At 40.6% G+C, this 72,089-nt stretch overlaps 2 protein-coding genes across 2 annotated transcripts in view; both read left to right on the forward strand.

Moving 5' to 3' along the window:
- Positions 1 to 24,944: 24,944 nt before the first annotated feature.
- On the forward strand, positions 24,945 to 52,294 carry LOC309405997 (uncharacterized protein; the record flags this gene model as incomplete). Its single annotated transcript, XM_082000978.1, has 8 exons — positions 24,945 to 25,578; positions 28,092 to 28,362; positions 31,233 to 31,380; positions 32,573 to 32,758; positions 48,667 to 49,312; positions 50,183 to 50,453; positions 51,098 to 51,245; positions 52,100 to 52,294. 8 exons carry the CDS (start codon positions 24,945 to 24,947, stop codon positions 52,292 to 52,294), a joined length of 2,499 nt encoding a protein of 832 aa, XP_081857104.1.
- A 17,462-nt stretch (positions 52,295 to 69,756) lies between these two features.
- LOC309405998 (uncharacterized protein) overlaps positions 69,757 to 72,089 on the forward strand; it is a gene marked incomplete at both ends in the record, with an annotated part of 22,486 nt that continues 20,153 nt past the window's right edge. The window contains 4 exon segments of the mRNA XM_082000979.1: positions 69,757 to 69,789; positions 69,792 to 70,497; positions 70,982 to 71,252; positions 72,019 to 72,089. The exon segment at positions 72,019 to 72,089 is cut by the window's right edge and continues 77 nt beyond it. Of these exon segments, the coding sequence (XP_081857105.1) occupies positions 69,757 to 69,789; positions 69,792 to 70,497; positions 70,982 to 71,252; positions 72,019 to 72,089 (1,081 nt within the window).

Genomic DNA, 72,089 nt, shown 5'->3' on the forward strand with positions numbered 1-72,089 from the left:
TGAAGGGAGGTAGTCCTTCCCCTCTACTCAGCACTGGTGAGGCCACACCTGGAGAATGGTGTCCAATTCTGGGCTCCCTAGTACAAGAGAGATGTGGACATACTGGTCCAGCAAAGGGCCACAGACATTATTAAGGTACTGGGAGCATCTCTCATATGAAGAGAGGCTGAGAAAGCTGGGGCTGTTCAGCCTGGAGAAGAGAAGGCTCAGGGGGCATCTTATCAATATATATAAATAAATACCTGAAGGGTGGCTGTAAAGAAGATATTAGAGATATTTTGGAGATATTCAAAAGCCATCTGGACATAGTCCTGGGCAACCTATTCTAGGTGACCCTGCTTGAGCAGTGAGGTTGGACAAGATGACCTCCAGAGATCCCTTCCAACCTCAACCATTCTGTGATTCAGAGTAGAAGAACAGTGCACGAGGATGGAAAGAGGGCTTGTTGAGGAAGCCTGAGATATGAAGAACATCAGGCAGGGAACTGAAGAAAGCTAACAGGCAGTCTTGGAGAGAAGGAACCTGCAAAGTCAGATGTGCAGAAAGTGCCCTTTGGATTTTCTGACTACCTCAGTCCCTTGGTACCAGAAACAAGCTTGCCTGTGATTGTACCCATCACATTGAGACTTTCTGTATCTCAGGGGCTGGCTCCTCCCTGGCATTGCCCTTCTCCCAACACATATATCCAGGGAGAAATACATTGGCTCCTAGTGGCCCTAAAGCGGTGAAGTAAGGTCAAACAGTGCTTGACTTTCTGGTTAGAAGGGTTGTGCAGCAGGACACTGAGGAGCCAGCAGTGGCATGTATGTAAGTCATCTGCAGATGAGCAATGCCAGAGTTTAGGAATAGCAGTGATAAAGCCTTGTAGATAACCAGAGATGGGACTACGCCTAAAGGAGGAGAGAAAACAGAAGGTACTTCAGCCAACAGCATTACTCCACCCAAGGGTTCCAGTTGAACAGGATATCTGCAAGTCCCTTCTCTGCCATATGCAACAAAATGGTTTGCAGAAGGGAATAAGAAGGACAATGTCACAGAAATACTCAAGAGAACTCATAGGAAGTTCTGCAGGAAGTATGTGTGTGTATATATGTATACAAGTACACACACATACATACATACTGTATGGCAGATACCAAGAGATCTTAAGCAAAAGCATGGGTGTGCCTGTGTACCAGCGTTTGTTGCAAGATGCAGGAGAGTAGAGCATGCAGAACACTTTTACATAATTTTTTATGTTTTTTACATAATTTTTACTATGAGCACCACAAGGCAGTGATAAAAGGCATAGATGTTCTACAGTGCCCTGTGTGTCCCTTCTCTCATGAACTTCAAAAACAGTAGCTGTGCAGCTATCTGACATGTTTCTCCTTTCCAGTAGGCTGTTAGGAGCAAACTGAGAGACCTGTTGGTGACAAGCAAGATTCCTCATGTACAGCCCAGCTCTGATTAGTTCATTCAGACTGTGATGGTGTGTTTATCCAAATGGCAACCAAACTACGTGTGTGTGATCAGCATCTTCATTATTGTCGGCATTTGTGTTGTGGTCTAAATTCTCATGCCAGATCAGGTATAGGTTTTGCAAAAACCTATGTATCACACACTAAATGAGTGGAGGAGCCTACTTCTTGTCCTTCAGCATCTCTTTAGAAGTCCACTTTTTGGTGGGATTGCTTGTGGAGCTTCTTTTTGTTAAGGCCAGCTTATTCACTAGGCCACTGCTGTACTTCCTCATCACCTATAGTTTGATGTGCATGTGTCAAATGATTATAGGAAACCTCTTTTTCACTAATGAAGACTAATGTAGCTCTGTTCTTACCATAGCAGTCTCTAGCTGCCAATGCTGGAGCTGAGTATCATCCTTTCACCTGGTAGTGGCTGGATGTAGGTGCATCTCCTTTCATCCTCTGGGAAGAAAAAGGGACCTTCAGAACATGGTAAAATGTTGGGAAAGTGGCCAGATAGATACCTTCTCCTACTGAAGGAAAGAACTGAGAGTGAGGAAAAAGGCAAATGTTTCCATTGAAACTGCCTTACAGATCATCTTTCTTCCTGTTGTCTCCCAGCACAGCTCTCTACACAGCAGTCCACAGAAAATGACTGCCACCAAGATATGCTGAATTTCTGCTATCCCTACAGCTAGAGAAGTGCTGAAGCACTATGATAAATAGAGAAAACTAGCATAGAGAGGGGTGAATACATTACAAACTGCAAATAAATTGATCTTCAATTGTTTTCATGCACAAATAAATCTCTGATGCATATTGTTTACATTCAGTCCATTTTCTTTGGTAGACAGGGAACATCCAGTAGATTTTTTTTTTTCAGCAGGTGCATGCAAAGCATGTAACTTAATTTTGTGCACGGTTGTCAGCTTAAGTAGTTTTGGTGTGCCTGGGATAAACATCAGTTGGTGATGGCAGTGATTGGGTGTTTTGATAACTGTATGATGCTTCACTAGTGACGGGCATAGCTCTTATCACCAGACTTGACTTGTTTCATGGCTTTTGATGATAATATCAGCAATGGGGATGCTGAGAACTGCAAGTTCCAAGTGGTATTTGCCTGATGCATTTGATGCAAGATTTCAGCCTACATGAAAATATACTCCTTTTCTCTAACAGTGTTTATTTTTTTCCCCATAGTATGGCATATTCTGCAGCCAATTGGTAAAGCACTAGACAGAATAGGTTGAATTTTTGAGAGCCAGTGACAGCAAGGCTTTGACTTTTTCTTAAATATCTGAATGTTTTTCTATTTGAAAGACCAGAAAGAAAGATCAAATTACAGAACTACAGGTCATATATAGGGATCCTGAAAAATTGCACCCCTGGGGATATTTCTTCATATTAGGAGCAGCCTGGAGATGGCACACATTGCCTGCTCGCAGCTTCCAGCTTGCTGTTCTCTGGGAGAGGAGAAAAACAAATAACAGGAGAAAAGTAAAGGCAGGTGAACTGTGAGACATTTGGCTGGCAGCTTTTCTGAGGCTGTGGTAAATGAGAACAGCATCAGAACTCCTAATCATCCTAGAGGGTCACTTGAGCTGCAAGAGATACTCAGAAGCAGCTATAATGGCTTTAGGTCACTTTTTCCTTAACTCCAAGAGTTTAAGGCATAGGACAGAATTTAGCCCACTGCTCATAGCCCTTAATGATACCTCCCAGGATTCAACAAGTTTGCATGTATGATGGATGACTGAGGAAATAGGGCATGTCAGCCACTTGTGCACACAATTACCTTCACTGGGCAGACATACAGCTCCTGTGCCTGCCACATCAATTTCTTGGGGCAAAGCTGGTGTAACTGGGAGGTTTGCACATAGGTGATAGTTCATGGGCAGTCCTGAGTTGGTTTGCCTCTGATGCTGAAAAAAAAATCTGGAGAGGAAACCTTTTTTTGCAGTAACATAGTAGCATGACCTTCCTTGGCACCTGTATAATCATGCATATGCCAAACATGAAGATAGTGTAGAAAGTGATGACAGCATGACCAAAGACAGTATTATTCCCTAATGCAGGATGTATCATTTGGATTGGTGAGAAATCAGGGACTGAAACACTCCTGTTCTCTTTGAACTTTTGAAGTATTCCTTATTTGTACATGTTATGTCCCACATATGACTGGCATAGACTCACTTCAGGAGGTAGTATAGTATCAGTTGTCTACTGATACACATTCTTGTCATGGACTATATTGCTTCTAGAGACTGTGATGCTCTAAGTAGATGATTAATTTAATTTCTATTTCATATAGCCCACTCAGCTATATATAGCTGATTTGACACAATCAGCTTTGTAACTAAAGAGCCTGGTTTCTTACAAGTGATTAAACTCATGAGCTTGTTGGTTGTTTAGCCTCTAACTGCCTAAGAAAAGGTACATGAAAAAGAAAGGACTTCCCTGGCATAGACAGTCATTGATAGTCTGTGGTTAACACAATAGGAACGACTCCCCCAACTTTAGTGGGCATGGTGGTGGTGGGTTAACAGTTAGACGTGATGATCTTAAAGGTCTTTTCCAACCATAATTATTCTGTGATTATTTCTTTTGGACTCACCTGTTTTCTGTAAGCTTCTAAACACACAGTAGGGTTAGTGTATATCCTGAATGATGTATGGTTCCTTAATGACTGTAACTCCACATCCTTATGATGTGTACTATATACAACAGTCAGTCTGTAGATCCCTGTGTGTTGTCCCTACGTTTATGTAAGGCTAAACCAACTGCACCTTCTAGTGTTGTTCAGACACTGTTTCTGTAGATTACATGTAGTGGTTGCCAGCTGATGAGTGAAGATGCAAGTTCTTTCTGTCCATGTCCCATGTTCCTTACAATTCTATATGGACTTGGTGCTGTCATAAGACCAATCATTCTGTGCATAAACAATATTTTAATTCTATCCAGTGAAAAGGCAATGGGTACTAATGCCTTCATTATGTTGGTAGCCCCATCACTGTTAAGAGCAGCCTGGGCTTGGCTAATTATGGCATTGTCATTCAGCCTCAATTAATTAACTAATGTATTTGCAGTCTGGGGGGTGGGGGGGAAGTCCTACATAAATGCTGACTGTTACTATTCTCAGGGAATATCTCCTGGAGCAGCATTTAATTTGCATTTATTAGTACTATGGTGATGATTGATGTCTACGATTTGCATAGACTTTGCACAAAGCACTTGGCAAAAGTGGTGCACCTGACCCAGTGAATTTGTAATCTGATTTTAGGCAGGTGCCGCAGTGAATTAGAAAAACAAGAACTGAAAGGAATACAAAGATGAAGCTCAATGTAATAAGACCATGTATTAAACAAGCTTTGCCATGCATACTTCTTGTTCCTTCTCTCAGTTTACTTTCTTTAATATCATGGAAAACATGGGGCTGTATGAACGGTCTAACTGAGCAAATAATACTGTGTTGAACAAGGATATGAGAACATCCCACCTATATGCACTATGTGGAAAACAATAAAAATGCAATATAGGAGACGACAAAGTATTTAGCAAACACAGAAGAGGAGAAAATGCAGAGGAGCTGGGGTCCTTTTGGTAGTCAGCTGCAGCAGTGTAAGAACTCGTCACATTCATGTTTCCTTTGACTGTCCTTTGCTCACTGTCAAGCCTCAGTGAGGATGAAATTCTTACCAACGTTTGGTGGAGAAGGTGATAATCACAATAGCTGCCTGTAATATTCTTTATCAACAGGCAGGTAGGAATGAATCACAAAGATGCTTGCTCATCTGGATGTTGTTGCTGCTTTCGAGTGTTTAAGGATGCCATCTTGCAATATTGGTATCAGTAATTTCCCTTTCTATCTTCAGTGAAATCAGACATGGTTCTTGTGCCATATGTATTTAGCATACTTGCTCAAATTAGTTGCTCCTCGGGCCTTGCATCTTGAACTGTGTAGTGGTATCTCATCACTGTTGTGGTTTTGGCATTGCTAATCACAAATACACACGCACAAAAGACCGTGCCTAGGAACGTCCAATTTAATTAGACAAGAGAGGAAAGATGAAAGTAGGCAGGCTGATGAGCAGCAGTGGCAGCAATGAGACCCTACTGTCTAGTGTGATTTGCAGTGCTCTCAATGAACAGTGTAATCGCTCTTCTCTACCATAGAAGCAGCATAACAAAGGAAAGTACAAGGAAGATTAAAAAAAGAACAACTAAATGGCTGTGTCAATAATTGCAGGGAACTCCTTCAAAACGTTAGTGCCAAGATGGGACAATACATGAAAGTGCTTGTTTGAAAATGTAATGCTGGAATGATGGGGAGGGGCATAAAGGGCAAGAGTTGTCCTTTGACATTGAATGAGAGATTTAGGGAGTGGAAAGACTAAAAAAGGCTCTGAAAAGAAGATAAAGAGTTCATATTTGATATAACTAAAAGGAAGAGAGAGTGAAGAGATGCATAGAGAAGGACGGTGTGACATTTTTGAAAAATCCTTGCAGGAGTTCATTTGTCAGGAGCAGGAAAGGACTTGTCGGTATACTTGGGTAAAATTTTTGCTGTGTGTATGGACAACAATGACAAAATATAAGCAAGTTACATAAAGAAAATAATCTACAGGACTTAAACTAGACTGCTTGCGAAAACCTTAAGGAGATCTGAGGAAAAGAAACAGGTTATAAGTCTTTCAAGCAAACAAGATTGTAATGGTGTCCAGACACATATTTCCTGGGAGGAAAAACTGGGGCAGTTCTAATCTCCATGTTAGTTTTAGCTGGTGTGGTGTGTGCTTCCATGTCTCTCAACAGCATCGTGTCCTCATGGCTGTGCAGACATTTCAGACTGTAGCTGCCCCTGCTCTGATATGTGCATGGTAGGCAGTAGTGAAATTGTTTTTGAGGAATATTTAAGAGTTTTTATTTTGCTACAGTGAGCTCAACATGGAGTTTAAGCAATAAAGAGATGGCAGAGAAACAGGCTAAGATTTAAGCTTCGCTAAAATGGGCAGACCTGAGATTTACTAATAGTGTAGCTGCCTTTGTGGATGAAATATCCAGGGATAAGGCATAGAGGAGAAGGAAAATCAAAGCCAGTATTCTATAAAATCCACATCAGGAACTGGAAAGGTGATAGTGTAAGGCCACAAACAAGTTCTTCAAGACCAGGTGTTTTCTTTACATCATGAACTCTCTATATTTATATCTGAGATTACAAGCTTTATTTTTAGCTTAGTTGTGATCATGATCTTCCTGTCATTTCCATGGATTCCTATGGGTCTGAAGTTCCAAAGGGTGATGGCACAAACACAGTAACAGAGGATGTTTAGACACAGTTAATATTAACACACACCCTGTACAGTGAAACAGATCCTCTGAAGGAGAATTGGTTTCTCAAGAGAGCAATCTTCCTGAAAACAAATTTACTTAAACATGCTGTTGGAAAAGATTTTAGAACATTGAGTCATCTGGACAATGTTGTAGAAACAATCGAGAAAAAACAGGGGAAAAATAGATGGGAACATCACCACACCTTCGTCCAAATGTGATCCTAGTCTTCTTTAAAGGGTTTTGGGTAGGGGAGGATCCAGGGAAGTGTGCACCGCTACGTACAACTTTTACACCAAGCAACTTATTAGGAACTATAATAAAGGATAAAATTAGTGGACATAGAAAAAATAACAATGTATGGTGGAAGAACCAGCATAGTTTATTTATAAAAGAATCATGTTTCACAGATTAATAGATTTGGTTGACATACTCTACGTGAACTTCTAAAAATTATGTGACAGAATCTCTCAATAAAGACATTCAATTTCTTTAAGCTGTTGTGAGTAAAGAGGCATGGACAACTTCTTTAATGGTTAAGGTCTTTCATGTAGACCCTCTTATAGGAGGAAGGGGAAGATTTGAGTAGGTGGGAAGTCGGGCAGGAGTGCAATTTGAAAGCCATCCCATTCCCTCTGCTCAATCCCTATTTCTCAGAATCTTCTTCCCTTTGTATTTTCTCTACTGCAAGAACTAAAGGAAGCCCAAGTAAATTACTAGGTGCCAGGTTTACAGCAAGCTAAAGGAAATAATTCCTCATGCAGCACAGAATTAAATAGTGAAACTCCTTATGACAGGATGCCAAAAGTATAAATGGTTCAGAAACTGTTTGAAAAAAATCATATGCTTTTCTTCTGTCAAGGGCTAGTCAACCGTGGAGGCAACCTCTGGCTCAGGAAAACCCTAAAATAGTGATTGCACAAGGTGCGAGGGAAGTGTCAGCCTTTATACTGTATCCCTAAAGAACCAGTGCTAATCATAGTTAGGGACAGCATAGTAAGTTGCCTTTGACCTTACAAAATGTCAGCCGCATATTCTTAAGAGAATGCAAATTCAAGCATAATATGAAGAAAAATGAATTTAAGAAAAAAATTGAGCTGTTTGCTTTTTTTGTTTTCTCACAAGTTCTGACTGGAAAAAGGAGAACTTCCTTTAGAGTTTGGAAAATGGTATCCTTAAGTCACGGTAGAATTTTAAAGGCATGTACATTTGGGACAGGTAAATGAACTGTGGCATTGCACAAGTTTGCCTGAAGACCCAAAACTGAAGGGTGATGCATTGACTAGATTCCTCAATAATTTGTTTAGCCAAAGACCAAGTGTTTGTGACATCAGCTATCAGGTTGGTGAGTAGCCCAAAAGCAGATATTCAGCTAGACTTTGTTGCAGGATGTCATCTCTGAGGCACATATTGAAGGAATAATTAAGGTCAGAAAAGAACCAGAGGAAATCATAGAAATCCAAGAAGAACAAGACTACCTTTTGCCCTCAGGCATTTGTATGCCCTGTCCCTCACATTTTGCTTAGTTTGTATTAATTTAGGGCTAAGTTCCTGCATCTACACAGAGCCCATCACTCCTACCCAAGTTTCCTGTTCATTACTAATGTCACTCTATCCAGCCTCTGATTCTTGTGATTTCCTTCCTTGAAGGCCTGATTTCCTTTGTTTTGCTCTGCATTTCACACAGAGAATTCAGCTGGTTTCTTTAGACTTCGTCCAACTAATTGTGCCAGAGCTCTTTGAATAGGTTGTCATTAAAGTTATAACAACTCATTATTGTGCTTTGTCTGTGAGGGATGTGATGCAGCCTTTGTAAACAAATGGTGGATTCCCCATATAATGAGGCCTTCCATGATTCAAGACTTTCATAACAACTGTATAACATCAACTAGAATGTATAAGTTGCACACAGATTCCCCCCCTCCTTTCCCATAAAGCAGGTTACTGAGGTACCTCTTAGCTACAGAAGTATTATTAAATATTCTGGTAAAACAGCTTCATTTGCAAAGGGAAGGAACCACACAAGGAGAGAAGCCCCAGGTAGAAACTATAAAGGTTGTGTTCAAAGAGCTTCAGAATGAAAAGAAGATGGAGTGATACCGATGAAACAAGCTGGCTCAGGGTGGGATGTTTTTATAATGGGAGTGGTCAAAGAAAGCTCATGTGAAGAATAATCTGAGGGAGAGTGAGAAGTTATGCGTGGTAAAAGGGAAGTGATGAGGAAGTATATGATGGAAATCAGGAAAGACCATGCTATAAAAGCAGGTGGAGATTGGAGTGTACAGGAAGAGGGAGCACTGCTTCCCCAGCTGTTTGCTTGTTACGAACTGACCTGAACAGTCTTGCTTTATCTGCTTTCGGAGTAGCACCCATCTCTCCAGATATACGTCAATCTCCACCAGAGTCCTATTGGTCTGGAGCTATCGCTTGTGACAACGGCGCAGTCCTGTGTTCCTCTGTGTGTTAGGGAGCATGTAACATACTTCTGTTACCATAACACCGACAGGCAAGTTATAGGCACTCGCTGCATCAGATGATATCTTCGGGCCTGATGTTGTTTGTGCCTTACATTGCTTTACCTACTTCAAAGTTGATATTGGCATGTATTTTTGCCATTTGTTTCTGTTGCGGGCTTCATCTTGCGGCTTGACCTCTTTTCATGCTGCTTGGGCAGTGCCTTCCCCCATGACAAGGGTGTGGGCAGGCCTGTTAACTTGTGCCATAAACACATTCCTTCCTTCCGAGTGGTACCAAGGATGACGCAAGAGTTTAATAGGAACTTCTTCAAATAGCAATGGAGTTTTGTCTGGCGGGATGCATACTGTGCTGTTGCACCTATCCTGCTGTACTGGCCCTGCATGCCTCACTTAAGTAAATCTCCAGTCATTGATGTGGGTGTGTCTGTCACTCCTGCATCAGGAGGGAGTTACGGCTGAGCCCTTCATCTACACGTAGATGCCTGTCTAACTGTAGAGCTTGAACTTGGCTCTGTGCTTGTTGCTTTGTGCCCTGTATTGACACAAAGCAGATGATTGTAGCTTTGTTGAGGTCATGGCAGGTTTTGTTCTCTTTGGCCTTCTATACTATGGATCTTCATGTAGTTCAAAGTGGTTATTGTGTTGAGAGTTGTTGCATCATGAAGTTTCCTGAATGACCAGACATTTGTTTGCTTTTCAAGCCACAGAATTCCAGTTCAAAAAGAGAGAGTTCTTGGAACATACAAAACTAATCCGCATGGAAATAAAGTCAAGTCAGCAAGTGAAGACAGTGGTGTAGTTAGTCAGCCAGTTTAAGGCTGTGTGGGCTGGAAGATTCAGGCATACAAATAAACACTCTTTTACTTTTCTGCTAATCCCTCTCTGCTCCCTCTTACATTTTTTTCCCCTGACTTCCTTCTCCTGTTAGCTACTAATTGGTTTAATACTACACAGGGTAAGTCTTTGATCTCAGATATATAATGAGTAAGAAGAGTGGATAAAATATCGTAGCACATCATCCCAAAACCATCTGGTTTTCTACCTGTTGATTCTACTCTCTTTTCTACCTAAAAATATGTTTTAAAATTTAAGATGATTCCTGCAACGCTTACTTAGCTGACGTAGTTTCTGTCTCAAGAGTAAAAACTATCTAAAGAGGAACTATACACTGTCAAAAGGCTGGCCACACCACAGGATTTTGATCTTTAAAGGAAAAAAGAGTGATGCTTTTAGAACTAAATACCAACTGAATAAAACTTGTGCCAACAAAACATGCCTGCAGGTAAGTTCAACTGCAAAGTGAGTTTAGTACAGAGATAGGTGAACATATATACAGATAAACATACTCATTTTTGTGCATGACAGTATTGATTTTGTAATGCTTTACTTAAAAATATAACTATGTTTGCAAAAGAGAGCCTTTTTTAGATTCACGAAGTTCAGTAAAAAACAAAAACAAAACCCCAAATCCCAAGCAAATAAAAAATGCTCTCACAGTGTTTTGTCTTTAGCTCATTTATCTGACAAAATATATATACAAACCATAAGAAAAAAGAAAAATTATATATTTTGCCTAGTTAACAGAGTTCCAGAATCATAAACTGAGTTTACTACAGAGGGTAGTGCTAGGTTTTTCAGGGTATAACTTTGTTTCACTTTTAGGGGGTTAGTACCATGGTCCTTGTACATCTCAGCTCTTTTTTGTGCTAGGGACTTCTGAGTTCACAAAGACTTCAAAATCAAACATTCACTTTGGGAACTCAGACTGTGGATTTCCATTAGAAGAATTTAAAAGCAGTTTTCAATTTTAACAGAACAGAAGATGATATACTGTTTCAAATAACTCGCTGCTTAGAGATAAATTTTCACATATGGCTTCTAACCTTTCAGTTATTTGCAACAGTGAAGTGCCTTGCACTTTCTATAAACATTTCATTTTGTCTTTCATCAGGTACAGTTTCCTTGTTTTCTTTGAAAAGGGAAAAAAAATCCATCTCCAGGCAACCCGAGGGATACCTGCGCGGACAAATTACCATGAGGCAAGTTGGGGTGTGGATTTACAGCATGTTACCTACTCCACCCAATGGCTTCTCTTTATGGTACATGTAAGACCTTTGCCACCCATCCGTTGAGGTGGAAACTACATTACACTCAATGGGGGTAAGATTACATGGGCATCCAAGCAGTTGCTGCTAATGTACCGTAATTTCACAATCTGTGTTATCTCTTAGCAACTTGTTTGTGTGGTATACGTTTACCATAGCAAAACGTTGTACACAAACAGAAAGGGATCTTAGAAGGGTATTACTTGCAACCCAGTACTCAGTATCGTCTTAGTAAGAATCAAAGTGCATTTGTATTAGTGTGTAGTGTAGTGTATGTTATTGTGAAACTCCTTTGGGGGATGAAATGTCCCCCAAGAGAAGAGATTGGGAAAAGATTTTTAGCTAAATAGTATTTTATGTTGATTTTTTACTGAAATGTTTTTCTACACATAATTTAGAGACATTGATTTATTCAGTTGTTGCAGGAAGACAAAGAACGTAGTTAATATTATACTTCATGCATTAATGAGATATTTGGAGAGACTTCTGCCTCTAAAACAGAGTGATCTTTTATTTTATCTCCTTTCACAAAGTTCTGCATTGTATTTTTTAAAAGAAAATAACAGGACTATGAATGGTTTGATGTTATTTTGCATAGATGTAAAACTGACAGTATGGTGTGGCTAATGTTTAACCTCATTTTCAGAAGCCCCTTGTCTCCTCTTTGTCTCCAGTTCTAACCTTTTGCTTTTTTTTCTCTTAGTCACTTTAACTTGCTGCCACTCACCTTTTCAGTGGTTCCATTTCATTTTCACTTAAAATGTGTTTATAATACTTGCCCAGTGTTGGTTGGTTCATCAAGCAGGAGAGCTGAAATATATAACATAGTAAAAGAAATCCAATTAAAACCATACTTATAATTGTTAGTGCTGAAATATCTGTATCTATGGTTTAATTAGCAAACCCCGTGCTCTGTGGGTATCTAATTCATAGAACTGTATTTGTAATCTCAGAGTTCCTTTCTCTTTTTATTTCTTTGTTCTCCTTTAGTTCTGAAAGATATAGCAATATCTCAATAAAAATATTTTAATATTTGAGAATCCAATTCTGTAAAGCATCAGAACTGTAGCTTTCAATGAATGGATTTTTGAAAATGTTCATGCACATAAAAATAAGAGCCCTCTGCATCTAAAGTGCTCAAATTGATTACAAACAGGCATATATGTTGATGAAAACTCAAATTTCTTTGTATGCTAAATTCCTTTGAAAATCTGACTCCTTAGAACTTCATTCACTTTTGAAAATGGGACATAGGCTCTGAAAACATGATGGCATTTCTGAAAATATTACCTTACGCCTTCCAGTCAACATTTATCACGTTGAGCCAAACTGCAGAGACTGCTGACAATGGTTGCTCTATCTGGAGAATGTATGCTTTGGCAAGCACAGGTTTTCTTTTAGAAAAAAGAAATTTTAGCAAAAATTGGAATGGTATTTTTAGAACTATGAAGGAAATCCCATTAAGCTTCCAAACCCATTGGATAAGTGCCTTAAAACTGGCAGGAGTGAAGAGCAAAATGTCTTTTAATGCTTGGAGTTATTTAGAAATATAAATTAATCGTGACTTGATGTGAAAAATAACACTACCATACCTTTTTATATGTAATATACAGCCCATTTTTTCAAGGAGCTGGTAAAAACCCAGCCAGCAAACCTGGAACTGCTCTCACAACAAAAGCAGGAGCTGCTGTCTGCTTTTTTTCCGTATGATATTGTTTGCACTGGAGTACGAGAGCCACCTTGTTGGACACTGTCCTATATATATTTTCTTGAGTGACCACTGTTACCCTGCAGTAAATGAAAGGTAACCTGCTCCTACATGAAAGAAAGGTAGATTAGTGCATTTTTCCTGCAGGATTTGAGCATATATACAAGGACTTATCAGAGAGTATCTGGCGTCTACAGACTCCCAGACTTGCTTATCTTGCAGTACCTGTTCTAATTCCCACAGGTTCGGGAAACTATTGCAATGGACAAAATTATAAACAAAGCTTGTGATACATGAAGGAAGCTCCAAGGGATTGAAACTTGTTTCCCTCAAAAAGCCTTCAAAAAGCTGCAACAGTTGGAGTTTTCTCTGCTGACTTCAGCTGGGTTTGGATTAGGCCCCATCTTTTGTCCTTCAGCAACAAAAGCAGGCTGCTGCAATCCTGCAGGAGTTAAGAGATAATGTCTTTAGATTGCACCAGGCTGTGAACAGCTGAGGCAAAACATAAATTCTCGACATCATTTTGCCATCACGTGAACCATTCCTGAGTCTGCAGTTTGCCCTGCAGAGTGTAGGGAAGCCCAGCGCTGCAGCGGGGACCTGATCCAGACCCTGCTGAAATCAGGGAGGAGGGCTCCTGTTGTCATTAGCTTGCTTGGATGAGGCCATCTCCAGGAAGCTGCAACCACCACCGGATGAGCCCAAAATGTGAGTCCCTTCATATTTTTTCCTGTCCTGCACTTGCAAAGCTGCTCCTGCTTTAGGAGCTGTTGCAGACTGCCTCTTCACTTAACAGCTCTTGAGCAACCGTTGCTTTTTTTCTTCCCTTTCATGCCACAGCCCATTATTAGGTAACTTTTAAAATACATACATACATAGATCTATAATATATACATTCTTCAATGACTGGGTTGTACATTGATTGAAGAGCTAGAAGTGACACATGTCTGTGGGAGGTTTCGGTCTTGTTATGGCCTGAGGAAAACAAAGTTACCTGGTTTTCTTTTTGTTTTCTTTCTCTAGAAGGTATGTCTCTCCCCTTGTGATGCTTTGGAATTTTTCCTAGCAAATTCACATTTCCGGTGTCTACATGTGTTAGTCTTTTCTGTGGAGAGAGAGTTTGTCCCAAATGCCACTCCATCAGAGAGATCGCTTGCTGGGCTGCTCAGGCAGCTAGAGGAGGTGACAGAGAAAGGGGTGCCCAACATGACAAGGTGGTGCCTATGCGTGCAGCATGTGAAACAGGGTGTGCTGTTTGTGGAGCAATGGATATGCCCAGAGTAAGGATACTGAATCCTCCTTCCAACAGTGGAAGCAGAGCAGCTGTGCTGTGCCACTGATCCGCCATCACAGCTCTACAGAACATCTTGTCAACCAGCTTTCCCATGCCCAGTGTCAATGCGGTTATAATCTCTCCGCTTCCAAACAGGCTTAAAGGCATATTTAGCTTTTGAAGATTTTCATAAGATTGCTGCCAAAAAAACAATTTGTGGAACAATTGAGCTGAATCATTTGGGGCATACATCATCTAGCATGTGTTACATGGCAATTATGATGAAGGCAATTCCCTTTTCATTTAGTGCCACAGTTGTAACTCACACGGCTTCTTCAGTGATGCACCATACATCTTCTGTGTCCACACAGTTAAACCACTATAGGTATGATTTTCATCACTGGTCCTTTTCTCCCCACCTCAGAAGTATTAGCCATGCAATGATGTTGCGAACAGTTCCAATCACCCGGAGCCAGAGTACTAGTTACCCTGACTAACCAGGTTCAGTACATATCTGAGGTCCTTTGCCTTCCGGACATGTAGCTCCCTCTTCCAATATCATTACTATTGGTTCCCATTGTTTATTGTCCTAGAGCTCATTATCTTTGGGCTAGTGTCAACATTGCCTGACAGAAGCCTTTTCAGGAAGAGAAGCAAAGCCTATGTCCTTTTTCTGTCTGTCTCTCAGAATTTTGAGGTGCTGTTTAATCCTCAGCATATATGTCTGTCCTTGGATGATGATCTCCATGGACCACTGAACATGTGCTCGTTATGACCATTAATTTTATAACTGTGATTTTCATTACAATCATGATGTGACGGGCGCACCCAGCGTCACGAATAAACAATTTAATTTCTTTAGAGTTGTGCAGGCCTACAGTTCCCTTGGCATTCAGATTGACTGTTTTCTGCTAGATTAAATATCTGCACATGACAAATCCCATTTTGCTCATTTGTTTGCTTATTGCTAAACAATGCAAAGTCCAGATCAGAATTTAACTTTTCAGCCTGTCAGAGTTGAGATAATGGAGTTTAGCCTTCTGAATACAACCACAAATAGTTGCAATAGTATAGATGGAAACAGCGTATCTCCTGAACAATGGGTTGGTGCAATGGATCAGTAGAACAACCACATATGTAGCTGTAATATTTCACCCTAAGGCTATTTCACAGGAGTGAAAATACTAATTTGAAAAAAATACATATTATTTTTCCAGGCAGTGTGAATAAATCTTCACCTGCAACTTTCCAGAAAGGAAGAAGCTGTTTCTTGTTCAAATATGAAGTATGCCCTGTTAAGAATTACGTTCATTTTAGTCAAAAGTATGGCCCATGTAGAGGTCACCTCTCAGATCTAATCTGCATTCCAGGGAGTGCTTTGCTCAAGTTTTTTCTCAGTTATTTTGTCTCATTTCCCTTTCCAGTGAGTTCATTGCCCTGAGACCAGAGAGCAAGGGTATAATATACTTTTACAGATGGTGCTTTCAGTAAGTGCACAGTTTTTTCATCCATTTATTTATCCATACCTCTTATTCACAGATTTCCTCAGTGTGCTTGTTGCTGCAAACTTTGAATTTCACTTCTGTGATTTCCACTGTCCGAAATTTTTCTTTAGTTGCAATTTCAGAGTTTTAATCATCACATGGGTCTGTGCACCAGGATACAATTTATAATGAGCAATGACCTCTCTGTTTTCTAATTATCAGTAATTCATCTCCTAGTGCAATGTTGTCTAGTGTTTTTATGAAAAACTCCTTTGAATTAGTAGTCAGAAAGGACAAGGACCTTATTATGCTATACAACTGCTGTTGCTTGTAAATTCTTCCAAAGTCAATTACATTTTTGCTTCTTTTTTCATACTGTAATATCAGTATTGCCTTGAGCTGGTTGTCACAGGAGGCATCATGAGATAGTCTTGCCAGATTTGCTTGCTTCCCAGACTATGTCTACTTTGTGCAAAACAGCTGTTTTCAAAGATATCTAAAGGAACCCTGGATGAGCTATGTCAGGTATCAAAAGCAGTGGAGTCATGCAGTGTGGCACTCTGATACAGGACGTGTCTTTCTGACTGGAGTTCTCATTTTGGTAGTACTCTGGATTCTCATGCATGTCTGAGACAGAGCATGTGAGGTACTGTCTGTAAGACTAATTCTCAGTTCATTCAGAGGTCTCTCTCTGAGCTTTTCTATGTGCTGAACTCCATTCAGAAGGATTTTTTTGGAACAGGTTGCCCAGAGATGTTGTAGATGCCTCATCCTTGGAAACATTCACAGTCAGGTTGGAGGAAGCTCTGAGCAACCTGATCTAGTTGAAGATGTCCCTTCTCACTGCGAGGGGTTGGACTAGATGACCTTTAAAGGTCCCTTCCGACCCAAAGATTCTATGATTCTATGATTTTTTTGATGAGACAGTTGGTGTTTGTGTTCAATTTGTGAAATTTGTGAAATGTGATGTCATGCCAGACACCTAAGTTTGTTCTGAATAAGCTGGCATGAGTATAGGGCAAGCAACATGCTGTGCAGAGCTCAATTATCACATTTGAACAGCAGCACAACCACATCAGCATAATTAGCCTGACGTCTAGAGGCCTGCACAAGATCAGCATCGTGTCACAACTTCAGCTGTCTTGCTTTCAGTTCTGGGACCGCCACGTGATCTGTTGCACAGCATAGCAATCTCTAGGGCTAGCTCCCAAAATGGAAAAGTTTGCTTTTCAGTCCTACTTTCTCACAGCTCTTTTCTTAGTTTTATTTTCTCTTTGATCCCACAATGAAGAGTGTCCTTTCCGTGTTTCAGTCCTACATGGACAAGGGTGCTTCTTGCTTTCTGAGACACAGCTTCTTACTTGCCCTCCTCAGTTTGTAATCTCTGAGGTCTCACTGCATGTCCAGCAGGAGTAGTTTGAGAAAGTATTATGCTGCAGTTTAGGTTAACCTGTCATGTTTCCCCCCCCATGAGAAATCCTAACGGATCAAACAACTTCAAATGCACAGAATGAGCAATAGTTGGTAAATAGTTTCTCACACCTGTTTCCAGAGTATTTAGGTAATTGGTACTCAACTGAGTATAATATCTGAGTATTTAGATAACTCAGCATTTAAGCAAATGCATCAGCACTTGATCTTGTCCAAAAAACCCCCTGATCTCTTATGACGACTGTCATCTTTTTCCCTGGTTGCTGTTGTTTGTGCTGACAGAGTAAGCTGCTGTCTGCACGTTCTTTACAAAACGGCTGCTGATGTTTTTTTGGTTATATGAAGCACCTTGGGATTTATTGCTGAAAAATCTGCTAGTGTCTGGTGCCTGAGCAAACACTTTTTTTTCAGGTGCATGTCTCAAGTGTCATGGAAGAGTACTATACCTTGGGATTGCCGCTAGTCTGACTACCTGTGCGGGACACAAAATTCTTTAGTTTTGTTTGTTCTAAGCAAGCCATTCAGGAGGGAATTCAAACCTGGAGAGACAAAGTAAGAAAAATGAATCAAGATATCTTTGGGATGGTTGTCTATGTATGGTTTATTAATTTAACACTGAGAATTTTCTCTTTGTGGTCAGCTGTCAATCTCATTTTGAATATAGAGGGATTTTCTTCTCTGTGGTGTTTTTGCCTCCTCGTTTATTTAAAATGTCAAGAGCTGATGATAAAGACCGATAGTAGAAAGCCGCTAACCTTGATGTCTGCTATGAAGGTGTTAGTGTTTGGGGACAATGAGATTGTTGAAACTAAGAGGAAAACAATATTATGTGGATTTTCTCAGCATACAGAAACATAAAAGCTGTAAAATTTCACCAAAGGCAGATTGAAGAAAATTTGCAAGGGCAAGCTGTTAAAATTGCAAAAGATACGAAGTGTGGGACAGTGAATCACAGACCATTTGGGAAAAGAAAAAGGAAAGGAGTTTTCTTTTGTATCACAAAAGTTATATTTAACTGAAGGACATGCTGAGGAGGAAGGGAGCTAATTTCATGGGAGAAACGATTCCCCAGCTTTTACTGCTTTAAACCAATAGGTAAAGCAATAAAGTTTAAGCAGTAAGCCAATACCAGTCCTTCAGTGTGATGGTTCTTCAGCTTTCTTGAGACAAACTGTTACCTACTTCTTGTCCTCACCTCTCCCTCTCCCCTTCGCGTAACATTGAGGATAACAGAGATGCTGGAGGTGAGGGCAAAAGGTGTCAGTGGAGCCAAATGGGACACGGCAGTGAGTCATTTGAGGAGGTGGTGACTGGAATGGTGTCGGTGCTTGGAGGGCTTGTGATATTAGGTGAGGGATTTAAAGGGCACAAGAAGAGAGGTCTGGAAGGACACTGAATGTCAGGGGAGGGCTGTGTGTGAGGGAGTGAGATTTGGGCTCTGACTTGATAGGAGACGTATTGTACAGAGGAGGCCTGTCCTATCTAACATTTCTCCTAACTCTTCCTGCTTCCTTTCCTGGTGCCCTTACTTCCAGCTAGGAAAGCTAGAACAGCCAAAAGGGGAGAGAGGACTCAGGGGTATTGTATGGCTCTGTTGAATCCTCTGCAGAGAAAGAATCTCAGAAGTTTGGTGGGAACATTTCCTACCTCCATTCCAGGGAAAGAGAGGTGGACAGGAGGGAGAAGAGCTGCCAAGCCACAGCCACTTCTGCCCTTTTCCTGAAAGGTGTTCTTATTTCTGACAAAACACTGCTGGATTTGAGAATAGTGACCTAATTTAAGAAAAGCTTGTATTGGTGTTACAAGAAAGTTGCATGTCTTTACATACAGCCATGCATTTCCAATGATAGATAAGGTTTCACTAAGTGTATCCAGGAAATGTTGAAGAGTAAAATGTGTTTATTTGCTTGACTGACACAGGTTCTTGAGGAGTGAATGTAGGCAAAGTGTGACTGAATCTGGGGGCTCTGGAAAAGAAAAAGATTGAAAGTTAAGGATAATTGACCTGGGTGCTGGGGACATAAGATGTTTGGGCTGCTCTCTGTTCCACTGAGTGATGAGAGGGAGGATTGGGAGATTGAGAAAGATCTTTGGAAATAAAAATGAGACATTGAAGGAAGATAACACTTCAGCCTTTGGGAGTGTGGCGTTTGTTTGTCAATTGTTTGGGTTTTATTTTTAAAAAATTTTTTAAGGGAGCTTAATATAGGCAAATCTATTATATTGAACTCAAACACTGCATGCTGGTGAGACTCCAGCCCAAATGATGCTGTCAGGGTGATGCTCCCAGGTGGAGAAATGCTTCAGATAGTTTTGGGACCAGAAACCGTATAGCTGTATGCTTTCTGGAGATGCTAGTCCACTCCAAGATATCCCAATCATTGATGGTTTGGTGAATTCTTCAACCTGTTGTGTAGTGTAATAGATTTACTGGTAGGAAATCCTGGGACTAAAGGGATTATGAAAAGTTCCAGAAGTAAACGGAGACGCCTTGGAGTACTTTCTATCTCTGTAGGTCATCTCTAACAGCACTCTACCTAATGAGAAATAGTTTTTGAGAAATTTTTCAAGGCAGAACCATTTATAAAAGGCCATATTTTTGTTATTGTAGAGAAACAGATGTCCTAAGTCAGATGGATCACACCTTACAGGTTACATAGACTGTACACTCTCCCCTATTATATTTTCAGGAGAAAGTACTGCCCAATCCAGAAAAAGTACAACTTACTATAAATTTATTTTCCAGTCCCTGTTGCCTCCCTTTTTAATTACGGGTATGAGGAAGTGCTTTAGTTTTAATGGGAAAACAAATTAAGAGATTCTTCCATCTCTTTGAAGGTATATACACACCTGGTATCTGTGGTTTAGCACAGGCTAAGGAGAGGTGCAGGGGCCTTGTTTATGCAGTAGAATTCCTTACTTGTGCCACTGGTGGTTACTGGATATATCAAAGAAAGGAACCTTGCATAAACAAACCTCTTTCAACCTCTTTGCTCAAAGCAGGTGTATTTGCACTAAATTTTGCCATCTGGGGCTTAAGCACATACGAACAGTTCGGTGCTAGCTGTGTTAAGAGCTGTGGGAACTTTTAGAAAAGTCGCCAGGTACATGAGGGAATATCCTCTTCACTACCCATATCATATCTTCAACACATGCAACATTACTCTGGAATATCCCAATCTTCGAAATTGAACAAAATGGCTGAATTCTTTGCAAATCAGTATTCTGCTTTATTATGATATGAATGATTGTTTAAAGTTTTGAAGCTTTTTCATCAAATACAGAAATTATGCAGTTGGGTCAGAAACTGTTACTTTTTCCTTTATCTTCCTTCCTCTCATGGCTTGACTCTGGAAAGCCATGAAAGACAAATTTGGACTTTCTTTAATACTAGTGTCCAGAGATTTACATTATTCATATAAATTGATCCTGTATTGATTTTCTCTGTGTTCTTTCCAATTGCAGGGCAGGCTTTTCCATGTTCAGTAGCAGGCTTTCTCCTGCAAGTCTCCTGAGGTGTGGCCTAGGTGTGTTCAAATCTAGCTTAGTCATTCATCCATCACCTTGTCATTAGCATGGCGTCTGTATTTAATTGGGCTTCCTTCCTTCCTTCCTTCATCAGAAATCAGTTTTTATATACCATGAAAACTGCAACCCATTATTACAACTTAGCTTTAAGTGAGATTCTTGGCTCTTATTTATACAAGAAGCAGTGAAAATAGTATCTCAAGTACTCTTTCAGATGAGTGCTATGCATGAAGAACACATTGTGTGTGAGTCCAGTATACTGCCTCAAAGCCTTCTATTTCTCGCGCTTTAGTTCATAAGCAACTTGTTTAAGAGGGTATTTTGGCAATCTGTGGGGTCGCTTGATAGGTCGTAATCATCAATGACTTTCACTGGTTGCATCTTTACCTCCCAGAAAATGTTGCTGAGTTATTGTTGTGGTTAGTATTTCAACTATACTTAGAAACAGCATTGAGATCAGTACTCCATGTATTTTGTGTATAGGAAAATTTGCTCCCTCCCCAAAAATGCTTGCATTTTGAAGGGAAAATGGGAGAAAATATTATCCTAGTTTTAGAAATGGAGACATGAGATGCTGTGCTTGGGGGCCTGGGGCTCCCGGTGGACACCAAGTTGACCATGAACCAGCGGTAAGCTCTTGCAGGAAACACAGCCAACAGTATCTTGAGCTGCATTAAGAGCATCACCAGCAGGTCAAGTCAAGGGATCCTTCCTCTCTACTCATCCCTGTTGCATGCATCTGGAGTGCTGCATCCAGTACTGGGCTCCCCAGTGCAGGAAGGACATGGGCATACCAGAGTGACTCCAGTAAAGTGCCACAAAGGTGATTGAGGGATTGCAGCATCTAACGTATGAGGAGAGGCTGAGAGAGCTGGAACTGTTTAATCCAGAGAAGAAAAGACCTTTGGAATCTTACCGATGTGGATAAACAGCTGATTTTTGGTGGGAGGAGTGAAAAAAAAACCAATAGCCTCTCCTCAGTGGTATCCAGTGACAGGACAAGGGGCAATGAACACAAATTAAAATAAGAGAAATTCCATTTAAACATAGAGAAAACCTGTTTTAGTGTCAGTGTCATCAAACATCTGAAACAGGTTGCCCAGAGAGATTGTGGAGTCTCCATCATTGGAGACCCATTGAAAACCCAACTGGACACCATACTGAGCAACTCTCTGTAGCTGATCCTGCCTTGAGCAAGGAGTTGACTACGTGGTCTCCAGAGTTCCCTTCTTCGATGCTTCTGCCATTCTGTGCCCACCAGCTCGCCCCAGGAGTTTATCGTAGTGAATAGAGCTGAGCACAGGATACTGGGCTGGCTGATCTGACCCAGCTGAACTTGGCACATGATCAGAGGTGCCTTCTCCCCCCATCCCAGATCAGAAGATAGTAAGCTGATCTAAAGACTTGCTCTATTTAATACCCCTGTTCCTAGGCTTCCGCCCCCTGTCCCCAGGCCATGCTTGTAACTGGGATCACCTGCTTGCAATGGCATCCCAGCTGCATTCCTTCTTCCCCGGGCGCAGGGCCACGCAAGTGGCTCAGGAGTCGCTATCACAGCTCTTGCTGCCAGCGGATTCCCTGTGTGGGAGTGGATAGTAAGGCACATTTACGGCAGCATTTGCTAATGTAGCAAAACAGTGTTTTAAGCCCTGCACCTATTAGAATCATCACTGGTTTCACCTGGAGACAATCAAGCCCAGGCACAGATATGCAGGAGACAAGCAGGCTCGGTCACAAAACCCCAGATTGTTGTAGTACATCAAGTCTTGTCCTCCTGCCTTAGTAGTAGCAATGCTGTAGTCACTGGAAATTATGTTCATGTTATTTCTCCGCAGTTGCTACTTCTGATGACTCTCTTGTTCCTAAAACAGTAGATTTGGGCAACTGAGATGTGTATGAATGTTTGATATTAAGAAGCAGTAGGTTCAGTTTGAGGAAAATTGGTTTGAATCTAACCAGGGCAATCAGATAGTCATGAATAATAAAAAGTCACGTGTGAAACATATATTCAGCAAAGTTAGGTGTCCAGTAAAACTAGTTTCAACATTGTTTGCACTACCTAATCTCTAAAATTATAATGTGTGAGTCACAGCCCTTAGATGATCTTAACCTTTACTAGAGGATACCCTGCTTTGTGTTCAGCAGCATAAACAACTGAGCAAGGACCTGTGCAGACCTGGTGAATACAAGACCCTTTTGACTGTACCGTAAGTAATGGATTTTCTTCTGTGGAAAAATTGTCAAGCGTTATATGCACGACAACAGTTTCTGAATAATCAATTGAGAAATTACCATGTTCATATTCAAGTTGAAATTTAAAACTTTGTGTATTGTTTTATTATGGTTTTGGGTTTTTTTTTTAAATACAAAAGGTAAGTCGTCTGTGAGATAGGCATGTTCGTATAGCATAACTCTCTTTAGGAATACTATATCTTTAAATGTTTTAGAGAGTCAGATGAAGTAAGTGGATAACAACAAATGCATGGCATGAAATGAAGTGGAAGTGGGGACTTATGGATTGTTCTCTAAAGCTTCTAGAGAGTTTGGAAAAAAAGAAACTCTGGATAGAGGTAAAGGCTAAGAAAATTAAAGTAAGAATGGCACTGGAGCAAGTCACAAACAAATCAAAGACCTCAAATATAAATGTGTTCTAGATATGAAAGTGAACTGACAGTGGTTTGTCATGGGGTTCAGGCCCTTCCTAGCGATAGTAGTATTGCTATAACCATGATATTCAAACAGTGTGAATTAAAGATTACTTATAGCATATATTATTTAAGCAGAGATCAGAATTTCACTGTTCGGAGTTCACTGAATTTTGGCGAACCAAACCACTGGAAAGCGGAGAATGCAAATGCAGGGTCATGGTGGGAGCTGATAAAGATTCAATGATTTTACAAGGCATGAGAATCTGAATGCTACTTCTCCTTGCAAATCAGAAACCTAAGATATTTTTCTCCTTTGAAAATCCTTATATTTTCCTCTAGAGAGTACTTTATTTTATAAAAGATTCTGTAGGTGAAGTGATCATGCACCACAGGAGGATGTTCTGTATTTCCCAATATTCCACATCTTTACTTCCTTCTGTCTGGTGACAAAAAGCTGTTGAACCAAGCGTGGTACAGCACTGATTTCTAGAGTTAAAAGTATTGCCACTGATGTGGAATGGCTGGTTTCCATGCTGCTCTGGAAAAGGCTTTCTTGTTCTATCAGTATCTTTTAGTGTCTTGGTTCCTCCAGAATTCACTCATTCATCTTCACATTTTACCACTGCAGCCTCCTCTGCCAAAATCACCCTTTGCTATCTTTCTGATGATAAACACCATGATTGTTCTAGAACTTCCTCTAATTTATTTTTTTAGATGATTTGGTTCAGTCAGTGGGCTGTACATGCCTTTGCATGCAGCAGGCACACTTGTCTCCATTTGCTGTTCTGTGTATGTACTCATTTTCCTTCTCTTAATAAGAAACAATGTATTTCCAGGGTCTTGATAACTTATTAATTGCTCAAAGCATGTTTCTCTCTTTTGTTAGTTATGTGGAAGTTTTGTTTGTTTTTTTTAAATGGTGCTGAACTGTTCAAGCTTTATGGCAACACAGTAAATGTTCATTACTTCCTCATTAACAAGTGCATTTACTTTCTCTCTGGTGCCTGCCTATATGTTTACACACAGCCCATTTAAAATGTATAAGATTTTAATTCTCACAATGGAGGAATATTGTGCCTTTCTTCTGCTTTGATTTTTCATCTTGCTAAATTTAACTGACTAGCGGTGACTGGCTCCCTTACTTTCCGCTCTATAGACCTGTACTTTTGACTTACAGCTTTTTGTCACTTAAAGCCACATTAAAAACAGAACACTGGAAACAAAATAGTTTCAAAGGAATTGTAGCCTAACCTTAATGAGGGCGTCTTTGGTGTTACTTCATCCCTCTTTTACTTTAATTTTTATTCTTTCATAACTTCTTCAGTGAGTTGAGTAATTTTCCAGAGTCTTCTTCCTTGAAATAGAAAGCCGGTATCCCTGAATTCAAATGGCTTGGAATCACTGGTACCAAGCCAGCTCTGTACAGTGAATGGATTAACTTATTGCTAAGAACAAGGTAAAAAATTTTGTAAGTCAAATGTCATTTTTCTTTTCTTCTTTTACAGACTTATAGAAACATGAAGATGTTGTTTTTCCTGTGTCTTTTAATTGTTGGGATTCATTCCAGTAGTTATTGCTATGAGCTTAATCACCAAGGTGTAAGAAATCAAAATCAAAGAGGCCAAGAAAACCAAAACATGCCACAGCAGACTATAGGGCACAGTGTGTGTCAGTTTGCATGTTGTTTCTACAAAGAGATTTCTTCTCGTGAAAACAGTGGGAATGTTTTTTTCTCTCCTTTGAGCATCTCTACTGCTTTTGCAATGCTGACTCTGGGTGCCAGATCAGACACTCTGACACAGATTCTTAGGGTCCTTAGCTTTAACCCACGTGAGATTTCTGAAAATGAAATACATGAAGGTTATCGTCAACTCATGCAAATAGTGAACAGAAAGAATGAGGGGCTACAGCTGAATATGGGAAATGTCCTGTTCGTGCTTGACCGACTGAAGCCACAAGATAAATTTTTAAGGAATCTCAGAAACTTCTATGAAGGAGAAGCTTATCCTATGAACTTCAAGAGGGCTGATCAAGCCCAGATAAAGATCAACAAATATGTAGCAGAAAGAACCAATGGGAAGATCAAGGACCTCATAAATAACCTTGATCCGCTTACTGAAATTCTCCTTATTAGCTATATTTATTTTAATGGTAAGATATACATACCATATTCTCCTACTTCATATATTATTTCCTCAGGTCAGTCTTGGACTTCATCACTTTTTTTTTGCAATATGATTTTGCAGATGGACTCATATCTTGTTTTCCTTTTGGTCCTCACTTTCCCTTAATTATAAACAAAGCTATTGGAAATCATGTTCTACTTGACACTGGCGACAATTCCTAGCAAAATTTATGGCAAATTTTCCTATATATTTTAATATATACATTTCTTGCTTGCTGAAGATTAATTGAAATATACTTTGAGGGAGGCATTGTTATTCAGTAAAACATCTAGTCCTATACAATTGAATGAGTTTTAAGCAGTTTCTTAAATGCCTTGTTAGCATTTGAAATCCACTTCAGCTGTTTTTTTGTTAGCAAGTTCAGAGATAAATTCAAAGAACACTGTTAAAGTAAAACTTAGCATCTTACTTAAAAGAAAATACATTTACTCATTAATTTTGCTGTTACTGATATGTTCACTTTTCCAAAGCTAAACATGTAACAGTAGCTTTAGTTTCACACATGTGTTCTTTTCTTTTTTACTAACTATGCCTTTACTGATAGCACGGCTGTAGTCCTGATGTGTCTAGAGGCATAGGTTTTCAATCTTTTTTTTTCATTTGCAGATTCTAATATTTTCCAGTGAAGAGATGGACCCATCAGTATCAAACACAAGTCTAATGACAATAAGCTTGTTTTTCTTAATTAACTTTTGCAGTCTGCTTAGATACAGTCTAAGACCTTCCCAGCTCTTTTCAGACTGCTGATCTAATGAGAAGAGCAAGGCTGTAAAGCTCAATCAGTGGTCCAAAACCAGACATTGCATCTTCTTTCAAACCTTCTCTCTCTCACTCATTTTATCTTATTCTGAAAACAAAGCAATCGTACTCAGAAAAATAATATTCTGTAATTTATCTGATAAAAGTATCATTAAGCTTTTTAATTGCAACAGAGGTGACGTATTAGAAATGGTCTTCTTCCAAAAGAAATGCTCTTCTTTTAAAAGTGTTAACCTGGATGTTTCCACTCTCCTCCTCAATATGAGGCTCCCCCCAAAAGTAATTCAAAACTATATTTTTGTTTTGTTTTGTTTTTCATCTGTGTCTCTGCTCCTTGTGTTAATCTCTGAAGATTTGGCCACAGCCAAATGGCACTGGAATGTTTGGAATACATATGATGTTTCTTAATTCTCTTGAACATATAATTGTTTGTCTCAATGTTTTCAAGGTAGACTTTTGTTTAGCATCAGGCACGTCTTTCAAGAAGACAAAAAAGCTGTTGATTCTTACTGAAAGGTGTTTGAAGAAGGAGCAATAAATTTAGTAGCACAATGGGGGCAAAAGCCTGAGAAGCTTTGTATTACAGATAACTTTTACATGTTCTAAAAATAAGTTTTGTTTAAAATTAGATATTCATTCTTGTTACTGAAATGATTTCCCAGCTCCTCCAAACATGGTGGAGATTTAGTTTTAGCTCTGCAATTTTAAAGAATAGCATTAATAGCAATAATAAGGATTTTAATCTTGAAATTGAGAGTAGGTTAACGCTAATTGACCTAGAGGCTGGGATTAATCCAGAGAGGATCTGTGAAGTTCAGGTACCTCTATAACCAGCCTGTACTTTTAAGTTCTTCTCTACTCTCTGTGCATTACAACCTTCCTTGCACTGTACTGGTGACTTATCTCCTCCTTTTTTGTGGTGTAGTGTAGAAGTCCTTCCCTAAAGATGAAAGTCTGGCAATATTTTCCTGTCTCTCAGCCAGCGGGCATGCTATTCCACTACAGTACACCAGTCCCTTATCATGCCCTAGCCAAGGTGGTCAACGCAAAGTATGACATTTCAAGATTCATTTTTCCACTTAAACACTGAGAAGCATTTGAGAAAGGTGCCATCCCTAGAAGGTAGTCTCCCAAGAGAGAGGTTTCTGTTGTTGGTGGTGGTGGTTTGTGGGGGTTTTTTTAACCCATCAGTCTGGTAGAATTAAGTTCTTCATTACTTTATTGACCATCAACTAAAGTGGCATATAAACCCCTTCTCTCTGCAAGTAACCTGAATTCCTTCATTTCTCTGGAGAACTCATCTCTCATGTCACCTTTCATGAGTCTATTTTGGTGTGGGAATAAGGAAAGGAGAGAATCTTTCTTCTTCTGACCTCTATTTAAAGGCTGCATTGTATGAGGGCTTTGTAGGCCCCCCCTTAAAACTGTTGTCATGGAGGAAAAGTGCACACTAGAACACTTGCTATCTCATCTAAGTGAAGGATATTGCAGCCTGCTGTAAGATCTGATGAATTTTTTACATCACAGTCTACCTATTTTGTGTTGCTATTGAATTATTCTGAGTATTTGGTAAGATCAAGTGCTCATTGCAAACTGGTTTGTCTTTGAAGCTGATTCAGCTGTACCAGTTTCTGTCATCTATGAATGTGTCTTATGGTGATATGTTCTACGGTTTCATGTCCTCAAAACATCCTGTAACTCTGTCTCTTATATTTCAAGCTGAATGGGAAAAACCTTTTGATCCCAAATACACTAAAAAGAACAAATTCTTTGTGAATGGGAACAAGGCTGTTGAAGTCCCGATGATGTTTGGAATGGGCCTGTTCAAGCATGGCTATGATGAACAGCTGTCTTCCACTGTGGTGCAAATGGATTACAAAGGAGGTGCTTCAGCATTTTTTATTCTGCCTGATCAAGGAAGAATGAGGAAGCTGGAGAAAAGACTGTCTTGTGAACATATGTCAAGGTGGAGGACAGTAGTCTCAAAAAGGTAAAATTTTGCAGTTCTTGGTTCAGGTGGTAGGCTAGGACACACATCAGTTTCAATCTGATGGACTATGACACAGAATCAAGGCACTATTTTTCATTCTGTTTTAATCTCCAAAAGAGTTCCTACTGACCAAAGTTGCAATCTGGCTTTCTGGTGTCCCTGTGTTTTCACATTCAGTACTGCATGAAGTGAAAGCCATCACAGCTTTAGGACTTCTGCCATTTCCACACTTTGTTTCACATCTTTAACTCTCCATAGCCCCCAGTTTTCTGTCTTAAGACCTCCTATCTTTTTGGGGGGAGGTCTTCTGCCTTCTCCTGTTTACAAGTAAATTCCTACTACTTTCCTTCAACCTTGTTTCTTGCTTCCTTTCTACCTATTATAGCTACCAATAATTGCACATTTAATGCTGAAATAACAATTTTCATTTGGCAATTGTGAGGACAAAGCTCAATGATAAGAGTGTAGAGCAGCTGGCACATTGCAAAGCAAAATTATTCAGGCTCTCTGAGGACTTAAGAAGGCAAAATTGGAATAAGCTACACTTGCTTCAAGGTAACTTTGAGATTAGAAGGCAGAAAGTTTATATGCTTTCTAAAAACAACTTTAGACTCCTGTTTAGTGTCATGTGTAGTAGTAGCCTTTGATGGCATCAAAACATGTGTATAAGCAGAGGCACAACTTGTTTACAGAATCAAGCCCTTGTTGATTCATGAAACCGATGTGTCACGTTAGAGACTTTTACACATACACATATGAAAATAGTATCTTAGGTGATCGATTCTCAAGATGAAAATTACATCCCATACAGAAAACCAAAACCAGTGTTATGCTCTTAACTCTGATCCATTGTTAAAACTTATCAAAAGAATATAATATTTTTTCTTTAAAAAAAAAAAGACAGAAAAAAGTATGTAATTCTCTGTGCATCTTCACAGTTTTGAAACTTCTGGGAATAGCTATGTGGTTTGTGACTAAAATCACTATAGAACAAATAAGATGGTGAATCAAGATACTTATGAATCATTTTTTTCATAGAAACACAATTGCCTTGAGAATCAACAAAAAAAGACTAAATGCAATTGGGGGGATTTATATTTCCTCTCTCCACCCTCTCCTGCCTCCCCAAACTGGAATATTCTACCTAAAACCCATGAATGGGAGATGTAAATCATATAATATAAAAAAGCAATGGGAGATGTAAATCATATAATATAAAAAACATCACTGTCAAAGACGAGCTTGTTTCATGCAACTCCCTGTTTTTCATCATGACAGTTGTCTCCTGCAAACTGATGACACAAACTCCTCCTTTTCCCTCTAGTTTTCAAAGCAACTGATTGACTTTGCTATTATTTGGAGTCTCTGGGAGGTCTTAATAAATGGGTTTGATGTAGGATATGGAATGATTTAAGGACTGTGGGCAAGCTATGTTTGTCCCTGTTTCTCTGGCTGCAAACTGACGTTGACACAACTTGCAGAAGCGTTGCGAGGAACATTTTTCACTACTGTTGGCTGCTGAACAGGGGATAGTGCCAAAGTATTGCCAATACAGGCAGCTGAGATTTATTTAATGGCTGAACTGTGGAGAAAACATCACTTTCTATTCTGGAAAGTGTATCGCAGTGCTTCCTGCCTGGTCGCATTGTTGCTGTGTGCCTATGGCTTTCCCTTTCCTCCATGTTGAAAGCAAGTGGGGGCTTGTGAATGAGTGTCTGTATGTAATAGCAAGACAGATGATTCAATGATAGTTGCATCCTCACTTAAGGCAGCAGCCAGAAATTAGGCAGAAGTTATCAATCCACTAGCACTCTCATTTTTGGGTACCAGCCAGACTTGGCATTAGATGCTGTGCTACGCTGGAGGTATGCGCCCTTTCCTTCCCACTTCTCCACTGGATGACTTGCTCTTTGGCCAGCTTCATTAAGTGCACCACACCTCCCTGACCTGTAACCCTGGACAGCTGTCCTGGTTTCTCACCAGAAAATGGTACCCACTGTCAGCATTACCACTAAGCTCTGTCTCATCGTGCTGCTCCTAGCTGTAAATGTTGGCTTTAACCTTTGAAAAGGAATTGTTAGATCCTTACTGAAAAAGCAAGGAAGAAAAGAGGCAGCAATATGGAGCTTTGATTAATTTATGGAAAGCAGCAAACCAGTCACTTTAAAAAAAAAAAAAAGGAAATAAAAAAACCTTAATAACTCAGACATTGGACTTGACATAGAAAAAGAATTATCTGTTGACTAACTATATTCTGTCAATGTGCTTTTGTTTTTTACTTTGTCATCCATACAATCACCACCACATATTGTCCTGCTCCTTTGGTATATCTTTTTGTTTTCTCTATCCTGATTGATCTGATAAACACACAAAGCCAACTTTTTCTCCCCCCCCCGCCCCAAAAGTAACCAGTGAACTTGGATGTGTTGGATTTTTTGTGCCCAGCTTGAGGCAGCTAAAAGAATCACTTTTTCACAGGGTGAAACCTCTTCAGTAATGGGGCATAATGAAGATACTTCCAGCAGAAAGCACAAAATATCACTAACTTCAGCAAATGTCAGATGAAGATCTTTAGGGAGGTGCTGAATGATCGCTGGGTCAATCTCACTGTTCATGTGTTGGCAGACTGCAGACTGGGAGCCAGCAACCTACAACCCTATTCTCTCAAGCAGCTTTCCAACTTTGTTATAAACCCTATTTTCTTCTCTCCAAATTAATGCCAACATACATCTCCCATGCAGGCTAGAGAGAGCCTGCAAGCAAAATGTCTTCGGGGAGAAAGCAAAATGAGTTTGTCTCTTGGGAGTCTGTGTTACACTGTGATATCTGATCAAAAGTTTCACCATACTCTTGCACTTGTTTTCTGGCAGCTCAGCAAATTTGTATCTTCCGAAATTCACTCTTTATGGGACATATAACCTAAAAAATATGTTATATAAAATGGGCATCATGGATGTATTCACTGATAAGGCTGACCTGTCTGGGATCACTGGGCAGCCCCAGCACAGAATTTCCCAGGTAAGTCACCCTGCTTTTTGTTTTATGGGCCCATGGTTACTGATCACTTTCTTTACAACTATTCATGATGCAAAACTCATGTAAAGAGGCTTTGCTTCACAAGAAAAGGCAGCTGTTGGCATACAGAGTATTTCACCCATGTTACTTGCATTCTCACTGCAATTCAGTTGGAGCAGGTTAGAAGTCTATAACTTATTAATCTAGGAGGTCTTTTTGACCTGCGTGTGGCAACCCTATAAAAAAGACATGGCCAAATCATCGTCTATCCACACCTTGGTGCCCTCCTGCAACATGTTGTTGTGGTCATTCCATTGCTGCTTCTGTTTGTGTCTACCGTCTTCAGCCTGTCTGTGGGCAAGTAGGGAGCTGTAGGATGCATCACTGCTTGTGTTTTATGGGGAGGGGAGAGGGAAAAACACTGCTTGCTTTTAAACTGTTGAGTGACAGGAAAATGCAGTTATGAAAAACATTTGGCTTCAAGTCTATGAGCAATGACTCTCATTAGTGCCAGGCCCAGGCAAAAGCTACAGATAAGATATATTTCAATAAACCTAGAGTTTAAAGATGACAATCAGTGCAAATTTCATTGTCTAATATGAACAAAACAACTTCCCTCATGACCTAAGGTGGAAGTTAGTGAACTAGGGTCTGTGAATGTCTTGATTTTGCAAGATAAAACTTACAGGTTTTTCTGCTCTAGCCCTCCGTTTCTGGTCGTCTCCTTTCGCTCCCATTTTTTTCCAAGCCATTAAGGAACATGGGAAACATGTTCCCATAGGAACATAGGATAGGATGTTATTCATTGTGCTAATTTGCATGTTAATTCTTCAACGATATGAACTTTTAATATACAGTTAAATATGATCTTGCTCTCTTAACATTTAGTCTATCTCCACAGATCTGCATGAATGGGAGCAGGGAATAAGAAAAGAAACAAAGCAAATGTTTTCACTAGCAGGGACATGCCCCTCCATCGGGGATGAACCTTTCCTCTCCGGGGCTAGAAAAGCTATGCTGCAAATAGCTTGCTGATTTTTTCCCCAACTTTTCTGTCTTTGTGCAGTGGGCTCAGACCCGTCCATCTGATGCTTGTTTCTTACCAATAACTTCTTCAGGCACTTTTAGACCAAGTTTTTATTTAGGTGACTAGTTTTATACCTACTTGACTGGTAACATGTCTGTTTCTTCACAGGCTATTCATAAGGCTGTGGTAAACGTGGATGAGACTGGCACCGAAGCAGCAGCTGCCACAGGCATGGAAATAGTGCCTATGTCCGTTCCAGTTACCATTACATTCAACAGGCCCTTCCTAATGGTCATAACTATGGAGAGCAATATACTCTTCATGGGAAAAATTGTGAACCCTCTGAAAAAAGATTAAGGTGATGTATATTTTAGGTGTGCGGTAATCACCACTGATTAATCAAGTGTTTGACCTGATGAGTATGGCATGGCTACAGAGGGGTCTCCACCTCTTAACTGATGTTATTCACTGTTTTTTGTAGATGAGACTTCATCAATTTAAGTTGTCATAGTTGCATGTTTGTTTGGGCCTTGTTTTTTTTTTTAATTTTTTTTTTAAAGAAGGTTGCATTCAGGCAGAACTGTCATCAGATCTGGGACAAAATAGGCCTGTGTGATACTGACAGCATAGATACATCTTCTAGCAGGGAAGATGAGGAGCATGTGTGTAAGAGAGGGTTGTGTAAGCCTACTTCTTACCTCAAGGCTACCTTCTCATCTTTTTTTTGCGTTGACTGACAAATGGGTGCAAGTTAAGGTACTTTACTACTTGTGCCCATTTTCCTACCAACATGAAGTTCATATCTAGCATAGATCTTAACATGCATAATGCTTACTACCTTGCATAGTACCATTGTTGTCCAGTGAGTCTACTACATCCTTGCCTTTCAGCTGTCGTCCCAACTAGGCTGCTGCAAAGGGGTCGCAAAGAAGGTGTGTTTTTCCCCTGCAGATATATACTGGCCTGCCCACTGTTTCTGTGGGAGTTTACAGTCCAGACTCATTCCAGAGCAAACATTAGAGGGTCTAAGAATCGGGTCTGAGAAAAGAAGAGGTAATCAGACCTCTGCAGTTCAGTGCCCTGGAGCTGACTTCTGTGAATCAGATATATAGCTCAGCGCAGCCAGAAGACTACTTCTAGCCTATGCCTGCATCTAAACCAGCTTCTAGAAGCTTCCAAGCAGCAGGAAACACAAGCCATCTCCCCCAAGTGCCAGTGCCTGTACCATTACCGTTTGGCCCTGGGAAATCACCCATAGTAGTAAGCGCCATTCCAGTATTGTTTGTAGGATCAAGCACCCTACCAGTAACACCTATTCCCCACCAGAGACACTTACCGTGTCACTTGGTGTAACCTCTTCTGTTCCCAGACTGTCCGGTAATACAACATTGGTACTCTTATTTCTCATCTGCTTCATGGTTAGTATAGCCACAATATTATAAAGATCTGTTTTCTGTATTAAGATACACAATACCAAAAGTCGCATTCATAATGCACATGCTTATTTATTTTTTTCTTTTTTACTTTCCTATCTATTTCTTCCATTTTTCACAACATCTATCATTATATTATTTCTTTGCTCATGTTCATGGTATATATCTGATCTCTGGTTGCAGGAGGGGTAAATTATTGACTAAAATGGGTTAGTCTGTTAATAGGTATTAAGCATTAACACCAGTCTTTGTACAGCCTTGAAATATGCAGACAAATGTACTACAGTAGAAGAACAACAATGAATAAACATGACATTAAAAACTTTCTAATTTCGCTATTTTATTTCTGTAATTCAGAGTTAACACTTAAGTATGGTTCAAGCAGGCTTTTTTGACAGGTGTTAACAAACAGTTATTAATAGATTAGATCAGCACCATAATGCCAGTAATGAGCTTCAGAAAGCCCTCTGCCTTTGACTTGAGCAGTAAATCTCTGTTCAGCACATAGTAGGTTATCTGTTAGGAGAACTTTTGGGGAAGGATGGGCATTTCTTTGATGCAGAGATGTTTATTTCAAGGGCTATAGTCAGTGTGTTCCTTCTACTCTACAAGTGTGTAGCTTTGTGTATCTCTCTCATCCCTCTTCTAAAAAGCTCCTTCTTGACGCCCTTTAATAATTAAGTTACTAGTCTTGGTGTGTGTTTTGAGCTGTGGTTCCTGTTATTCCATAAACAAAATACAGGCCATCTAGATCATACATTTTTAATAGATTATGACAGGAAAACAAGAAAAGTGCTTAGAAGCTACCAGCTTTTTACAGAGGAACCCACTTCCAAATTAAAATCATACTGAAGAAAAACTCATCTGTGTAGCATTCAAATCAGGCAATAAGGGAGAATAAATTTAGTATTTCCCAAACTGAAAACTAGATGTACTCAATTTGTTTTCATTTGTCTTTGGCTACATCACTGGATCCATAGCAAACCTTGACAGAGGGTACTTTTCTACAGGTTCTTGCAGATCTTTGTAATGTATATTGATCTAGAGGCACTGCAGTTGTTGCTAGGTCAGAAATAGTTTTCTGTCCTAACCAGATCTTGCAGCTTCCTTCCATGTAAAAATGTATAGCAATGTAAATCCAAAAAATGTGACTTAAAAAGGAAAAAAAAATTTGGTATACTTACACAGCAAAGTAAATTAGAATTATGAGGAAAAACTTCTGAAAATGAAAGTCATGACCAAATGAGGTAACACTCTCTGCCAGAAAGAATAACCCCACAACATTAAGTCTAAAACTGTGATAAGAAAGGACAAGGGCAAATTTGAGAAAAAAACTTTGCAGCAGTCATAGCATACAATAATATATTATTTTTCAAAGACATCAGAAAGCTGCCAGAGAGCCTGAGGGGCCAATAGATGTTCAAAGTGTAAAAGAAGCACTCGAGGAGGGTACTGGCAGAAAAAAAACCAGAAAATCATCCATTGCACGTGTATTTCCTTTGCAGTGGTTGAGCCTGAACATCTCTTTCAAGCTGAACTAACAATAGAAGATTTTTTAGAAAAAATATCAAAGAGCAAGTAACAACAAATTGCCGGGACTGTTTAGTATGCATTCAAGAGCTCTTAGCTCTCTCAAGAAGAAAACTGTTAAGCTTTCCACTGTGATGCATCACTTAGACTGGTCTCTGTACCAGAGTAATAAGAAGTGACAAATTGTGGTGGGTAGACCCTGATTGGACACCAGGTGCCCGTCAAAGCCACTCTGTCACTCCTCAGCTGGACGGGGGAGAGAAAGTATAACAGGAAGCTTGTGGGTGGAGATAAGGACAGGGAGAGATCAGTCAGCAATTACTGTCACGGGCAAAACAGACTCAACTTGGGGAAATTAATTTAATTTATTGCCAATCAAATCAGAGTAGGATAATGAGAAATAAACTCAAATCTTAAAAACACACACCTCATCCCACCCCCCTTCTTCCCAGGCTCAACTTTACTCCTGATTTTCTCTCCCTCCTCCCCCCCAGCAGCGCAGGGGGACGAGGAATGGGGATTGTGGTCAGAGCATCACATGTTGTCTCTGCTGCTCCTTCCTCCTCAGAGGGAGGAATCCTCACACTCTGCCCCTGCCCCACTGTAGCGTCCCTCCCACAGGAGACAGTTCTCCATGAACTACTCCAATCCTTCCCATGGGCTGCGGTTCTTCACAAACCACTCCAGCCTGCGTCCCTTCTGTGGGGTGCGGCCCTTCAGGGACAGGCTGCTCCAGCCTGGGTCCCCCACGGGGTCACAAGTCCTGCCAGCAACCCTGCTCCAGCCGGGGCTCCTCTCTCTCCCCACAGGGCCACAGGCCCTGCCAGGAGCCGGCTCCAGCGCAGGCTGCCCATGGGGTCACGGCCTCCTTCGGGCATTCCCCTGCTCCGGCGTGGGGCCCTCCCCGGGTACAGGTGGAGATCTGCTCCCCCGTGGAGCTCCATGGGCTGAAGGGGCACAGCCGGCCTCACCATGGGCTTCACCACAGGCTGCAGGGGAATCTCTGCTCCGGCACCTGAAGCCCCTCCTTCCACTTCTTCTTCACTGACCTTAAAGTGTCTGCAGAGCTGCTGCTCTCACATATGCTCACTCCTCTCTCCAGCTGCAATTGTTTAGGGCTTTATTTTCCCTTCTTAAATATGTTATCCCAGAGGTGCTACCATTGTCATTGATGGGTTCAGCCTTGGCCAATCGTGGGTCCATCTTGGAGCCGGCTGGCATTGGCTCTATCAGACACAGGGGAAGCTTCTAGCAGCTTCTCACAGAAGCCACCCCTGTAGCCCTCCTGCCACCAAAACCTTGCCATGTAAACCCAATACACAACTCTGACATGAGTTTTTAAAAAAAGATGCAAGTGAGCATGCAGTGAATTGCAGAACAGTTAGTCCAACTTTGGTATCTTGTAAACTATAGAATATATAGTTGTATTGGATAAGTATGACAAAATATTGACTAACTAACTTGACTTTCACAGACTCACAGAATCATTTAATCATTTAGGTTGGAAAAGACCTTTAAGATCATTGAGTCCAACTGTTAACCTAACACTGACAAGTCCAGCACTAACCCATGTCCCTAAGCACCAGACCCACACGTCTTTTGAATACCTCCACGGTTGGTGACTCAACCGCTTCCCTGAGCAGGTTGTTCCAATGCTTGACAACCCGTTCAGTGAAGAAATTTTTCCCAATATCCAATCTAAACCTCCACAGCACAACTTGGGGCCGTTTCCTATTGCTTGTTACTTGGGAGAAGAAACTGACACCCACCTTGCTACAACCTCCTTTCAGGTAGTTGTATAGAGCAATAAGATCTCCCCTGAGCCTCCTTTTTTCCAGGTTAAACCACCCCAGTTCCCTCAGCCATTCCTCATAAGACTTGTGCTCTAGACCCTTCACCAGCTTCATTGCCCTTCTCTGGACATGCTCCAGCACCTCAGCATCCTTATAGTGAGGGGCCCAAAACTGAACACAGGATTCAAGGTGCAGCCTCACCAGTGCCAAGTACAGGGGCACGATCACTTCCCTACTCCTGCTGGCCACGCTATTGCTGATACGGGCCAGGATGCTGTTGGCATCATCTGGGCACACTGCCGGCTCATATTCAGCTGGCTGTCAACCGTGACCCCTAGGTCCTTTCCAGCCACTCCTCCCCAAGCCTGTAGCGTTGCATGGGGTTGCCGTGACCCAAGTGCAGGACCCAGCACTAAGCCTTGTTGAACCTCATACAGCTGGCCTCAGCCCATCAATCCAGCCTGTCCAGATCCCTCTGCCGAGCCCTCCTACCCTCCAGCAGATCAACACTCCCGCCCAACTTGGTGTCATCTGCAAACTTACTGAGGGAGCACTCGATTCCCTCATCCAGATCATTGATAAAGATATTAAACAGAACTGACCCCAATCCTGAGCCCTGGAGAATATCACTTGTGACCGGTCACCAACTGCATTTAACTCCATTCACCATAACTCTTTGGGCCCGGCCATCCAGACAGATTTTACCCAGTGAAGAGTATGCCTGTCCAAGCCATGAGCAGCCAGTTTCTCCACGAGAATGCTGTGGGAAATGGTGTCAAAGGCTTTAGTAAAGTCTAGGTAGACAACAGCCTTTCCCTCATCCACTGTGGGGGAGATCAGGTTAGTCAAGCAGGACCTGCTTTTCCATAAACCCATGCTGACCAGGCCTGATCACCTGGTTGTCTTGTACATGCCGCGTGATGGCGCTCAAGGTGATCTGCTCTATAACCCTTAACCTTCTACGGCAGTGAGGTCAGACCAACAGGCCTGTAGTTCTGCAGATCCTCCTTCCAGCCCTTCTTGTAGATGGGCGTCACATTTGTTAACCTCCAGTCAACTGGGACCTCCCCAGTTAGCCAGGACTGCTGAAAAATGATGAGAAGTGGCTTGGTGAGCACTTCTGCCAGCCACCTCAGTACCCTTGGGTGGATCCCATCCAGCCCCATGGGCTTGTGCATGTCTAAGTGGTGTAGCAGGTCGCGAACTATTTCCCCTTGGATTATGGGGCTTCATTCTGCTCCCTGTCCCTGTCTTCCAGCTCAGGGGTCTGAGTACCCTGAGAACAACTGGTCTTACTGTTAAAGACTGAGGCAAAGAAGGACTTAGGTACCTCAGTCTTTTCCTCATCCTTTGTCACTATGTTTCCCGCTGCATCCAACAAAGGATGGAGATTCAATTTAGCCCTCCTTTTGTTGGCAATTATTTATAGAAACATTTTTTTATTGTCTTTTATGGCAGTAGCCAGAATCCTTTACCAAAGGACTCTTTGAAAGAGTTGAGATGTGTGTGGATTACAATGGTTTGATTGATATATGTCACATAGTTCAGAAAAAGAGATAAGATTCCTCAATGAAGGATTTCAGAAAAAACCTAAGCTAGTAAGCAGGGAAGACCCTTTATAAGCAATAAGTTCAGGCATATGTTATTCAGAGAAGTCAGAGATCATGTGGGACTTTAATGAATTGTGAGGTGACACATTTTGCTGGTGGTCCCACCTTGTTCATGGGAAGGATCTCATGGTATTCAGTGACTAGCTGATAAAGTGGCAGAGGAAAATCACTGCCAATAAATACAAAGCAAAGAATACGAGGAAAGAAGCCCTTGTTTCATATATGGCGTGGTGGTCTCTTAAGTTAGGCATTGCCACTCAGGATAGAGATTTTGCAGTGATGCTGGATGGGCCACTGAATATCTCCATGCTCAGTGCTGGTGAAAAAGGAAAGACAAAAAAGTGGGAAATACAAAGAGAGGAAGAGAGAGAAAGGAAACATCAGTGTACCCCCTGCGCCATGGTATGCCCACCCTGTGGGTTATGTGCAGCACTGGACACTGAACTAGATGAACCTTTAGTCTAAGCTAAGGGTGGATGTTTTATATGGCTATTAGGACAACGTTATCTGTACATATACTGTGTATCTATGGGCTTAGCTCAGACTCAAAGCTTAAGTGTTTATTTCCTTTTGCTGTGCCCGAGGGTGTCTAAGCCAACAGTATGGGGCTGGCAGTTAAGAGCATTTTTATTTCCTCAGTTAACAGCAACATTTCTATCAGCTCAGTGGTTCAGTAGGAAATAACTAAAAATCAAAGCTGACTTATATGACTCAGTAGTTTAGGAGGATTCATTATAAAAAAAGAAGTGTGTTTTTTTGGGTAGTTTACAAGGGTCTTTTAATCACTTCTTTGAATGATTGAAGTAGGTGAATTTGCATTTATATGCTTCTTTGCAGTTTTGGACTTTTTACAATCATTGATCATACTTTTTACAATGACAAGAATGTCTTGTTATTTACCAGTGTACCTTCACAAAGACTGTAACTAGATCTATCATATCTCTTATTAAATGTTTCTGAATTTTTTCTTTTATTTCTCCATCAGATATATATATGTATTTATGGGAAAATCTCATTACTACCCTGCTTTTCCCATCAGATTCATACCAAAATTTCCTATTTAAAATTTATTTTTTGATGTGAATTAGCTCTCAGTTTACCATTTCTAAACATTTTTTGCTCTACATCTATGACCTTGCAGTATATGATAAATCTGTTTTCAGTCCATGAAAAAAGATAAATAAGAATAAAACTTTGAGCGACAAAATAACTATTTCCTCATTGTTCAGGTCCCCTACCACTGATGCAAAAGTTTTTCCATCCTGATTTGAAGAAATAAGTGCTTGATTTAAACATTATTGTAAACATTTATTTTCTTTCCAATCAGTCTTCTTCTACAACAGCCTTTAGATAATGTCCATAATTCCATATTGGTATTGTCTTTACATCCAATAAATGGCATTTCTCTCCCAAGAGAAATTTCAAGATGTTGGATTTTCCAAAGTTGTGACAAAAGTTTAAAATCTCAACAATTTCCCTGAAAATTGTTTTGAAATTTTCTTCCTTTTTATTGGTAAATGGTGGAAAAGTTTATCACTTGCTAGCATCTTATAAAATAAAAGTTAGTGTGGAACATTTTCATAATTTCTGTTTGAAAATGTTGACAAAGGCAATGCATTCCTGAAAATGTTCTGATTTCTCTGACTCTTCTTTCCTGAATGAAAATTGCTTCCTCAGATGACTTCCAAGCTACAGGAAGAGTCTGGGTACTTGCACAATCTAGGAAAGTTTCTCAGATACAGAAAAATGTTGAAGTGAACATTTGTGAAGCAGTTTGTTAGTAATACAATGCTGAAGTTGTAGCACAATTATAAGCCTACTACCATCAAAGATGAAGTAGGAACCCCCAGCTCAAAGGATTTTTGGACTTCTTAGCTTTGGCTGTGCATTGAGTACCCATGGAGCAATAGTAGAAATAATCAGTTTTACAGTAAACTATGAAAGGAAAAGTGTGTAGAATGTGCTGGTGAAAAAATGCCTCTGTGAGAGACATTGAATCCTCTTAGGCTTAATCCTGGCTTGCAGGATTCTGTTTCTGGTGAGGAGATCCTAGTCACTGTTCTTCACAAATTACCTCAGGAGAGATCTCAATAGTTCAGAAATCTCCAAAGAGCAGGGGATGCTAAGTGTCATCTGTGCTGTAATATTTGGGTGTTGGATTTGGAGTTGTACTAATTATGAGTGTGGAGGCGAATTAGAAAAACAAACGTGTTTGTTAAAAGATTAATTCAATCATCATTAGTATGAGAGCTGGAGCATTCACAAAGGCTGGAGACCAGTTCAAACTGGTTTTCATAATCCCCACCCACCTAAGTTCTACCAAAGGCATTAATTTAAAAATGTTGCATCATCAAGGAAAAAAAAAGTACTCTCACTGGATGATCAATGAACCTGAGAGCAGGACATCATCACCTAGAAGTTCTTGTGACCTGATTAACCTTTTTGCTCTCTATGGCTGAGCCACATTTTTGCTGACCCCAGCCCTAGGAGTGACGAAATGCTCTTCTGCTCTATGGAAGAAGACACCTGGGTATTCTGTGAAAATCAATCTGGGCTTTCCCTGGTCCCCAAAGATTGACTTTTGATGAAGGATCTTGCTGGGATTCCTTTAGGAATGCCTTCCTCCATGGTTCTTTAACAGGCTCTATTGGCCAAGCTGATGGTGGGAGCAGGGGGTAGAGGCCTCGTGTGCCAAGGAGATGAGAGTGGTCTGCAAGTGACTGTGGGTGATGTGAAAAAAGGCAGGAAAATAATGTCAGAGCAGATATCAGTACGTAGGAGCCAACATTAGACAGGGTACTGACTAGTTTGGGGTAGAGAAATTTTGATCTGTACTATAGTCACATTTCCAACAGTTTTCTGTTAAAACTAACAAATTTGAGTGAAATGGCTGATTACATGGAAAAATGGCCTTTTTTACTGTGTATTGATCTAGAGTAGGATTTTTAAAAGCTATATGGTGTTGGCCTAAACCTCCCGACATAGTTAAAAGCAGTGGCCAGAACAAAGATTAATCTACGCTATATCCATTCAAAATCAAATTGAAACATGCCTCCCTTCCGCATTTGTTCTGTGGTGGACTCCTCATTTTCGACAGAGCTGTCCTGCATGAGACACTGACAAGGAGTAATTTGCTTCCGTGGCTTGCAAGACCACTTGCTAGGTCCGTCCTTTGAGCATTAGCCAAAATCCATATTGTGTGCTTGGGGAGCTGAGCTTCTGAGTCATTACTGTTTACTTCAATCTACTTTGATCAGCCTTACTTGATCAGCTGTGTGATTAAAGGTAGGCGCTCTATTCGGTATCGCTCAGGAGTACAGAGGAGGTAAAGGAAGCAATTCAGATGAGATGGTCCCAGATAGCAGGGTCAGTGGACCAAATGGGAAGGTGAAGAAGAACTTTTTAATGAAGGCTTTCAAAATAATGTTAGTTGCTTAAGTCTTGAATTACTCATTGGGATGGTTCTTGTTAACTATATTTTCATGTTGTATAGACACACATTTATTACAATTTTAAGTACTATATTGCTGTTGGAAACCCATAATTAATTGATTAATTTCTTTCTTTCTTTAACGCAAGAACATTATTAAGAAAGAAGGATGGGCCAGTACTTACACAGCATTGGGCTGGGACTTGGGAGTTTCTGCTTCCCTTCCCAGCTCAGTCACAGGTTCATTTTGTATAAACTTGGCTTCCTGTCTGCTTATAGGTATTCACTGAGGATGTTCATCCTTCCATTCTTTGTTAAACAGTCAGAGATGGATTCAGGTGCCTTACCATAGGTAAATAGTACGATTTTAAAAGCACAACACTGGGCTGGCAGTAGATGAAGAGGTTCAGGTGAAATGATCCCTGCTACCACGGTGCTTGGGTCAAACTAGAAGATGAAAAAAGACTTTGTAGTGAGCACAATAATCTTATCTTTCTCTATTTTTCTGTATAAGATTCTTGTGTTGTAGGTACTGGCAACAGATATTTGCATTTTCTAGTCATGAAAGAAAAAATTCTGGTAAAAGAGTTGGCTTGGCCAGTGTCATGTGGTGCATGCAGATTAGTAATATTTGCAATTTATGTGTGCTTAATCACGTCTCTTCATGCTGTAAGGTACCTAGGTAGCTAGCACCTCCTGGATGCAAGTACTAAACATATCAAGAAAGAAGACACTTTCTGTAAAGTCCAGAGAACTTTTTATGGAAGCTTGCAACTAAGAAACATTTCCAATTTCACTTTGAAGCTCTATAAAGCCGCATCTTGCAGATCACAGGTTTTCGAGCTGTGTATCACTGTTACCAAGGGAGGTGCCATAGTATCAAACTGATAAAAAATAATCCTGTCTTCATTAAAGGAAACCTTGAAATGATGCTCAAGGCCATTGAAAGTAACTTTTTTTTTCACGTCATCTTATTTCAGTGAGGATGTTAGATGTCTTATTTTTATCTTACAGATGAGAAAACTGAAGCCCATCAGATGGTGTTAGTGATGTTCCCAAGGTCAAAGGTGAGCTGCTCAACAGATACAGCAATCTGTCCTGAGTTTTCAACCCAGTGGTTCTCTCATCAGGCAGTCCCTCCCATCCTGAAGTCATTCCATTATCCTGAACAGTATTTGGGCCATGAAAAATATTCTTGGAGGTCTTTATGGTCAATAAGATTGCAACATGGTTATCTTGCAAGTATTTTGGGGGTTAGAAGGAAAAGGAAATGGAATGCATGCTATCCTTTCACAAGATGTCAGCTGGAAATCATTCAGATATGAAAATCTCAGAAACTTTGTTACTAATAATAGTATTACAGAAACAATCAAGTCTGAAAAGAAACTCCATGGTGAAGATGTTACATGCAGAAATAATTAAAAAAACCCTTCTTCTGAAAGATTCTGGTGTCTGAATAAAGGTTTCTAATGTTAGAGCAACCTGCCTACTCTACTGACCCTTTTTCAGGAGGGCTCAAGTCTGCCAGAGGTCATATCTGCCAATCTGCACACCTCTGAAGTGGCAGTAGGAGGTTTAGCTGTTATTGGTGCACCATACATGTAACACACCTGTTAAATTTTAGTAGGTAATTTGTAACTGGCATTAGTTTTCCAATCGAACAATGGTGATGAGTGTTAACTATTGGTCATTGTCATTGGTATAGCTTTTTTTTTTTTTTTTTTTTTTATTCTAGTCCCTGGTCTCTACTTCATTCATTCATTCATTCATATGATTAGTGATGCTTGTGGTCTGTGTACTTACAAATCTTTATGTTACTTATGATATAATAGATCTACTGTGATAAAGACTTTTTCATATTTGAAGTAACCTGTGTGTCTGTGAGCCGTAATCCCAGAACAGCTATTATTGTTGCTAAATTGGCATGAAAACTATGATTTCTTGATCTAAGGTGTAGAAGCATAACAAAAACCCTGGACAAATTTAATGGTTCTGTTGTCACTGAATATATCAGCCACTGGTTAATTAAGATCTCTGTAAACCCATCTCAGGATGATTTCTTCAAAACAAAACAAACTGGCAAGAAGCTATTTGCAAGATGTTGGTAAATGCATGAAATATTATATTGGGCTTTTTCTTCTAAAGAAGTCAAATGTGAGTTGGAGTGTGGTATAGATACGGACCTGCAGGAAGTAGACAGCAATAAGATAGACTCAGGTAACGTAGACTTTGTCATGGTTTTAATTATCAGAAGGAATAAACCATATCTGTTTTGTTATTTCAGTATTCTGGACTTTTACTCCTATTAAAAATAAGCAGTAAAGAAGCAAGATCTAGTTCAATAGATGAATGATCAGTATGAATCTGGTTAACGTGGTTTCATGACATAGTTTTAGAGCTGAAATTGTAGTCAATAGAGAGGTGAGAATGTAAATGGCTCATGGCGGTGAGTGGTACACCTGGCATGCGTGCATCTGTTCATGATTTTAGTTTAAAGCTGGTTTAGCACCTTATTGCTGCTGCTATAATGAAATGCTAGGGAAATGCCTTGTTAAAGTGTAGCTTAACGTTATTAAAAACAAAACAGTAATTACAAGGCCTCACAAATTAAAAAGATAACAAGAGGCTTATAACCATTTTGTAACACAGTTTGTCCTTGACCACCATGACCTGTCATTCACCTAGGCTTTGATGTGCAAAATAATCTCTATGTTTGTGACCTTTTACAGCCAGAATTAGAAGGAACAAGTAAAAAGTAAAGGAGAAAAAGAAACAAAGACAAACACAAAGAAGAGTGTCAAGACAAGACTTACCGATGTTCTGTCTCTGTGTTTATGTTTGTGACAACAAAATTGCACATGTGAGTAAACAATTACAAAGGAAAAAGAGTTGTCACAAATGGGGAAATGTATTTCATGTCATTGCTCAATCATAGGCTTTGTTGTTAACTAGAAAAGTTCAGTCAGCTTGATCCACTAGCATTTCATTCATATTGGAAAAAGTTAATAAAAACAAGCAGTATTTTTTTTTCATTCCAACAACTTAAATTTGTGCAAGAGGAACAAGAAGAAGGAGAAGTGGGTGCGTACATGGAGCGTGTGCATGTGTGGGAGTAGAGGAAACAGCTTGCTACTTGTATTCCCACCACCTGCCCAAGGCAGTAACTCAGATGCACACGAAACAGATGCATGCAGGGACCACGTCAGTAAGAGTAGGAAGCCGATCAGGGAAACGTGTCTATCACATATCCCCTCCATGGCATGCAATTACAGTCAGATCGAGAAGCTACAGGCAATTAGTTCAGAGTCGATATTCAGGCTGAGGATCAGGAGGAAGATTTGGCTCTGGTCAGACTTTGGAAGGGCGCCGAGCAGCTGTGATGTGTGGCTGTCAGCTTCATGTGTGCAGCACGGCACAGAAAGTTTGACTTGTGGCACCAAGAGTTAGCGTCTCTTTCCAGTGGTTCCAGGCACAACCTTCTGGCTTGCAGTAGGGTCCTAATTACACAGTGTTTGCTCTAAGAACCTCCACATGGTCAGAGGCAATGGACAGAAAGCCACAGCTACTATTCAAACAGCTGAAGATTGCCAGTTCCATTGGATGAGTTGCAGAGAAGATCCTCAGAAACCCTGTTTCATCAATATTTGCTCCATTTCCTCCTTTTTTTTTTGGTTGGCTCTAATTTTTATCAGGTCTGTTTAATATTTAACAGTGGAAATTAAGCAGAAGATGATGTAGCAGTATAAGTAACAGTGTGGAGAACAGCATGGTCAGCTGAATGCAGCAGGGCTTCTGATTTTGTAAGTACTGCACATGCATTTTTCTTAAAGACTTGCAAATGGTGCTTTCTGTGGTTGGTGGAATTTTCATGTTAGGTTAATTTCACTTGTCTGCTTGTGACTTGGTTGTGTGTGGATGTTGCCATGAAATATTAGTTAAGCAAACATGCAAGGGACCAGTGGGACCTGCTATTCTGGGGGAATATGCTTAGCCTGAAATTAGAATAAAGTAACCTTTGAAGTCATGGGGGCTTATTAAGTAGTTGTTAAAGAAGAATACTGATGAAATCAACTTTTATGTTGGAAATAGCCTACACAGTGACTCGATATTAGCATAAACCCACTAGTGACTGAACAACCAGGTCCAATTTATAAACTCTTCTGATGACTTAATGCCTAAAACCACCATCGAATTGCTAAGGTCAGACTCTCTAATTAGGACTGGGGTGAGTGTACGAGGTGGGTGGAAGGCCACAATTTAAATTTAATTACCCCTTTTATTTCCGTAGACAAACTAATCTGTGGTTTGGCAAAGAATTATTTTTTGAATTTCCAATTTGCATGTAAAAATACAGCCCAGGTTTAATAAAACCTTTCCAGATTCTTCAGCTTTGAAATGGTATCAAAAAATAGTTGTGGCTAAAATTCTGTAATTTTAAAATGTTGAAATTAAAGTGATTAACATCTCTGAAAGAAAAGTACGTGGGGAACACTTGATGACAACATTTATTCAGTGTTTTCCAGCTTCTGGTAGAAGTCCTTCTTTAATATTTCTGTAGATAGTTGTGATACTAAGAGAATTTTTTAAACTGATCTGTTATAGTACAAGTTAAAAACAGAGCCATGCCTAATATAAGCTTGCTGCAGAAAAAACGTACTCTTTTCTTCAGAAATTCTTTGAAATTTAGGCCAAGCTCTATTTGGACATGGAAAGTGGTCATGGACAGACAAAAAATATCCTCTTTTTCACTTAAGTGTGCAATATCTCAAATAACTAGAGAAAAACAGTCTATGAAATGTTAAACAGCAAGTACTTTTGAAACACCCTCTGTACTACATGACTGCTTCATTCGTCTGCAGTACATAAGGAGGGTTTTTTTGGCTGGGAGGAAGAGGGAGAGTTGTGTTTAAAAGGAATGCAAATAGTTGAATCATACTACCATCTAGGGCTATAGTCCATCTTTTGATTTAAAGAAATTAAAATTTAGCATTACCACATTTTACTGCAGGTCACCGCAGTGATCACTCTTTGCTCTCAGACATACTTAGCATACTCAGATCCTAGAAAATATGAGGACACACGGCCAGTGTATATGTTTTCTATAAAAACAAGAAAGGCCACCATACGAATGAAAAAAATAAAGCAACTGGTTAATCACCAAGAATCCTGGAACTTGTTTAGATAGCAGATAGTGTCATCTTTCATATCTGGGAATGAACATGGGACCAGGAGAACTTCACCTTGGCAGGACATGGGAAAATGCATTCCTGGAAGAGAAGGATACAAACAGGCTGTGACAGACTGGCTGGAAACCAGAAGAACAGGAGCCATAACAGTAGAAAAGTTCTAGGAATGTTTTCACGTAGAAGCTGTGAGGGCAAAAAGCTTAATTTTCATAGATAGCTTGTTACATTTCTGAAGAGGGTTTATATGAGATGCCTCTCCACAATAGCAGGGAACTGAATTCAGTAAACTAGAGACTTTTTCCAGCTCCGGTGGAGAGCAGGAGGCTCATGTGAGCATTAGAACAAACACAATGATGAAATTTGTCATCTCCAACGGGATTAATCTGAGTGTCCTTTGATTTCCAAATGGGATCTGTGCTCCTCTTCTCCTCTTGGACCCAGGTGCTTCCTGTGTCTCTAGAGGGAGTCACTCATCCCACGCAGGTTAACCCATGGTGAGGGGCAAACCACCATTTAATGTTACAAACACTTGTTGCAGTTCCCCCCTCGCTTTGTTCCAAACATGCACCTCATTATCTGGTGCGAACCTGCTGCTTCCTACGTGTCTTTATGCCCACTTCTGAGTGCCCTGCTGCCAGGGCACAGGATGCTCCAGGCTTTTGCCGTGGCCAATGACTGGCCATGTGAGTAAGTAACCATGAAGTAAACAGGGGTGTGAATTTAAGAAGCACCGGAGAGTCCATGATAGCCATCGGTCTGTGTGTTGCTGTCCTGATGAAAGTGGGGGAATTTATCTCACTTCCAGTGAGAAGTGAGCTGCCTCACATTTCCTCACATTTGCCAAACTGCATTTGGACGGGTACAGTGGAGTAATTGAGGTCTTTGAAGCCCACACCCGCCTGACCTCTTGGTAACTTGTCTGCTTAGATGTACCCTATAGGAGACGATTATCCAGGGAAGATAATATTGTCAATAGAGATTATTATGGACTTTGGCTCTGTTCTTTCATTGCCAATGGAGAATTGCATTTTCAAGGCAGTTACAATGGAATATTATGGTTTTATTATGCCTGACAATTTATAATTTGGTTGAATTTATTAATGACATTTGACATTGTGTCCATGGACACTTTAAATATGCTATGTATATTAGATCTTTGCGGTTGCACTATGTAATATTTATGGTAACAAACTATTCATTATTTCTTACTACCAAGCTCATTGTTACCATCTGCTCATCTAATGACTGTTTATTTTGTGACAGAATAATTTGAAAAGAAGATGAAGTATCTCCTGTGCCTGTTTCTACTCCTTGCTGTTCTTTGTGTCGTAGCCCATTGCCAGCATGAAGACATTTGTCATGAAGTCAATAATACTAATCTGCATGATGGAAAAGAAAATCTATTAACACATAACTGTGACAAGCAAGGCTCTAACTATGCAGATTTTGTATTTAGATTTTACAAGCAGGCTGTATTAAAAGAAGCTGATAAAAATGTTTTCTTTTCTCCCATGAGCATCTCCACTGCCTTTGCCATGCTGGCTGTTGGTGCTAAGTCAACCACCCTGTCTCAGATTTTTGAAGGACTGGGCTTTGATGGTCTGACTGAGACTCACATACATGATATACATGAAAGTTTTCACAAAGTTTTATCAGTACTGAACTGTACTGATGTTAACATCACATTAAATATAGGGAATGCCCTTTTTACAGCTATTGGTTATGAACCACAGGAGACATTTTTACAAAATACCAAACTATTTTATGATGCAGATTTTTTTTCTAGCAATTTCCATAAACCACAAGCAGCTAAGCAGCAAATCAATAAATACGTAGAGGAGAAAACCAAGGGGAAAATTCCTGAATTAATTGGTCATCTCGATCCAAGTACTGTATTGGTTCTTATTAACTACGTTTATTTTAAAGGTAAGATATTTAACATTATATTCTAATAGATGATTTTGATGCAAAACAAAAATTGTAGGGAAGTCTTGATGATTTATTGGCAGAGTGACTATTATAAACTGCACAGAACCTTCAAAGTAAAGATTAGAGCTGGCCAGAGCACGGTATCTGATTGTTGAGAAATACTGACTGCTTGATTTTAAAAGCTATGGGCAGAGAAATCCCACTCCAGTGGACTACCTCATAGACAGGGACCTGCTGCATGCAGTCTTGCTGGTCTGAGGGCATAATGACTAAAGTTGTTTCCAAGATCTCTATGCTGACTGTATGTGCCACTCAAACTCAGTGGACTGACATCCTTGCACTTCCAGTGTCCCTAGTGTTTTTGTAGAACTATGAGGTATACTCCATGGAAACTTGGAACATCACAGTTTGAGAGCCTATACTTCTGGAGCCCTATTTGAATGTTAGGGTCCCTTATTCTGTTGAATTCCTCACCAGGCTGAGTGCAGTCAGCTTGCCTTGGGTATGGTCTAACAGGAAAAGCATAACAAAATCCTGTGGCTGAATATTTAACTAGTTGAATTTAATGACATAAAAAGGCACAAGTGATGGGAACATATGACTACAATAGAAGCAGGACTCTCTCAATTGGTCCTCATCAACCTTTGGTTGTTTTTCAGTAAGACAGGACTTACACTAACTATGATGAACTTACTGCACAGCTAAAATGCTTTATTGCATGTTATGCAAGAGGTTGAAGTGATTTAGTGATCTTCTCCCATAAACAACCCTCCAGTGTCCTAACATTTAAGTTGGTCTGATTTATATCAGTCATTTTTTATGATCTTCATATGTTTGAGGGCAACATCTTCTCTTTTCCCCCATTAGCTGCCTGGAAAAAGTCATTTGATCCTTTGCGTACATATGAGGATGACTTCTTTGTGAACACAAATGCATCTGTTAGAGTCAACATGATGCAATGTGACAGTAACTACAACAGTTACTACGACCAGGATCTCTCTTGCGAGGTGGTAGAGCTGCCTTACCAGGGCACTGCACGAGCATTGCTCATTCTGCCTGATGATGGAAAGATGAAGCAAGTGGAAGATGCTCTCTCCAAGGAAACTGTTTGTAAATGGGATAACAAACTTGCAACCAGGTAACTCCAGGTAGATGGATTACTATATTTGAGGATTCATCATTATTTTTAAAAGAAAGCATTAATTTCATCTCACCACCTCCTGGATATAATGTCCTGATTTCATAAAGTGGGGTTTTAAGCAATTCCCAAGACGAGCTGGAGCAGAGCATAATCAATAAACAACTGCAGGCTCTCTGACCTGACAGAAAGGGATGTAGCATTGTAACAACTGTCTCAAGACTTGCTTGGCTACCTTTTGGTTACCGTATCTCTTCTTTCATAGTGTTACCATAATTCATTTCCTTCACTGTGTCTTAGATTTTATCCTCCTTTCCCCTTCTTTTAGCCTTTCCAGTTGGTCTGCTCACTCTCTGTAGCCCTCTAGCCACAAAACTCTGCTAGCTATGTATGTGGCACTGGGATGAAAGAGTGTCAATGAAGAAATTAGTTTCTTTTTCCAAAATCAAAGTGAGAATGTAGGTACAAAAAGATGGCTCATCTCTCTGGATGCCAAAATTTCTCAAGGAAAACAAATACTACCATCAAGCAAATTAGCAATCAAAAGAATGCTTTCAGGTGTCACTGAATTGCATATTATCCAGTCCGCTGGCTGAAACAAGACTGTGAGGCTTCACTGCTGTTTCGTTTCCTTTGTTCAACAGGAGATTAGATCTGCAGTTACCAAAGCTTTCTATTAGTGGGTCTTACGATGTTAAAAACCTGTTCAAGAAAATGGGCATTACTGAAGTATTCTCTAGTAATGCTGATCTGTCTGGAATTAGTAGCAGCCGTAATCTTCAGGTTTCACAAGTAAGTGAACAGACAGAGCTGGTGATGGGGTGGTGGTTGCTCTGATGGGTTATATTTGGGGTTTTTAAAGACTTGCTTTCCCTCCTTATAACTGAAGTTACATATAAAACTCGCAATGACATGTAGGGTCTCAGTAATTGTGCTTTTCTACAGAGAGGGTCTGCTGTCCCACCTTTGTATTATTTTAAAATCGTTATTAAAAGGCTGGATATTAAGTACATGGAAAAGTTGGACAGGATTTTAAATGATGTGTTGGCACTGTAACATGATTTATTACATGCAGTTGTGTCACGTAAATGATAAATGAGGAGTACATTAAGATATTTGTGTTGATTAGTACCTAATTTTTTAGTATTCTCAAAGTTTCCAGGAAATTTCAAGTTTGCAGTAGCGGAATTTCACCATGTCAGTTTAAGATATGATTTAATGTGGCAAAGATGCCAAATACTGCATTAACATTTAAATAGCAGTCTTCCATTAACCTTGGAATAACAGAGAAAGGGCTGCTAGTGGAAGTCCAAAACATCTAAGAAAATAAAACAGCTACTGCATGGACTGTTATTATCCCCCTCTACTCAGCACTGGTGAGGCTGCATCTACAGTGTGTCCATTTTTATTTTTGGTCCTCCCAGTTCAGTCCTGGCATGGAAAACACTCCTGTTGCATGGAAAACACTCCTGTTGCATGGAAAACACTCCTGTTGCAGTCTGTTGGAGATTTACCACACAAGAAAGTTTGGTCCACTGGGTTTTATCACTCCTTTCTTCTAAATATTCCTTAAGAAGAGCATGTATCTTCACCTCCTGTTTGCTGTCCCATATATAAACCACAGCATTTGCTCCTTTTCCCTGCAGGCAATTCACAAGGCCCTGCTGGAAGTTGATGAGGCTGGAACTGAGGCTGCAGGAGCCACAGTCATAATCCTTACCAGAATTCTCCATCCTTCCGTTACCATCAAATTCAACAGGCCCTTCATTATATTGATTTCTGACAAAGAAACTGGCACCACGCTTTTCATGGGGAAAATTGTTGATCCTACTAAGAAGTAATTGCTGAGTTATTGGGCATGCTGGTTTTCAACATGAGTTACAATGGCTACAGCGTTCACATATGTGGGTTGGTTAGTGCTAGTAACTACTCTCTGATTGAGGGATATTCAGAAGTAAATGAGGAATTTCCTTATCAAAATAATAAGCAATGAATTGTAAAAAAAAAACAAACAAGCAACTGACACTTTTTAAATGTTATATTTTCCCCACTTGAGTAATTCAAGTAATTAACACGTTTTCCAAATTTTCCTTGGAAGCCTGTTTTTTGTAAAGTCTGCTGTTATTTTTACAAGTATATTCTCTCTGATAAGCCATTTTGTCCAGACTGCTTTCAGTTCTGGGTTACTGACCAAAAGCTTTATTCCAACAAGTAACAAGTCCTCTGCAATTCTTTTATGTGTTCTCTGGAACTTGCTGATGATCAGTGTTCACCTGACTCAGTCCCTGCAGAGTCCTTTCTTCCTTACATAGCTCTTTGCTACCTAGGTCGTTGTTGTTTACCCACAACCAACCTGTTCTTTCTCACATGTTCCAAGTCTTTGCCTAGCATGTCTTGAAAAAAACATTGACAACAAAGATAAAATCCCTGAGACAACAGACTTATTCAGCACTCACTGTAAGCGTCTTTTTGCAGTCCACAGGGTCAGCAAAGAGACAGTGACAATAGGCATAAACTGTCAAAGAATTGTCCTGCTACAATGTCATCCATAAATTATTGCTATGGCTGAAGAATAAAATAAGCGCTGTCATTTAAATACATCACTTAAGGAATGACTCTCAGTGTTTCCAGCCTCTTTCTATCCTGCTATAAATCTTTTAAAATCAATGAAAACTCTGTCACTCTTATTAACATATCAGCGTGTCTGTAAAATATGTTTTAAAGGCTGTTAAATGAATCCAACTTTTCTCATAAGGAGATGACGGTTCTTTGCATTCTCTCCTTATGTGCCTACTTGGGTAAAACCTGTTTTCAAGAAATACATTAACACTCTCTTGCTGTTGTGGGTCTGCAGACCACCCACTCTTACTGCAGTGGAGCACTGGGTCCCAGTGCTCAGACTTGCTGTAGTCTATAACAAACCCTTTATTGCGCAGCTGATGCCTCAAGGAGACACTGATTCCTGCTTTGACAGCTGCTCTCCTACTGCATTGCTTTCACTCGTGGCATTGCAAATTGACCCTGGATAAATTTTCTGCAAGTGGAGGTTAGTCTCTGTTGCCGGGAAGATGGTGGTCCTGAATGTACATTGCTCATTTCTACAGTGGTCGTGGCAACGCGCTGTGAGCACTGCGAAGGCAAGGCAAGCCCCAAATCAACAAATAAGTCCCTACCTCTGACATCTCTCTGGTCCTCTGACCTGTTCTCCCAAACTCGGTCCGCCCTGCACAGAGGTGCTTTACTGAGACCCATCAGTGCTTGTAGCATGGGTATAGCGTACAGGGGAGCTATGCTTCTGACTCAGGGGGGCTCGGAGACTGCTGCCTTGTATGAGTTCCTTTGCTCCAAGCAGCAAGAACTGAGTGGAAGCCCTGAGCTATTGCTCCTGCTGAGCAAGATACCATCACTCGGTGGACTGGGAGATACTGTGCCTTTGTGTGAAGCAGCGGCTTCTACAGGGTTGAGATCAATGATAACTTGCTGTGGTGTGAGGAAGCCTGCTCTGAGGTGGCTGTATGAACTCAACAAGAGCTGGGAGCAGCTCCTGTGAGATCCCACCCTGATAAATCGGTGTACCAGTACTGATTAGAAGGTAGGATGGTGAGATTTTTATCAGAGTGGGGTGGCAGAAAAACAGGTTCCCTGCCTATTGCTAAAGGGAAAGAGGTTAGGAAAAACCTCTTGGTTGCTAGGACAGAGCAGACGCTCTGGGAAATAACACATGGATCAACCTTCTGCCCCATCTACCTCCCAGGCCTTTGCCTTCCTGCCTCCAGTGGAGGCAAGGAACTGCAGGAGGAGAGCTGCACTGGGAGCTTTCACACTGGAGCATGAAGAGTGACTGCTCCTGGCAAAAGTACCAAGCAGGGAACCTTTGAATTTTGGATGGTGTTGGGAGGTATCTACTAGGATGTGGGACATCACCGCAGTTGTCCTCTGGTTGAAGAACTTCGTGCTCCAGACCAGCAGGGGAGCTGGTCTCTCTGGAAGGGGAGGATGTGCAGAGGACAGGAAAAACAACTAGTATTGTGCCATATATGTGGAAAGTAAAAAAATGCCTATAGATCACAATATGGAGATCCACAGAGCAAGGGGATAAATATATCTGGCTGATGCTACTCTCAGCATAGTCCTGATGATGTTCCTTAAGAACTGGACAATTTTGCAAAGTTTTTGTGGAGACAGGGAGCATTTTGTCCTAATTCCAGGAAAATTGTATTGGCCTGCCTTTCATCCCTTGTCCCTGTTGCTTTTGTCTGTCTTAGTGTGTGATAGGGAATGTTCCTCTTCATGCTATCTAGTTTTATTAAGGATTCTGATAGACATAAGCTAAAAATTTCATTTATATACCATGTATTCATATTGTCTGTGGTAAACACGTGTATTTAATGGTGTCTTTCATTCATCTGTAGGTGATTTTATTAACACCCTTTAATCTTCCACTACAACAAAACCAGACATGCATTCTCTCAGCCTATGGGACAGCTGGATCCAAACTAAGCCCTGAAAGAGAACTAGAGCTTCTTTATACTCTGTGAAGTGTTGTCCGCTTGACTTCCTGCATCAACAGTCAGTAGAAGGGGACAATACAGTTTACAGTGGTGTATGTGACTGTCTATCATAACCATCCAAGATAAATGACCTGCTGTGGGTCTGTTAGCCCTGACCTGACCTCTTCACAGGAAGCTCTGAGGAAAGCTCTTACCTAAAGAGAGTATATCTCAGCTGAGAACCCCTGCAAGGGAAGATGGACGCACTGTGATGGGTCCCCGAAGGGTAGCCTAGCTCTGCCTCAGCAGATCTGAGAGCCAGATATCTCTTGGCAGCCTCTGAGCCATGTGGGACACAGTAAGTTTGTTCTATCTGACCTTGTTTACGGTCCACTGGGACTCTGTTTGCTGATGGGACAGTTTCTGTCAGTAAAGCTCTGTTTGCTTTGCCCCATGGCAGAGTCCATGTAGTATGTTGTCACAAACTATGAAGCAGTGGGATTTCAGGGCTAATGCAGTATGTGTTCAAAGCACTATACCTTTCATCAGTAAGGAAAGGAGCTGACTCAATGCCAAAAGGCACAAAGCAGTCAGATAATCACAGAAACACCAGTTGCTCACATAAACCCTGCTATTCAGATGCTAACGGCACTTTGGACTTTTCTTTCTTATTCCCAGCTATGTGATTTGAGCCCCAATCCTGGTACCTGGAGAACTCGCGCTTGAATGGGCACACCACCCCTCTCCCCAGCTGTGTCACCTGTTCAGCCCTTGATCATTGCTATTATTTCAAGGAATGGGGAATTCACCCAGATGTAAGTCAACCCTATTGATTTTTTCAGTAGGTTCAGCACAACAAAAGCATCAGACTTTTGCCCTCTACTCACACTCATTTCAAGCAGAGAATCACTAAGCTCTTAAAAAACAGTTGGTTATGATAGTCCCTGGGCAGGATGGTTTTTGACTGTGGATTCTGAGAACCAGGAGTACTTATATGGTAGCTACAAGGCAGTCTCAGTGCCGCAAAACCCCGCTTGTCTTTGATATGACTCTAAGTAGCTTTTGGAGGTATTTAAAAAAAAAAGTTCATAGCTGTGTTACTCCCTAATCCAGCATTCAAGTCCAAAGCACAGAGGCACTAGAGTTTCCCAGCAGAAAAAGGTGCAAGAGAAATAAAAGCTTTTTAAATGCAAATATTTCAATGAACACTCTAAATTTTCACTGCGATGGGAACAAGGATGAGTTCAAATGCTCAGGAGGGAAAGAAGCATGAAGACCACCATGGGCTATGTATCTCTGAGTCCTGTGACACATCCTCTTAATCATACCTTTCTGTCCAACATTCCCTGTTGGGTAGTGCACCTCTGTCCTTGACCACATGGGGCTGCTTTCATTATGTTTAAACTGAGCACATGTATGCAATGGTGATATCATCCATACCCTGTAAAGTGTTAGCCAGCAAATACTGATTTGGAAATATCCTTTATAAGTTCCCAGTCCCAGGTTTAACAGAGAATCTGTTTTTAAGTAACTTGGTTATTGAGCTTTCCTCGGACTAACAGTTTTAAAGAAAACAGAAATTTAAAGAAAAGAAATTTATGCTTTTCATGTCGATGTCCTTGAATATGATTAAGACCCTGGTTACACAAACTCAGCTCAGCACTGATGTTGCTGCAAATAACTGCTGGCTTCTTGTAAAAGAGAATTTCTATGACAAAAATAGCTTTTCAGTTCAGTCCTACCCCTGGAGATGAATTTATTACAAGTGAATTATGCTGATTTATACAAATGAGTCTTTATTTCTCTTATATTTGATTGCATTCAGGTTTTTTTCCATATGCCATTTGCAAACAAAATACTTATGATTTATTACTTTACTAAACAAGGAAGTATTCTTTGTGGTTGGAAAACTTCCGTTAACTTCAACGTGACGCTCATATGGAAGGTCTGAAGAAGGCTTTGCCTGACTTGTGCAAATAACTTATTAAGGAAAAGTTGTTACACTGTGTACTATGTCTCATGTAAGAAACACAGACCATGTGGAAGATGCTCTGCTGAAGGAAAATGTTTGAAAGGAAAAAAACAACATAGAATAAGGTAATTCATTAAGTGTTGTAGTCATCATAAGAACTTACAGCCAGGAAAGAATCTCAGAGCAAGAGAAAACATCTGTGCACAGAGGAGATGAACAATGTAATGAAAAGTAGGTCCTAAAATGCAAACTAATGTAAAAGAGAGCATATGCCTAGACCTCATTTAGATTTGCGGTTCACACAGATGCAGATTCTTTAGCCATCAAAAAAGCCATACCCTATCTCACATATTCAAGGGGCAGATACTGGAATGTACAAATTGAATTTATTTTCTGTTCCTGTATCTTCTATCTTTTAAGTCTGAGCTCTATCCAGCTGGTAAATCTAATGGATGAAATTTTAAGACATCTTGGGCCCCAGTTGCTCCATCCAGAGATTACTACCTCATGTCCATGCCTGTCTCACAGTCTTGACATAGTCACAGTTGTGTCAAGGGTGACTGAGAAGAGGCATCAAAGAGAGGCAAATATACTCCAGCCCCTCTAGCCGTGTCTAGGTTGGCAGGGTGGAAAAGATGGTGCAGCAGTCATGACAGAAAGCTTATGTAGGTACAGCCTGACTACCAAAGTGTCTTGTGGAGATGTTAATATAAGCCATTAATCGAAATGGTGTTGTGCTAACCTGCCAGAATGTGAGCTGCAGAGGCTAAAGGCAATGACAGAGCCTCTTCTTTTGCCTTCATTGAAAGAGGGAAGAGAATTGTTGCATTAAACCATCTTGGTGACCTGTCAGAATGCTCAACATCCCAAAAGTTTACAGTGTCAAAGACTTGTTTAAGAAAAGGGATATGAGCAATGGAATCATATCATAAACTTCATTTTATTGAATGTATTAATTCATCTAGCTGATCTGCCTTCTGTTTCTTCACTATAGACAAAAATGTTAATCTATTAAATAATAACAAATGATAACACTTTGCAAAGTTTAGCCCTAATACTTTCTATTTGGCTTTGGGAGCAAAAGATTTCAAGTATAATGCAAAAATATCTACATAAGGGTTTTTCTTAATGATTGTTTAAGGCCATGTCTGCAAAAGAAAGATAAATAAAGTAAGGAATCAATTAAAATTTAAATAGTAATTCCAAGATGTTTCTCTGTGTAGAAAACTTCATTCCAAAATGAGAACTTTTATTCCCTGGTGAACTTGTCACTCTAAAAGTTGTTTGCATAAGAAGGGTTCCTTTACACCAAGAGAAGAAGGTCCTTAGGGCAAGTTCTGCTAGTAAAATGTTATAGTTTCAGCATAACAGTTATGAGTAGTAAGATGCTTGTGAGAAGCCAAGCTTTTACTGTGATTCTGCTACACTGTTTTCTGCAGGTAGAACTGCAAGTATGGAGCCTCAAGTTCTGGGGTTTATAGGAAAAGGAGCCCTGTGCCACCATCTTCTGGTAAAATCAAGGAATGGACATGACAAATTCTGTCACGTTTTGAAACCAGAAAGAAAAGAAGCTTTCTGGCTTGCTGTTGTGTCAGTGGGGATTTTGATTTTCTTGTTATGTTTTAGCAGCAGGATTGGTGAAATGCCGTACCTGAACTGACTGCTGTCACTCAGGAGCAAGGGTTTGGTGTCATGGTAGGTAGTTCATGTACAGATCAGCTCAGTAGTGGGGAAGGAGGCATATTAAATATTAGAAATTATTAGGGAAAAAAAAAGACAGCAAATCAGATAGGAACATTGCACCACTGTCTAAATCTCTGGATCATACACGCCTGGATTGGAGCATGTAGTTCTGGTTCTGTAATAACAGAAAGGATAAATGAGAACTAGAAAATCTTTAGAAAAGAGTGGTAAGGTTAATCTAAGGTCTGGAACAGCTCCTGTTTGAGGTGACAGATCTTCAGCCTGGAAAACTGACAACTTAGGTGGCATAAAGAAGGCAAAAATTATTTGTGGCACAGAATGGGTTAATGGAGACTGAATGTTTACCATCCTTCTAATGCCAAAGCTACAGACCATCATCTGAAGTATGTAAGAGCCAGGTTCAAAGCCAACAAAAGGAAGTGGTTCTGCACACAGCAGATCCTGCATCCCCAAAGGTGTACCAGCCCAGTACGTGTTCCTCATGCATCTCTCCTGGTGCTTCCTTGCATGACAGACCTGGGCTGAGGGCACATTCTGGGGAGAGTTTTCAGCCTCAGCCCAAGGAGACTGAATAAAAGTTCTTGAGCTCTCAACCACCTCTTGCACTGCCAACCTTGGACTTTCTTTATTGAGGGAAAATGTGAGCTAATATAGTAGGGAAGGTCAGAAGAGACCGATGTTTACCCAGGTGCGATGGACAGACTCTCTATTACGGGCTGCAGAAATCAATGTGTTTTGTTCTTCTCCCATTACATAGGCACTGGCCTGAGATAAATCTAACCTACCAACAGGTACCTTCTATGTCTAGAAATGTATTTCTGCATGGGCAAAGTGAATGTTTAGTGCTATCTATCCATAACTGTAGCTTTTGTACTGCATGTAAAGCCGTGGAAACTTAGGTCAACTGTATTTCTTTGGGAAGTAAACCACTTTCAGTCCAAATCATACAATGTACAACAGGTCAAAGATTCATAATTTCATCATTTTCCAGTTCTGTAATTCACTGTGCACACTTGGAAAAACCTTTTCAAAGTGCTTCTGCAGGACTCTAGTTTAAGGCTCAAAGTCTTTCACTTGGAATCAGACACTAATTTAAATTTGAAGGACTGCTGGGCTGCTCCGCTCCAGATTGATTACATATGGAGGTATAGCCTCTCTGCTTTACCAAGATGGATTCTAGATCATGATGCTTCCCAGTCACTATTACTTCATCTAAGCAAATATCTTTTATATCACATGCTTTTACATAGACTTGCTGGACTTGCTACCTGAATATTTGCTCAAACTAATTTTATCACAGTTCTTCATTAGGTGTTATCATGTAACTAGAGTAAAGATTAGGTTCAGGAGAGTTACACTTTCAGAAATTGTTTTTTAAATTTTCTTCTCCAATAGTACCTATTAATGACTGACACAGAATCTCAGTTGAAATATATGGTAATCTGGACTATCCAGTCGGGTTATAAAATGTTATAAAACATTTTTAGCATTTTCTGAACCTACTCTTCATCTGTCTTGTGCTGCTAAATCACTCCACAAAGTGTTGGACTGTCTACAAACCTGGAGAGGACATAAAACATTTTATGTCATAACATTTTATCATCATTAATGATGGTAAAAGATTGAGTTACATTGTTATTAAAAGGTAATATGTAATAAATTGTGTTTTTTCATAAGTAAATGTAAGGATGATGAAAATGTTCATGATAGCTAGTGAGAAATGGAGTCACATGAACTGTGAAAACTGAGAAAGTGTGACTCACATAACTTCAAATGCAAAGAAAATAAAACAACCAGCTTGGTTTCCAAAGGAAACAGCATCAAATTTTCATGTTTGTAGCCACTTGCCTTCTCTTAGCTCCCCTCCATAACATTGCGGCATATTGGCAAATTTCAGTCAGGCTTAACAGAAAGGCAGGAGTTTGAAAAACTACTATGCTACTCTGTGAAAATCAGTGAAATCCAAGTTTGTGCCTGCTGTGGGGAAGGCAGGCGGGACTCATCTGCTTTAAATTCTGCTGGCAGCAGCAGGCACCGAAGGTGTGGCAGGGAACCCCAGCCCCAGCCCCAGCCCCAGCCCCAGCCCTGCTCTCCTGCCTGCTAGGAGTTGTCCTAGAGGCTGTGGAGTAAAGCTGTGGTTATTGTGGTGAGGAAAGCCATAAATCCTTAGTAAACTAGGCTTTATTAACGCCACTGCTTACAGAACAGTTTGTTAAAAATTCTGCTTTGTCTTGTCTCCATCAGAGTGTAGTGAGTGCCACCATGTTTCCTCTGAGTCATTTTAGGTTTTTTTTTCTTTTTTCTAGGAGTGCAGTTTGGAAAAAACTGAAGTTCATGAATGTTTGCACTGTGAAAATTTAGTTTTTCATGTGAATCAGTACCATGCATTGACATTGTGCTCTTAATCTGCATTAGACTAGAACAGAGGGATAGGCTCAGATATTTAATCTCATTAATTTCTTCAGGCGAGTTTATTAGTTGGATGCTACTGAAGTCGATGATAGGATGTTTTGCCTATAGAAGTGCTGCATACTAAAACATCACAATACTTCAAGATCAGATAAAGACAGGAGTTTCTACCTCACCACAGCTTGCTGGAAGGAGTCTACATCTAAATAAAAATAAAATAATAAAACAGTAATTACTAATGGCATATTCTGTTCTGATGAGAGATTGTCTGAAAGAGTTAATGACTCTCAGCCCGGATATTTACAGCCTAATCAACTTATTTCATTGCCTTACTTTTAATATATATTATTGGGTTTTTTCTATGGGTTTTTTCGTTTCATTTACACTTGATAGTGATTTTCAGGTTTTTCAACAAAATCTTGGTAAATGAATTTAAAATATTTTTAGATCATTTCATATCAGGATGGAAAAAAATCTCATTTTTACTAGCTTTTAACAAAAATTGGCTGAAAACACTGTGGGAATCTGCATATAAAATCTAGTAACTGTGCAATACTTCAAAGCTCTGAAAAAAGTGTTTTGAAGCTATTGTTTTGTTATCAAAACATCACAGTTAATTTGAGATAGCATTTCTTCAGGTTTTTTTTCAATTCAAATCATAACACATTAATTATTGCCACAGGTTCTGATTTAGCAAAGATAATGATTATCTTTAGCAGAACTACTCACACACTACTCATATGACTAGAATTAATAACACTTGCACATCTTGTGCAATCAGGTATCACATTCAAAAACAATTCCTAGGGCCTTTGTTTCTTCTTCTACTTGAATTGTTCTTGGCGGGAAACCTAAGTTTCCTATCTCCCAGGCTTGTGCTTGCATTATTAGATTAACACATCATGCTAGCTGATCTTTCTCCAGTACTATGAATACCTATAGGGGTGTGTGTATTTACATACATAAATATTATATGTCTTTCACAGTTAGAAGAAAACACACACAGTTACCCCCACACAATTATCTACACACCTGAAATAAATAGTTTTTTGTATTTTATTCGATTTTTAAGCAGAAGTTCCTCAGAAGAAAGGCTGGGAATTGTCTTTCCCTTCACTTTCTCATCAGCCTCTTGCAGCCTCAAGATGAGCTATTCCTCTGCCAAGTGAACAATTTGGGTCTGATTATCGCAGGTTGAACAGTTTGTAAGACTTGAGGGTCTTGTATCCAGATCAAGTGATCAAGTGCTCCAGTTACTAGGTGAGTAAACAAAAGACTAGTACTGCTGAGTTCAAAAAGAAAATGGTATGCCCTGCCCTGTTTTGCTGCTTGGGTATGCAGCCGTATGAAACAACCATAGGACAAGAGCCTTGGTTTGATATTGACGGGAAGAAGGCTCAGTTCCCTTGCAGATATTGCCTTCAGACTCCTAAATGCAGCTCCCCACCAGCCTGTTCCCATTCAGAGGTGTTGAACACCTCATGTGAGGCATTTTGATACCTGATGTAGCTTGAGGATCCTGCTCAGGAACCAGATGCTTGGGAGTTTGCAGAGGGGGACATGTGTGTTAACCTGGCCACTGCTCTTTGCTATGTATTACCATAGTTCTTCATCCTGGCACAGGCTCTCATCTATACTGATGCTCTTTTCCAAGAAGATGGTGAAATTCTTCACCAACACAGTCCAGAAAAAATTGTATCTTCATAATTTGCACTGTATGCCTTTTGAAGTTTGTATTTGATAAGAACGTCCGCCAGATGACATTCTCCTGTGTATAGTTCAGCAGTAAGTAACAAAGCAAACACGTGAGCGGGCCACATCCACATGACAAAAACCTTTTGGATTACAATACATCTTGTGTTCACTTTTCCTCAACTTTTCTATTTAAAATTCAATTATCAAGAATTGTACATGAATAATTAATTTCTTGAAGACAGAAGAAGCAAAACTGCATGAAGGAGCGAGCACATCTGGGTTCCCTGATGGAGAAATGCAAGTTAAAATGGAGGGTAGAGTTAATCAACAATGAGAAGCATCTTCTAGGTTGGTCCTTCTGCTGGTTTTGTCTGGGATAGAGTTAATTGCCTTCATAGTAGTTAGTATGGGGCTATATTTTGGATTTGTACTGAAAACACCATTGATAATACAGAGATGTTTTTGTTACTGTTTAGCAGTGCTGACACAGAGTCAAGGCCTTTTCTGCTTCTCTCACCACCCCATCAGCCAGAAGGCTGGGGGTGCACAAGAAGTTGGGAGGGGAGACAGCTGGGACAGCTGACCCCAACTGACCAAAGGGATATTCCATACCGTATGACGTCATGCTCGGTATATAAAGTTGGGACGAAGAAGAAGGAAGCGGGGGGGGACGTTCAAAGTGATGACATTTGTCTTTCCAAGTAACCACTATGCATGATGAAGCCCTGCTTCCCTGGAGATGGCTGAACACCTGCCTGCCCATGGGAAGTGGTGAATGAATTCATTGTTTTGCTTTGCTTGTGTGCGCAGCTTTTGCTTTATTTATTAAACTGTCTTTATCTCAAACCACTCACTTTTACCCATCCAATTCTCTCCCCATCCCACTGCAGGGGAGTGAGTGAGCAGCTGTGTGGTGCTTAGTTGCCGGCTGGCAACCACAACAGTCCTTTAGGAGAGCTTACTGTTAACATGACCAAGTTAGCGTCATTCTAAGAAACTGTATACAAGCTGTAAGTATTAAAAACCCAAAGTTTAACATTGCTGAGAAAGTATGCTCCATTTTTCCAGCACATTGAAATTTTTAATTAGTGGGGGATTTCATTTTTTTTTTATTCTCTCTCTCTAATATCTTGGCAAGGTAGAAAGTTCTATAACAAAAAGAAATAAAATGTAAAGCTACAAAAGCAGGAAACCCCAGGAAACAGAAAAGCCTAAGAGTTGGCTGTCTTGCAGGGTAAGGAAGGAATTGTGTGCATTATTTTTTACATATCTAGTTTTTTGGCATAGTGGAACCTGGAAAAGGAAGCCCTATGAACGGATTAGTTACTTGCTCGGCAACATGGCATCACTGAATTGCTATCCCTGATGTAGTCAAGTTGTAAATCATAGTCCCATGATGCTTTCCAAGCTATAGACCACAGTAAATGTGTTTTTGCTATTGCAAGTAACATAAACATTTCCTGCTTTACACGGTTTTAGATAGTATCAGAAGGTAGCTTGAAACAGACCCAGCTTCCAGAATTTCTGAGGCTGATACCTTTGGTTAGAAAGTGAAGAAAATAACAAGGAATAATGAGCAAAGCAGAAAGAACTTTGATTCTCAGCGGAGGTTATGTATATCTATGTTTTTCTTTAACGGTAAGATATACTACAGCATTTCATTGCAACTATGAGATTCTGGTAACAGACTGAGACTGAGGGTAAAAAATTGTCTTTATATCCCAAAGAAGGACATTATCAGAGTACTGTGGTTGTAAGGCTAAACATTCAGTCTTTAGGAAATATCAGAATTGATACCGGTATTATTACATCCAGCCTTGATGTAATAAAAATCACTGAAATAATGGGAATAAGCGTGACATGTTTTGCCAGTGTTTTAATGAAACAGCTGTAGAGACACTTGGAAGTCCTGGTCTCTTGTCTCACTTCTGGGACTGGGTATATTCCAATGGCTCCTGTGTGTCTGTCTTGTATTAACACCTGCCCTCTCTTTCCTCCTTGTTGCGTTCTCCAGGCACTTATCCACCAGGTCTCATACCCCCCTTCCCTTCCTCCACTCTCTTTCCTCCTTGTTGCGTTCTCCAGGCACTTATCCACCAGGTCTCATACCCCCCTTCCCTTCCTCCACTCTATTAAATGGTTGTTTAATCATCAAAGCTGCAAGCATTTCTTCCCTGAAGCTTTGGTTATGGCAGAGGAGCATTTCCAGCAGGTCCTGCATCACGGTTTCAGCTTGTGCTGAGGTGATAAAGGTGCTTTCCCAATGTCTTTCCCCTTGATGGAAAACCAGGTATGGATAACCGTCATCAACTGCATAGCAGAGTTTATAGATCCTCCTTGAACTGGATACCAGTGACATTCAGTAACATGGAATATTAAAAGGAACAGCTCTGTTTTGGTGCTGCAAGAATAAATGCAATGGTGAGAGGAATGAATCCAAGGGGACACATGCTGGCCTGTGTTTCTTGATTGCCTTTCAGAGTTCCCTAACAGGACCTGAACTTGGACCACAAGTTAAAAATCTCAACATTATTGCAGTGCCAGGATGAGCTAAGACCATCTGTATTGGCATCTGCATCTCCACTTAAAAAGGAGTCATACTTCAGGCCATCCCTCCATTTATCTCCTTTCTGGCTCATTGCTAACAGACAAGCTGATCTCTGCTAATGAAGATTTAGGACTATTGGTATGAGTTTACAGAGCTTGCTAGACTGGAAATACTTAAGTTGCTCTTTTCCACCCTGTAAATCTTATGCACTGTTTTATAAGCTGTAATAGGCTAGTGACCACATGCATTGCTGGCTATTTTTTCACAGTTCATAATCCACCTGTAGTTACTCAGCAATGGTTCAGTGATTTATGGATTTTGGGTATTACCCTCACTTCAAAATCTGATGGTTGCCATCAGCCTCTTGGGGTGTTCAGGCAATGCAAAACCAACAGGATGCAGATTGTATATTTCCAATCTACATAGGATCATAGAATCATGGAATGGTTTGGGTTGGAAACGACCTTGAAGATCATTTAGTTCCAACTCCCTGACATGGGCAGGGACACCTTCCGCTAGACCAGGTTGCTCAAAGCCCCATCCAACATGGCCTTGATCTCTTCCAGGGATGGGGCATCCATAATGTCTCTAGGGACCCTGTTCCAGTGCCTCACAACGCTCATAGTGAAGAATTTCTTTTTCATATCTCATCTAAATCTACCCTCTTTCAGTTTAAAGCCATTACCCCTTGTCCTATTGCTACATGCCCTTGTAAAAAAATCTCTCTTCAGCTTTATTGTAGCTCCACTTCAGGTACTGGAAGGGTGCAATAAGGTCTCCCTGGAGCCTTCTCTTCTCCAGGCTGAACAACCCCAACTCTCAGACTGTCCTCATAGGAGAGGTGTTCCAGCCCTCTGATCATCTTCATGGCCCTCCTCTAGACCCAATCCAACAGGTCCATGTCTTTCCTGTGCTGAGAGATCCAGAGCTGGATGCAGGACTCCAGGTGGGGTCTCACACGAGCGCAGTAGAGGGGCAGAATCACCTCCCTCGACCTGCTGGTCAAGCTTCTTTTGATGCAGCCCAAGATATCATTGGCTTTCTGGGCTGCAAGTGCACATTGCTCGGTCATGTTGAGCTTCTCATCAACCAACACTCCCAAGTCCTTTTCCTCAGAGCTGCTTTCAATCCATACTCCTTTCAGCCTGTAGTTGTGCTTGGGATTGCCCTGACCCATGTGTAGGACCTCGCACTTGGCCTTGTTGAACTTCATGAGGTTCTCACGGGCCCAGCTCTCAAGTCTATCAAGGTCCCTCTGGATGGCATCCCCTCCCTCCCGCGTGTTGACTGCACCACACAGCTTGGCGTTGTCAGCAAACTTGCTGAGGGTGCACTCAATCCCACTGTCCATGTCACCAACAAAGATGTTAAACAGTGCCAGTCCCAATACTGACACCTGAGGAACGCCACTCATCGCTGGTCTCCACTTGGACATTGAGCTGTTGACGGCTACTCGTTGAGTGTGACCATCCAGCCAATTCCTTATGCATCGAGTGGTCCATCTGTCAAATCCATGTCTCTCCAATTTAGAGACAAGGATGTCAAATGCTTTGCACAAGTCCAGGTAGATGATGTCAGCTGCTCTTCCTTTATCCACCAATGTTGTAACCCTGTTGTAGAAAGCCACCAAATTTATCAGGCATGATTTGCCCTTAGTGAAACCATGTTGGCTGTCACCAGTCACCTCCTTATTTTCCATGTGCTTTAGCATAGTTTCCAGGAGGATCTGCTCTATGATCTTGCCAGGCACAGAGGTGAGACTAACTGGCCTGTAGTTCCCCAGGTCTTCCTTTTTTCTCATTTTAAAAATGGGGTTTATGTTTTCCCTTTTCCAGTCAGTGGCACCAGACTGCCACAACTTCTCAAATATGATGGATATTGGCTTAAAAAATTCATCTGCCAGTTCCCTTAGGACCTGTGGAAGCACCTCATCAGGTCTCATGGACGCATGCACCTTCAGGTTCCTTATATGGTCTCAAACCTGATCTTCTCCCAGAGTGGGTGGTTCTTCATTCTCTCAGTCCCTGCATTTGCTTTCTGCGGCTTGGACAGTGTGTCTTGAGCACTTGCAGGTGAAGAATGAGGAAAAAAAGTCGTTGAGTACCTCAGCCTTCTCCATATCCTGGGTAACCAGGTCTCACATTTCCTTCCAGAGACGGGCCACATTTTTCCAAGTCTTCCTTTTATCACCGACACACCTATAGAAGTTTTTCTTGTTGCCCTTATGTCCCTGGCCAGATTTAATTCTATCAGGGCTTTAGCTTTCCTAACCTGATCCCTGGCAGCTCAGACCATATCTCCGTATTTCTCCCAGGCTACCTGTCCTTGCTTCCACCCTCTGTAGGCTTCCTTTTAGTGTTTGAGTTTGTCCAGGAGCTCCTTGTTCACCCATGCAGGCCTCCTGCATTTTTGCCTGACTTCCTCTTTGCTGGAGGAAGTGATCCTTGAACATTAACCAGCTTTCTTGGGCCCCTCTTCCCTCCAGGGCTTTACCCCATGGTAGTCTACCAAGCAGATCCCTGAAGAGGCCAAAGTCTGCCCTCCTAAAGTCCAGGGTAATGAGCTTGCTGTGCACCATCCTCGCTGCCCTGAGGATCTTGAACGCCACCATTTCATGGTGGAGTTCAGCCGAGGCTGACCTTGAGCTTCACATTCCCCACCAGCCCCTCCTGTATAATTGTGGGAATGATACCATAAGTGCTAGGTGGAATGACAAAACCATCTTATACAATGGAGAGGAGTACCACAGGGGCAGACAGATCATTTCCTGCCATAGTTAGTCCTTGAGTGGTCTGTCCATATGTGATATTCAACCCTGAATATCATTCAGTGATGCCAGCGTGTCTTCTTTAGCACTGGCTGAAAGGTGAATTGGCAACCTGTTTTGTGTGCTGCTGGTGTCCTTTTCAGCTACATATGACACAGAAGACTAACCTGAGGAAACAAAGTATTCACTGGCCACATGTCTGTCTTTGCAGATGGTTTCTGGAACCATCTGGAACCAATGTAAATGTTGTTTCTTAGTGGTGGTGTTTTTGTTGTGTATTTTCTAAAGAGCCCAGACAAAAGTCTTCACCAGCTCCTCAAATACCCAGTCACAGGCAATGGACAACAGCAATGAGTGAACAGCTGTATTGACTGGAAATGTCTCGCTAGGGTGGTAATGCCACTTGTTATTCTCTAAAGAAATTCAGAGACCGTTCACCAATCATATACTGTCTGCTCCCCTTAGCAAAACACCCAAAACTATTAAATGTGTTGTCAAGGGTTTTGACTGAGGTATACAGTAAGGCAGAAGGGCTTACCCTGTTTTGAAATCCTGAGCAAGAGCTTACGACTCTGGCAGTGCCCCTGTCCCATCTACCAGTCCCCCAGGGCTGAGCTCAGCAGGGCGGTGAGGCAGGGAGGCTGTGCTCCCCGTGAGCTGTGCTGGCGGCTTCATCCCCCGTAGCCAGACCTGGGCGAGGGGTGGCCTTCACACGAAATCACGGCCTTCAGCTCCAGCCATGAAGGGCATGGTTCTCCTGCCAGGCACCCACAGCAGCAAGCTTCTCATGTCAATCCACAAGCACGGAAGCAGCACCATCCTCACCACCCAGTACTGTGAGCTTGTGTCTGGGTTGGACAAACTGTCCAAAATATGTAGCGTCATTACTGCTTGCTGTGCATCCTCACTGGCAATTTTTATTTGAACTAATTAATGATTAATAGGAGCACTCTGCTTAATCCTGTTCAATGGTACTGAAGAGAAGAAGGAGCAGACAAGACCAGATGTACACAGCAAGATCCTTTTTGTAGCACTGTAAGTACCCTTTTAGTTTTCCCTTGGATCACTTGGACATTTCATTTTGGGGGATTATGTTTTTGCCTGGGAAGGGCACCTTTTTACATGTAAACAAAGTGATATACCTGTTACACAAAAAATCAAGACATGCCAAAAGCCAGCAATAACTGGCTATTAGTAAAGAAGATACTTCACATGATTAAATAAAACCATGGAAACAATAGAGATGCCTATAGACTTTGTTACTACAGTGATTCAATATTTTGTCTTTGAAGAAACTGTAAAAGTATTTTGTCATTTTGGTCCTAGACACCATGATCTGTGTTTATATCACATTTTTGTTTAACATGGATTTAATTCTCTAATTATTTAATGAATTGTGGAAGACTAACAGGGCTGCAGTAGCCATTCTCCAGTACTGAGTACAAAAACAACTTGTACCAGTTACTCTGAGGAAAAGTTCACAAGCTTCCAGTTATTTGCAAATCTTAAAAATTTCAGTCCTACCCTATTTTTTAAAAGTTAATATGATCAAAATTACCTCTTCTGAGAGAGTACTCAGTTATACAAATTGTGTATCAGGAGGCATATTCTTTCAGGGGATCACTGGCATGCATCAGGATTATGAAATATCCAAGGGTAGGTTTTTGGAGAATAGGTGTGTTCTAACAGCTTTGTTTTACTTGGCTGGAGCACACAGCATGAAGAAATTTATTTTCATGCCATGTTTTGTATGTCTATCTCTTTTCCAGAAACAATTAAAAGGAAAATGAAGCCCACCTTCCCCTTGTGTTTATTGCTGGCTGGTTTGTGTACTGTTGCCCAGTGTCATCAGCACCCTCATTACCGTAATAAGCAGGATGATCCTAAAGGGACACATTATCCAGGACGCAGTTCTCATGGGGAAGGAGTTTATCCAGTTAAAAACAAAACCTTTGTCAAACTAGTTCCCAGCAATGCTGACTTTGCATTTTCATTTTACAAGCTGGTCGCATCTGAAGCAATGGATCAAAATATTTTCTTTTCACCCATAAGCATCTCTGCTTCCTTTGCAATGCTGGCACTCGGTGCCAAGTCAGCAACGTTGACGCAGATTCTGGAAGGGCTTGCCTTTAACCTGAAAAAGACTCAGGAGCAGGAAATACATGAAGGTTTTTGCCAACTCCTTCACATGCTGAACCGTTCAGACAGTGAGCTCCAGCTGAGCCTGGGCAATGCCCTTTTTATAGAAGAGACACTAAAACCACTACAGAAGTTCTTGGATGATGTCAAAAGCTTTTATGACTCTGAAGTCTTTTCTACTGACTTTAACAACTCCTCTGGCGCTGAGAATCAGATCAACAGTCACATTGAAGAAAAGACAAATGGGAAAATTGTTAAACTAGTGGAAAACCTTGATCCTTTCACTGCAATAGTTCTTGTTAACTATGTCTTCTTTAAAGGTAAGAAATATCAAAGGGTGCAAAGATTGTAACTTAGATACTTACTGCTTATTACAGGGAATGAAAACCTAAGAGAAAGAAATTGTAGTTTAAATATTTTAAATGGAGGAAACAATGTTCAGTATCTGGAACATATTCCTATAAAACCACATATATTTGTTGACAGTATAAATATTTGTGTCCTCACCTGTTTGAGTGAAAGACTGGATTTTTTTTAAAAATCACTTTGTTGAGTTAGGTAAATTCTTTAATGTGATGATAGACTCATGCTCTAGTAAATGATGGTGTTTTCAGTATTATCTGTCTTTAATTATCTTCAAGCTCTTAAAAAAAAAAAAAGTGGTGTAACACCTGAGGGTGCAGTAACTTGAAAAAGATATTTGTTCTAATCAAAGGAAGGCTGTGGGATTATATCCTGTTTTATTCATCATGACCATTCCTCTTTGTATTCCACAAAGACAAATATTTTTCTTTTTGTCATAAGCCCATTGGGAGAAACCCTTCAGTACTTCATATACAAAACAGGAGGATTTTTTTGTGGATCAGAAAACGTCTGTAAAAGTTGACATGATGTATCGAAAGGGTTACTACAGAAATTACTTTGATGAAGAGCTGTCCTGTTGGCTGGTTCAGATACCTTACAATGGAAATGCTGCAGCATTATTTGTTTTGCCTGATGAAGGGAAGATGAAGCAGGTGGAAGATGCTCTCTTGAAAAGGAGTGTTTCTAAATGGGAAAAGTTCCTCCAAGACAGGTAAATGTTTTTGCTAGGGTGAGAGGTGACCATGTTATAGATTAGTAGTATTTATTTCACCAAGATAAAACATTAAAGGCCAGGTTATTTTACTGAACGCTATTCACTTCATGGTCCAGTGCTGGATTTCCCTTTTCTTAGTTGGAAAATGAAAAAGAGCTGTGGGTAGGGAACAAACAGGGCATTGAACTTGGGATCCATCTTGGGTGAAGTTCCTGGCTCAACCACAAGTTGCTTAGCACCATGACGAAGCTAGCAGACCCTTGTTTCATATGGGCATTGTGAAACTACAATGGAGTAGCTATTTGTGAGGTATTGGGTGTTAGGATGTTGAGGGCATTGTATGTAAAAGCAGAAATCTTATTCATTCACCATTACTGCAGCTATTTCTGTCGTGTCCCAGGACCTGTTGTATTTTCAAACAGCCTTAGGACAGCTAGCTATGATCTTTTGAAAAAATCCTGCTACCTGGCAGTAGTAGTAGCTCTGTTTGCCATACAGTTGGTATAGTTGTGTCTTTCACCCCACTCTTTGAACCCCACTGTGGAGGCAGAGGATAACATGATCTCATTCTGCTCCAACCCTCCACGTTAGATAGCTAACCTGGTCAGAAGTGTTATCTGAACCCTGAGAGCAGATTTTTAACATTTAGACAAATAAATGTGAAGTGTCATGATACTGAAGCCATTGAGGAGTGTTACCTAGATGACAATTGAGGAGTGTTACCTAGATGAAAATTTGTACCTATTTGTGTTATTTGTTACAGAAAGATACATCTACACATACCAAAATTTTCTATTTCTGGTACCTATGATGTGAAAAGACTAGTCAAACAAG

This window comes from Phaethon aethereus (assembly GCF_964289735.1).
Source record: "Phaethon aethereus genome assembly, chromosome: 5".
In the NCBI taxonomy this organism is placed as follows: Eukaryota; Metazoa; Chordata; class Aves; order Phaethontiformes; family Phaethontidae; genus Phaethon; species Phaethon aethereus.